The following is a 72,089-nucleotide window of genomic DNA, read 5'->3' as shown; positions in this document are numbered from 1 at the left end:
AGTTGTTCGTGCTTCCTTGTTTGGCATGAATGTACCTCGGTCCTATTGGGGCGAAGCAGTGAAATCAGCAGCATATCTTATCAACCGTACTCCTTCCCGGGTGATTGAGTTTCAGAATCCTCATCAGAAGCTTCATACACTTTTGACCATCCCTTCTATGCCTAATTTGGAGCGCCGGGTGTTTGGGTGCACAACTTATGTTCATATTTCCAAGCCTCAACGTAGCAAGCTTGATCCCCGTGCCCGTAAGTGTATATTTGTTGGTTATGCTGACTTCCAGAAGGGTTATCGATGTTATGATCCTCTTACTGGCACTATACATATATCTCTTGATGTCTCATTTCGTGAATCAGAGCCATATTACTCAGGAGGAACTTCTCAGTCTTCCCTTCAGGGGGAGAGAGGTTATGAAGGGAATCTTTGTTCTATTATTGATTTTGATGTCTTTGAAGACTTGGAAGATTTGGAGGAACGATTTGAAGGTAGAAATTCCGAAACAGAAAATGCGACTGCCGAACGGAGTAATGCGACTGCCGAACGGAGTGTTGTGAATTCCGAAACAAGGAATGTGACTGCCGAACAGAGTGTTGTAAATTCCGAAACAGAAAATGCGACTGCCGAACGGAGTGTTGTGAATTCCGAAACAAGGAATGCGACTGCCGAACAGAGTGTTGTGAATTCCGAAACAGAGAATGCAACCGCTGAAACTGCCGAACAGAGCGTTGTGAATTCCGAGACAAAAGAGACGACTTTTCTGGATAATTTGAAACAAAATCAAGACGTATCTGAAGCTCACACACAAGATATTCCCCCTTCTGCCTCACCAACTGAAGATCCCAGTCAGAATGATCCACCTCAGGTACCCCTAAACTTTAATGAGTCTTCTGGGTTAGAAAGTGTCGAACCTAGGAAATCACAAAGGGTTACCAAGGGAATTCCTAAGAAACAATATGAACCAGATATCAAAGCCAAAGCTAAATACCCTATAGCTAATTTTATGTCTAACCATAGGATTTCTGGGTCACATGCACTTGTTGTTGATCAATTATCTACTGTATCTATTCCTAGTAACGTGCAGGATGCATTGACGAATCCAAAATGGACCAAGGCGATGAATGAAGAATTGGAAGCTCTTCAGAAAAATGCAACATGGGAGCTAGTACCTATGCCTGTTGGAAAGAAGACTGTAGGATGTCGTTGGGTATTTACTGTGAAGCTTAATGCAGATGGAACTATTAATAGATACAAAGCGAGGTTGGTTGCCAAAGGATATACACAACGCTATAGGATTGATTATGAGGAGACTTTTGCACCTGTGGCAAAGATTAATACTGTCCGGATTCTAATCTCACTTGCAGCAAACAAAGATTGGCCCTTGCACCAGTTTGATGTGAAGAATGCGTTTCTTAATTGGGATTTGGAGGAAGAAGTGTACATGGATATGCCCCCAGGTGTTAAGAATTACCCAAGTGATGTTGACAAGGTGTGTAAATTGAAGAAGTCTTTGTATGGCCTAAAGCAGTCTCCAAGAGCTTGGTTTGGAAGATTTTCAAAGTCCATGAAAGCCTTTGGATATAGATAGAGCAATTCTAACCATACCTTGTTCATCAAGCGCAAGAATGGTAAGATTACAGCTCTTATTGTGTATGTTGATGACATGATTGTTACAGGAGATGATCCGAAGGAGATAAATGAATTGCAAAAGTATTTGTCAAAGGAGTTTGAAATGAAGGATTTGGGACGACTAAAGTATTTTTTGGGTATTGAAGTTGCAAGGTCTAAGAAGGGGATTTCACTTTCACAGAGGAAATATGTTCTTGATTTACTTGCTGAAACGGGGATGCTGGACTACCGACCCATCGAGACACCCATTGAGATAAATCACGGACTTGCTATCTATCCTGATCAAGTGCCAACTGATAAAGGGAGGTATCAACGTCTTGTAGGAAGGTTGATTTATCTTTCACATACTAGACCTGATATTGCTTATGCTGTGAGTGTTGTTAGTCAATTTATGCATTGTCCTAGTGAAGAGCATATGGATGTAGTCTTTCGTATTTTGAGGTACTTGAAGAGGGCGCCAGGTAAAGGATTACTATTTCAGAAAAAAGATGAATTGGAAGTTGTTGGGTACACAGATGCAGATTGGGCTGGTGATAAAACGGACAGACGTTCTACATCTGGGTACTTCACTTTTGTTGGAGGGAACCTTGTCACTTGGCGTAGCAAAAAGCAAAAAGTCGTTGCCAGATCAAGTGCAGAAGCTGAGTTCCAAGGTATGGCACATGGAGTATGTGAAATATTGTGGATTCGTAATGTCTTGAAGGACCTGGGTTACAAGCTTAAAAAGCCTTTGGATTTGCATTGTGATAATACAGCTGCCATTGAGATTGCACATAATCCAGTTCAGCATGATAGAACAAAGCATGTGGAGGTTGACCGTCATTTTATTAAAGAAAATCTTGATAGAAAGGTTATTCGCTTTCCATTTGTAAACTCAGAGGAGCAATTAGCTGATGTTCTTACTAAAGGAGTGTCCAGGAAGGTATTTGACAGCTCAGTTGACAAGTTGGGCATGATAGACATCTATGCACCAACTTGAGGGGGAGTGTAGAATCGCTGTAAATCTGTATGTAATTAGGATTTTATTTAATTAGAATATCCTGTAATTATGGAAAGATTGTTTCCTATTAGAGTTAGACTACTCCTTTGTATTTGTATATATATATATCCCCATTGTGGGATGAATAGATTTATCGAATTAACCCTGAATTGATCTCCATCTTTCTTATGTTTTAGTTAGTTTATAGTCTCCATCCTCCTAATAAAATAGCTTCCACTATCAAGTTTTCCAATAGGGATCAGATTCCTTGTTTCATCAGGCAGACACCCTAAGATCGGACCTTGTATCTGACCTTGTCTGGTCTGGTATGAGATCTTGTTTCCAACCTTTTTTGGGCATCAATAATGGCATGCATCTTGTAGAAGGGAGAGGTATGGCTACTTGGAGTGCTGGGCGAACTAGATATATCTTGGTTAGCTTTGATTGATGTTCAGCTGGCAGCAGGGGTAGTGGCGGCAAGATGGTTCAATGGTGACGATATTATTATCCTTGTGGCGAAGACGACAGGGGCAACCTACATAGCATTGATGCACATATGAATTCCTTGTAGAGAATGCAAGAGATCAAACTTGGGCTGTGTTGCCTTCCTCACTGAATTTTGGTCTGCATTATGGCTTTGGGCCTTAATTAGGCTTTTACTATTTTATTAACTTTCTTGTCCGATTGTTTTTTAATCCTAGTTTGTTTATTGCTTTCAATAATGCCATATAGGGTAAGACTATGTGGGTTTTATCCCAGGTTGCATGCTTAGTGTGTTTTATATATCATAATGAGGAACAATTTTTTAAAACACAAAGGCGTAGCCGGAACGTTTTTGAGAGAGCCTCATTAAGGCATAAGCCTTGTGGCATAAGGCGTGAGCCTTATGATATAAAACACATATACAATTCTACATGCAATTTCTATCCCAACTAGAACCAAAAGTAGAGTTGTGAACTTTCAGGCTATGTTTTCTGCAGAACTAAGCCTATAATTCGATCAGCATATGTCATATGTGCTAACGCTTGAAAACCTCTCTTGAATTCTATCACCCCGAGATCTCTAAATCAAAGGTTCTAAACAAAAACCAGCCAACAACATTTATATGAAAATCCATAAATACAGTTAGTTATGCATATTAGATTCAGAATTTGAATTGAACTCAAACTCAAATGGTACTCAATTAAAATTCAATTTTAAACTTATCAGATTAGCAGAAAAAGATATGCCAAAATCAACTCAAACGTGGAGTCTCAGGCATAGCCCCTATGTTATTTTTTGGCTTCTCTACGTTAAGCTTTTGGTCATCAATATTATGATCTTCTCTCTTTTTCTCATCTCTATCACCTTTACTAGATTGTTCTCCTTGGCTGCTCGAACCAAAGAAGTCTAGAAACAGACAACGAGAAAGCTTCTCACCCAAAAAAAAATTCCAAGCGTCCGCTTTCGAAGCCTTTGGACGTGTTTTTTATGCCTTCAGCTCCTTGATCACCGCCTTGAGCGCCTCAAGCGCGCTTTTTATTCATTGGTGAGGAAGCTGTTCATTTTTATCAAATATATAGACTCAACCTAGTGATGGGATGACATGTAGTGTCACCGGATTTATTCTTGGTGGGCAACATAAGGAGAAGGCTGGTTTAATTGTTCTATGGCATTGTATTAGCATTATCTTTCTGGTATGTCATTGTTAAAAAGCAATTGGAGTTGCCCAGATTACTGGTTTGTCAACCCTTGCTAGTTGGTGTATATTTGAATACATAAGATTGATCGAGGGTTCTGTTACTATTTGGGATACTCCCTTGTATATAATCTGGGGTTTTAGGCATTATGTCTCACGATTGTATTCAACAGTTTCATACTTTCATGAATCAAGGCTTGATGGCAGCTTTATCAGCCTTTAAAAAACAAAAAACAAAATTATAGAATTTTTGACCTTATTAGTTAGTGGCCCAAAAAAAAAATTAACGAAGTCCCAGGGAGTTGTTAATTAATACTTTAATCTATACTATTATTAAGAGAGGAAGTTTTGTTAGCCAAAATCAAAAATTTTGACTGATTTAACCTTGAAAGATTAAAAAAATTTGAGAATAAATTAAATCATAAGGGTAAATATGACAATTATAAAATGGATTTTTATCACAAAAATTAAAAAGAAATTATCCCACAACCCCCACTATTTTCTCTCTGCAATAAATGTTTTATCTCATTTTATTTTTTTAATTTTCTTAAAAAAAAAAGTATTACACATGTAGGAGCATGTATGAAGAAAGCTAGTATTATTTAATACACTCACATAAACATAGTAGAATACATGATAAGGTGTGTTAAATATAATTTCCCAACAAAATTTATGAATACACACACAGAGGACTGGAAAATAATCTCAGAATGTATTCTGGTTCAGTATATATATCTCATGCAAATGTTACCTAGGTCTTGTTAAAAGATATACGGCAATACAAGGTGAATTGTTCCACACATTAGAGTGCAACCGTAAGATCCCTCTAACCTTTTTCTTCAAATAGGCTGGACAATCTGCTTGCATTACCATGCAAAGCTTTGACACAGCTCCAACCAACAGCATCTCTAGAACAACTTCATGTGTCGCCGAGAACTTTGAGATCGATGAAAGTATCTGAACGGCCAGATCATCTGTGGCAGGCGAAACCCTAAGGATTCTCTTAGACACCATTGCTATGCTGCCGCCATGCTTTAGGAACTGAGCTCTCCCATCAGCACAGCAACATAAATTCGCCAATAAATTAAAGATCAGCTCGGTGACGTGCTTTTCGGGTTTGAGTAATTCGAGTTCAATGAGCTGGAAGATTGCGCCGGATTCGACTATTTTCATTCTGTTTCTTGCCCATGGGCATGCTTCTACCAGCACATGCAGTGCAGATTTGACAGCTTGCTGTGAGATCTTCTTCTCCAATAGTAGCCTTGAAATATTCATGAATAATTCCAGCTTTAACAGCTCGAGCTGTGCTGTATTGATGACTGGTATCGTCATTTTCAATACTAGTATCGCTTCTGTTTTCAGGAGTAGCATATGGTTATGACCAGTCTCATGATCAAACCCTAGAACCCATGTCAAAGATTCCAGAAAGTCGTTGTTTCCGATTACAGAAACCTTGGTTTCTTCATCTACACTCCAAACATGATGAAGAACTCTCAAAGCTTCTAAAAGACCGGTTGTTTTACCTTCCTTGAAACATGTCACAATTAACAATATCAAAGCCTTTCCCACACCTGCTTCAGCCATCGATCTCCTGTTCCTCTCATTCTCCGTTGCAAGTGCATCCATTTTCTTCAACGCGGCTTGCTGCAAATGAGGGACCCCAAGATCCCTGACCAGCTTAACGGCGTAGATCTTGTTCAGAGGAAATTTCGGCGTCGGAATTCGGTCCACGCCGTTAATGGCGTTGACAGTGCACCACTGCTGGATCAGCCGGCGTAGGGTGTGATTGGGCGTCATAGAGTCGTTGCTGTTGTCACTTGGCAAGAGCTGCTTGGTCACCGGACACGACATCTCGTTGGTCGTCAAAAACCACTGCTCGATGCTTTCTCGGTCGTAGGTGATGCCGGTAGCCACCGTTACCGGGTCTTTCATGATCATAAGCGATATGGGACATATGAAGTACGCTGGTATTTCAACATCCACCATTGAAATCGATCACTCGAAGAAAAGGTATTACCAGAGACCAGTAGTATATTAATGGAGAGAAAGTGGAGGTGGAAATGGAATTATGGTAAGAGAATGCGGCTTTGCGTAGTGGTGGTCGGGTTTCAAAGAAATACACTATGACAGTAAGCAACGTAGAAGTAGTGGTGGTCGGGTTTCATATAAACAAAGAAGTATTATATTTATTTATATGACCAAAAGCAAATGATTATTCAAATGTCTGTTTTACCAGTCGTATTTTCGTATTCGGGGATTTGGTGGTCAAGACTCGAGAGACGACTAAAAGATAATTACAACATATGCATGATTTTTCTTCCACATGGTGCTTACTTATTGGTCACTCTTTCATGGCACGGCGGCCTCTAATGGTTAAGTGGGGCATTTTACCAGTCGACGTTGTGGAATATTTCATATCTGAGACTGAGAGAAGACTTAATGAAGCCGGCAGGCAATATATATAAAAAATTCTTGTTGAATTCATTTGCAATACTATTTATACAGGGGGGCTGCTTCCGGTGCTTCTTGTACTTTTTCTTTTTCCATCAGCACCTTCTTTTTTTTGGGTCAAATTTTATGTCATGGATCGAGCTAAGTTCACTTGGACAATTTGTAGCGTAATTATCAGAGATTGCCGTTCTTGATCATCTGTCTATTACAATTTGTGCATTTTATTTTTTTGTATGTTTTCAACTACAATGTCCGTGTCATATGCGCCACTAGCTTATTTAGAATTTATGAGTTTAAAATTTAATCGATTTTAACCCTATAAGTTCATAAATGATGATGATCCTATGCCCATTAACATCTAGCTGCCAACTTTAGTCTGATTAAAGCCTTTCATCCGGCATCACCCTTAACATATTCGCTTTGTTCAAATTAGCAAAAGTACTATCACAAAGGTCATTACAAAACAACTTTTCTAAAGGAACAACGCATTCCTCAATATTAAGTTTCAATTATTATATATATTTTTGACTTACTTACTAGTTCAAATTTTTTTTTAATTTGGCTCAAATTACAAGGCTAAACATGTAAAGGGTGAAAGTAGCATTGGGTTGGAATTAAACAAACAAGTTAGAATTCCAAGTATCTAGAGTGACTAATTCCAACTATAAGATGGATTAATTAAACAAGGAGCTCCTTCCCCCTTATTCATCCATCTTTTACTCAAAAAGGGAAGAGAGATTCCTTATCTAGAGTGACTAATTCCAACTATATGTGCATTGATTTTTTTTGTGGTGATCGCTGAGTCCATGCAATTTTTAAGATGTATATCCCACATGATATAGCAAAAGTTTACTTGCTTTCATATGAATTTCCAAGCTATTTACCTGAATATATCTTCCTCCTGTATCACATGCATTCAATGTGTTATATTTTCTAGTACTTTTGGGTGGATTTGAATTTGAACCAGAAACTATGATTGAAAGGCTCCTATATAAACTTTGACTTTGACCGACTGCCCAAATCTATAACGTGCTAGAACATGTCAGGATCAAACCCATGATCGTGACATATTTATTCATAGTCTTCTTTGACTTAGATGCTTTGTCAAAGAATTTCCAAATCAAACTACAGGTCGACATTTTCAGAGAGATATTAGCAGCCAAATTTTGATCATGCATTGATTAATAATTTGTTCGCAACCCGCAAATGTATCATGTATCAGATTTTGCGGTGCACCTCTTTTGAGAATTAGTCGATCGATCTCGCTATTTGACCGAGAAACTTCGATCGGATTAGTTAATAAGACCATGCCACAGGGTAGGAATCAACAAATGTTTAGACCAATATTTGAGAATCATTCATACAAAATTGATGATGAATTGAAACATCATTTACTTCTCTAACAGTGAAACAAGAGTGCAATAGAGCTAAATGCTTTTTTTTAATAAAACTAACCAATTCTTAAGCTATTAAAAGAACTAACAAAAATATTAGTTTTTTAGACTACTTTTGCTTAGTCTATTGCAGCTTTAAAACCCTAACAGCCCCGTTGTGCGCTCTCTAAGAACTCGTTTGTTCGATCTATACCGTAGAGCTCAACATCATCGAGTGGAACTGCCGAGGGATTGATTGTAAATCATGAAACTCAACGGGCGCTAGTTGATCTAGTTCAAGCGAAAAGTCCAAATCTGCAATTTTTATTGAAAGCCCTTGCACAACCTAGTTTACTTGAATCGATCCGAGTAAGGTTAGGTTTCAAGGGTGTATTTGTTATCCTTGTGAGGAATCTCAAGGAGTTTCTTTGCTCTGGATGGAGGACGTTCCTATTCGTCTAAAGACTTATTCTCCAAATCACATAGATGTTGAAGTTGGAGTTGGAGTTATGGGATCTTTTAAGATTTTGCCCTGACTTGATACATATTTACACGACTTGATACATATTTACACAAGCGTACATAACAAGTCATAAATAAATTTGATACAATACTCTCCCTCATCTTTTTCTCTTGATCTCGTCCGGCTGCACAGCTGAGTTGGCGCAGGCCTGTGGCCTTGCCGGTGTGCGTCGAGTGTGGCCGGTGATCGACAACTGGGGCACAGTGGATCCAAGCATTCTGGCGTTAGGCTGATGGCGGTGATTGCAGGGGGGTGGAAGCGGTTGATGGTTGTGATTGGTTGTGTGTTGGCGGTCAAAGATTTGGATCTTGCAGCACGGGTGATCTCTGATGGTGGGTTTCAGGTGGACGACGGTGGGTGCCCCGGTCTTGGTGTTTACCTTGAATTTGGGGGACTCAAAGTTTTGGGTTTGTGGTGGAGGGGGTCGGTCTCCGTTGGTTCTCTGTCGGCGTGGGTTATTCGATGGAGTTTGGGATCCAGAAGCGGGGTCGGTACAACGGTTTTGCAGGTGGGATGGTGGAGACATTGCTACTGCAATATTGGGCTGGAGTCACAGTTTGGGCCCTCTTTGCCGTAGCTCAGATGTGGGCCTATTCTAGTCCTGATAGGTCTTGGGCTTGGGATCTATCTCTAAGCCCAAGATGGTTTCTTTTCTCTTTTAAAATTATTAGTTATTTTGATGTTTGTTTGGGCATTAGTTGGGTTACTAAGTTGCTACCATTACTTGGTAGTATGAGGTGGGCACGGTCTCGGTGGATGCACCATGAGTGCTTTGTCTGCTCTAGGAGGCTGCAAGGAAGGCGAGTTCCTTTCATTGACAAATGGTCGCAACCTCCTAGTGACAGTAACATGTCTGCTCTAGGTAGGCGACGAGTTCCTTGTTTGGTCAAATGGTTGCCACTTCCTAATGGGAGGGTAAAATTAAGTGTCACCGGATTTATATTTTGGTAGCAACATAGTGGGAAAGCTGAGATATTTGTAATGATATATGTTTCTTTGTAATAGAGTTATCTTTTCGGTATGTCACCACAATTGTAAAGCGAATGGAGTAGCCAGTAGATCACTTTTCGTTAGTTGCTGCTTGCTAGAATATAGGTTTTTAGTTGAGATTCATGTTATTATCTTAGGAAGTTCTCTTGATGCTTATTGTAATTCGGGGTTTAGGCACCATATCCGCACCCTCCCCTAAAATACATTATGTGGCTTCATTAATCAAGACTTGAGAGCAACCGCACAAGTCCTTATACCAAAAAAAAAAAAACACAAGCGTACATATCTTTATCAAGATAGGAAAATATTATGCCCAAAGTTATCGTACCATGGGAATTAGTGGCTAATCCACAATCCTTGAGTAGTCGGAACTAGAGTCACTAAGCAAAAAAAAAATAAATAAAATATATAAAATAAAAATGTTAATCTAAGGCGCCAAGCCTTAGCATTGCTTGGGGTTTGGTTCTCACAAAACCCTAATCAAAGTTACGAGCTTAGTGATGGATATTTGTAATGAGTCGAATTTGTCACCGACAATTGTAAATTGAATCTCTAATAACTAAATTGCAAGAACTTAAATGAAAACTTTAACTAACAACTAAACTAAACTATAAAGAATGCAAAGTAAGAAATGATATAATGGGAATGTTAGGGTGTTATTATAGTTCCTTCACCCAAATTTTATATGTCGGAAGCTAATCTGATCTAAATGCAAATTTCCAACTTTGGAGGTAGTCATATCCAAGACAGTTCAAGGCTCAACGACCGTATATTCTCATTTCGATATTAATGCGCCGGTTCAAGGGTCACACTAACTTAATTAGAGAGGGATAAAGTCGGTTCAAGGGTCACCAACTCACTCTAATTGACTTAAAGTTCGGAAATTAGTCTACTAAGCAATGCGCCCACGCAATCACACAATAGGTGTAAATCACTATGCTTATAACCCCTCGAATACCAAATTGATAGTTTCTAGCTTAGAAATTAGAGAGGGTCAAGCCTCTAACTCCGTCGTAGAGATGCTCAAAATATGCACCCCAGAGATTATTGCGCTCATAGACATGCATTTCAGCCCAACAATAATTGATATAAGCATCCATAATATAAAATTGCATCATTGCATTAAATTAAATATCTTTTACACAAGATTTGGGCTAAGGTAGACAACCCTTTTTTTTTTTTTTTTGTCTAAAAGAGCATACAACCCTAACCCTCAACAAGAGAATTACTGACAATCCATAATTATAGACATCAAAATTACAAAATTCAAACAGAAAAAAGTAAAGAAGTTTCATACACAAGGATAGCCACAATTAGCTAGAAAGCTAGCATGACTATCCTTGAATTACAACTCTTATAATTACCTATGCCAAGTCTTGAATCCTTAAAGTTTTAGGTAAGTTCTCCTTCAAATTTCAAAATAAAATTAAAACGTACAAAGTGTAAACACGGAAATCTGAAAGCAAATAAGACGCAGACACGTGTACAAAAATAATATATTTTATTAATTTAAGTGCGGGTTACAATCTTTGGCAATCCTCTGATTCGATCTCCGACGATGAATTTCACTCAAGGGCTTGATGCTTGATCTTGAGTTGGACGATGGTCACGAGAGTCGACACGTGACGAATGCTTTAACTTGAGGTTGGTGAGGAACCGGCTATTTGGCAGCTTGATGGTTCTTCACACGAGCTTGGGAGTCTTCAGAAATTTTGAGAGTGTCTTCTTCTCTATTTTTGGCTGAAGTCCTTCTCTTGATTTGAGAGGTGGTATTTATAGTATCGGTGTCTCGATGACATATCATTAATCACATTCCATAATTGTGTAATTAAATCAATCAGTTTTAATTGATTGATTTAATTATCTTTTATTTAAGGAATATGTCAATCAATTTCGATTTGATTTAATGCCCGATTTCAATCAGAATTTAAACAATCTAATCTGATTGATATTTGAATTTAATACTTGATTTCAATTAGAATTAAACAATTTAATCTGATTGATATTTGTATTTAATACTTGATTTTCGTCGAGATCAATCAGTTTAATACGATTGATCCGCTTTAAATGCTTAACTCGAGCAACAATCAATCAGTTTAATACGATTGATCCGCTTTAAATGCTTAACTCGAGCAACAATCAATCAGCGATAATTTGAAGCTTCCACAATTGATGTTTCCACGTCATTCAATCAATGGATCACTCGTATTTTGACATGTGTCATCCTTGAAACTCACATAATTTTGGTGACATATGAGCCGCGTGTGCCTTTTGTAGGACCCATGTGCCAACTAAGCTTGTTTAGTTAAAATTTCAAAGATTGACCGAATTATTTAATGAATTTTATTTTCATTAAATTTTTGGTGTCTACAAATGCCCTCACTTTAAGGTGCGCCGTAAACATGTTGTCACGTGTAGGAGGTGCGACTTGAAGTTTTGAATTTTGACTTTTTTTTTTTTTTAGTCGCTTTGACTTTGACGGCTTTTTCATTTTGGCTTGTCGCAATGTATTGCTTTAACGGAGGTAGCTTGTAGAACTCTAAAGTTGTAGAGATTCCCTTGGAATCTTGATTTAATTTCTTAGAGATTCTCCCAAAATGTTTTTGTAGAGATTCTCTCGCAATCAGGATTTAATTTTGTAAATATGGCAAGGACTTCAAATGGGCATGTGACAAAGCCCATAATATAAGAATATTTACAGAATAAATCCTTGATTTTCTTTGAATAAAACATTTATTCACAAAATTTCTGCACTCAAAATATTATTGCCATATATAGCAGAAAATTTAGGATTTCTGCCATATTTTCCTAGTCTTAACTAGGAAATTAATGAAGTGAGAAACCCTAGCCTGTTAATTTAAAGGGACGGCCTCCTCACACTTACTTTTCCAACCTGTCTTCTTCAGCAACAGCAACTCTAGGCTCGGCTGCAACTCCCAATTTTCTTGCTTCATTTTCGTTTGCCCTTGATATTGCAGAAGAACATCAGGCTATAAAGGTGATTTGTCTGCACTCATTTCTTTATTTATTAATCAAGGAATCAATGATAGCTTGTGCTTACCCTTTCTTTCCCCCATCTTCTGACAGGAGCTTGATTTCATTGATTTGAAAATTTCACGCCTCGCTAGTGCATTAGGAGAGACTGAGGTATGTCTCTTTATCTCTCTCCCTCTATCTCCTTTTGGTTTCTTTCACAATCTGCCTTGATCGTTGTTTAATTATCCAGGTCCACATTCTAACAATATATATGCTCTGACATTATTCCATGATTCATCCTATTATACTATATACTAAAGGCCGATTACTGTTACTATTGTTCATAAGAGATGGAAAGGACGGTTTTACCCTCATTTTAATTTGTGTTACGGGTCTGCCACTGACCTTGCTATTTCGTCTACTTCCGCCGGTTTCGTCTTCCTTCTCCAGCCGTATAGCCTATAGTGGGAGGGAGGTAGACAGAGGAAGCGAATGAAAGGGATTCTTTACTGAACGAACGGGATATCAAACCGATTCTGGAAGAGTATTGGCTCGCGTCTGAGGATCTTATTCAGAAATCGAAGGTTTGGAAATCTTTCTTCGTTCGTCCGAGGATCTTATTTAGGTTTCTTACCCGAGTTTTTCTCTATGGCTTGATTAAGGCATGTGGAAATTTTTCTTTGGTAACCTCTGTGTTTTATGCAATAGGAGGGACTGTGGTGCTCTGATTTGTGGTGTTGGCGAGAGTGAGGATCGCAGGTTTGGAGATTTTCTTAGTTGTGCTTTTGTTTTTGTTAGTTGGGTTTTTTGTTGTTGTTGTTCGTTTTGAATTGTTATGGGATTTTGTTTGTCTTCGGGTTTGAGATTTGGGTGATTGATTGGAAAGGTTTCAAGGTTTTTTTTCCTCTCATGTTTAGTGATTTGAAAATTTTCGTTAGATGGTGGCTTGCTTGATTTTGATGCTGTTGTGTCGAGATCGAGTTTCGGTGTTTCGTACGATCAGCACTTGCCGTCGTCATGGTTGAAGAGTAGTTGGGGGGTTTCTGCCATCGTCTTCCAGAAGCTTTAAAATATCGTAAAGGCTTTACTGAGCGATCGAAGATTACCTGTAAGAGGCTTCATCGTCTATGTCTCTCTTGAACCAGCTATCAATAGAGGCGTTTTCGGCACAAAATTGTCAGTCTTGCCTTTGGCCTCTGTATGTCTTCCGTTTCTTCCATTTTGATCCATTTAATCATCTGGGTTTCCTTTTTCTTGGTGGTCTTTGATGTAATTTCTATGAATTTGAGTCGGTTAACTTATACTTGGACACCACTATTCAATTATGTACTTACGTGTGTGAGGCGTGTGTTTTGACTGATTTCCTTCGATAAAGAAAATCCAATTCCAACCAAAGGTTCTTCGCTTCCGGTAGCGATCTAGTTCGGAACCTGTTGGCTTGGAGAGATCTCTGTTTGCCTAACACATAGAGAAAGATTTTCCTATTGTTTTCAATTATGAGAATGATTTAACAAAAGATTTGCTAATTTTGTTAACTGAAAAAGACTTTACATATCTTTTATATTTGATTCGCAGATGACTAACTGATAAATTTACTGTGTGCATTTGCAGCTATACTCAAAACACTGAATCAATTTTTGTCATCTGAACCAACCAACTCGGTAATTTTCTCACTTTTTTGATACATGTACAAACTGGTTATTTAGATAGAGATATGATATCAAAATGATTGAATTGAATACATTATTCTTGCATTATGTATACCTGTAATTGTAATTATGTATACCTATAATTTGGCTTTATGTATTTATTTTTTTGAAACAAAATTTGGCTTTGTTTTTGTAGTTTATGTTTTGGATATCATTTAATATAAATCGGTAGGTTGTGCATATTGAAGTAGCTCCGAGAACCAAACTTTTTTGACACTCAAAGAGGGAGAGGTTGGACCGGAAACAAATAGAAGAGGTTTGGCTTTTAGTCTCATTCATCTTTGCAGAAAACAGAAGAAGGCTTGCTATTGTTCAGTTTATTCTTCTGAGGTATAGTTGGTAAATTTGGAATTTTTGTTTCAAATAGGTGTTCTTTTTTATTTACATATGTGCGATTTAGTATGATTTAAGTATTGTGATTAAGTGTTTGACTTTGCACAGATATACCTTATTAATTGTTATTTACATGTGTGAACTGATTTCATGTTCTAAACAGTGTGCTAGATACGTATTCCTATTTGAGATTTCGATTTGTATATATTTGGTGTTGTATAATGAAAGTGATGTTTGGGAATTAGTTTGGATTTGATAATGGAATTGTTTAGATGCTGTTTATTGAATGTTTGAGTTCAATAATGGAGTGAGAATGAAACAAGAATCATAGCAAAGAAAGTTTGACCAAATTAGCATTGAGCCTTTAAATGCTTTCATTCTTTGTGTAAATAATTGTTTCTTTTCTTTTCTGAAGCTTATATTCAATAATGGTTTTAGGTTTTGTGTATTTGTTTTATTTTGTTTAGATGTTGTTTTTAGGGTTCTATATATATACCGAGCAGAAGATTGTCTCAGGGCTTTAGTTTGTGCTTTTTCATTCATATTGATATAAAGATTTGTAATTTTGTGCAGAAAGTTATAAACTTATGTTTAGTTTTAAATTTTGAAATCAGTTTGTATGATATTTTTCCAGTTTGAAAATCATTATGTCATTGAATATTAAGTGATACTAAGTTGTAATCATAATCTAATTGCTTTTGTGGTAAGAACCCTATCTATGACAGCTGATTTATAGAGCAATTAAAATAGAAAAAAACCTGCAGCACATGAATCAGATAATCATTCAATATTTACAAGTCGAGAAATTCATATTTATAAACACATCGACAATAAAAATACCTGCAGCAAAGCGCGGGCTATCTGTCTAGTATATATACATATATGTACACATAGAGACATATATATGCACGCACCTTCAGGCCCCAAAGTCAAAGCATCTTTTCAATTAATCACACTTTTTCACATGCCCCCACTCCCTGACAACATGGACATGTTGATGATTCTTTCTTTTTTTCTGGTCAGACTCAAGCTTTTAAATATCGATATTTTCATATCTATTGGTACTTTGAAAAAGGGAGATATCGGATATATCGGAGATACAATGTACGAAAATATCGTTTTTTGAAAAAAGTAAATTTATTAGAAATTTAGAACTACAAATAAATACATATGAATGTAAACTTCATCTACATTCAAAAAGAGACTCTAGGCGGTTGAAAAGCCACTCGCTGGTCTACGAAAATGCAATAATCAGACCAAGACATATGACACATATAGTGCGAATTGTAGTGATGAACATGATAGTTATAGATCTCTTTAGAGCTGCCGATTGTTTCCCTTATAAGGGGATAATAAGGATGGACCCAACTAGATGACTGATCATATACTTCTCCATATTGATTATATACATAAGCATCATAACCAAATTGATTGTTGCCTTCATGAGATTCATTTGAGATCCCACTGTGCTCTGTGCCTAAACTTATAGAGTCAAAACTTAAGGCAATTGAAGAAACATCAGATGGGGTACTTTGATCATCAGTTGCACCTCTAGTCCTCCTCCCATATCGGGTCTTCTCTTGAGCACCATGACCAGCTGTTCTCACTCCGTGGTCTTTATCTTGGGTGGCATTATCAAAATTACCTTCAAAACTACATATCATATGTAGTTTGCTTCATATCATATATCACTTTCTATTTTTAATTATGTTGATCCACTAAAACAAGAGACAACTTCCAAAAAAAAATTTCAGGTTTAAGACACAGACTACACAGTAGTTTCGTTATTCCTCACTTTTTCAAGATGCATAGCCAAAATTTATTACTCCGTACTCTGCACTCTCTTCTTATCATGTCATCCATATATGGTTCCTTGATTTCCTTCTGCAATGTCATTTGGCCTCATTTGAATAATTGAACCTCTATGGCTTTATCTTATTTCTATTATTCAACTACAGAGTTACAAATTACATACAGAGTTACAGAAATAGTCACAGACTACACAGTACCAAATCTCTCCTCACACAGATTTGCATTTAGACTTTTAGAGAATTACTTCTCACCCAAAATCGCCTTGAGGGTATTTATCCAATTCTCCTCACCTAGATTCGCCTTGAGGGGATTTTCTACTCACCTAGATTCACCTTGAGGGGATTTCTCCTCACTCAAATTTGCCTTTAGGAAATCTCTCTTCACACAGATTTTCATTTAGAGAATTACTGATTTTTTTTTTATTTTTACCTCAAATTTTACAGATATTTCTTCACTTTATTGGGATATATCACAAATATCTAATATATCAGGGATATTTGACGATGTCGGAGAAATTTCGCAGAAACGGTGACAGATAAGATATTTACCTAGGCCTCATCATATGGCCCTTGGGCACTAAGCCCGCCCGGCCCGGCCCTTCCATTAGGGCGGGCCGGCCCGACCCTTTTTTATTTAGGGTAGGGTATGAGTCACACAAATAAAGCCCGTCCCTACCCTACGGCCCGGCCCGATTGAGCCCATAAGGGCTAGGCCTGGCCCGGCCCTAAAATTTATATTTTATTTTTGTTATTTTCTATTACATGTGTTATATGTATAAAACTATGAAAGTGTAGAAAATTATTTCAATCTGCCATATTAGGAAATGAATCTTTTAAATTGAGCCATATTTTGAGAAGAAAAAAATAATTTTTTTTAAAGAATTAACCGTTAATTCGGCAAAAACGCCGCTGTTTTAATATAATCTTATGGGTATTTTAATATTTACCAATAATTACTGTTAACTAATTAACTGTAATAATTACAAAGCTATTATTTCAAATTGGACAATATATTCATGTAATACCAATTTTGAAATAAATCAAGTAATCAACATAACTAAAAATAATCAATTGGTCGAGTTGAAACCTTTTTACCAATGTAATGTTAACTTCTTAATGAGAAAAATGGGGGACGAAATGGAATTTTTTAAAATGAACAGCTGGATGTTGTTTGCATATGAATATATGTTAGTGGTAGAAATTTCAACAATTTCCGCATTCGGTTGGACCTCGATCTACCCGGTCAACTCAATACCCTAAATAGAACATAAAACAAATATGCTCTTAACCTGTCCTTGGCAATTCACTTTTTTCGATATTTCAGCTCCCACACTCTCATGGGTAGGGGGTCTACTTATGGATGTCAAAATTCCGCAATGTTTGTCCGCGCATGGTGCCGTTCCCCTTAGGGAAGTTTGCTTGTGCAAAGCATTGACCGCTCCGTTAGGTGCCTTATTCACGGCGGATCGGCCTAATTTCTTTACACAATACCTATCACTATTGTATAAACATATAAGAATTTTCCGATTGATCGATTTTCATTTCAAAATTTTTGGATCGCAGATAATCCTTATATGTCTTGTAATGTAGTATAACTAGTTTATTAGGCTTATTACCCTCCATGAGCAAAATGGGGGACAAAATGGCATTTTTTAAAATGAACCGCTGGATGTTGTTTGCATATAAATATATGTTAGTGGTAGAAATTTCAACAATTTCCGCATTCGGTTGGACCTCGATCTACCGGGTCAACTCAATATCCTAAATAGAACATAAAACAAATATGCTCTTAACCGGTCCTTGGCAATTCACTTTTTTCGATCTTTCAGCTCCCACACTCTCATGGGTAGGGGGTCTACTTATGGATGTCAAAATTCCGCAACATTTGTCCGCGCATGGTGCCGCTCCCCTTAGGGAAGTTTGCTTGTGCAAAGCGTTGACCGTTACGTTGGGCGCCTTATTCATGGCAGATCGGCCTAATTTTTTTACACAATACCTAATTACCTATCAATGTTGTATAAACATATGAGAATTTCAGATTGGTCGATTTCCATTTTAGAATTTTTGGATCTCATATAATCCTTATATGCCTATTAATGTAGTATAACTCGTTTATTAGGCTTGTTATCCTCCATGAGCAAAATGGGTGACGAAATGGAATTTTTTTAAATGCACCGTTGGATGTCGTCCGTATATGAATATATGGTGGTGGTAAAAATTTCAGTGACTTCCACCTTCGGCTGGGTCTCTATCGACCCGGTCAACTCCATACCCTAAATAAAACCTAACACAAATATGCTCATAACCAAGAATTTGCAATTTTTTTTTTTATCTATCAGCTCCCACACTCTCATAATACGAGGTTGTTTGTCCGCAAAAGGTGCCGCTCCCCTTACGGAAGTTTGCTTAAACAAAGTGTTGACCGCTCCGTTTGGTGCCTTATTTAATGCAGATCGGCATAATTTTTTTACACAATACCTACTACTGTTGTATATGCATATGAGCATTGTCATGTTATAAGTTACAAGTGTGTGTGTGTGTGTGTGTGTATTAAATATGTTCAGTAAAAAACAATGAGTCTTTTATTACCAATATATACCATTAAGCCATATTTTGAGAAGAAAAAAATAATGTTTTTTGTTTGTTAAACAAAATAAGGCCCTTTTTTGGCCCATTTCGGCCCTATTTGACTCTATTTAAGGGCCGGCCCGACCCGGCCCTTTCGGCCCTAACGGATCGGGCTTTTCGAGCGGGTAAGAGTTAGCATATTTAAGCCCTGGCCGGATCCTACCCGGCCCTAAATTTTGTTGACTTTGACTAGGCCCGGCCCGGCCCGACCCTAAGCCCTAAAATTTAGGGTAGGGCCGGCCCTAGCCCGGCCCATGATGACCCCTATATTTACCCCCCTACATATATCGGTCCGTCGAAAAAAGGAGATATCGGAAATATCGCAGAGATTTATAACCTTACTCAGACTAAGTGCAAAGCATGAATTGATTTATCATGTTGCCCCCATATTCTTCCTCTTCCATGATGCCGCAGCCTTCTTTTTTTTTTTTTTTTTTTTTTTCCGGCACCGTACATGCATATATATTGCCAAAATCATAATATCATGATTCCACGTTTCCTTCTAATCATCACATGCCAGGACATATTTGTCTTCTATGTGTGTGTGTGTATTTTATACTGCATAGTATATGTGTACGGTGTACCCTTGATAAATGCTTTAAACATTTTTTTTTCTTTGCTCAGAATTGAGGTGACAATTGGAGAACCCCAGTTCTAATTTCTTTATTTGCTTGCAACTATTACTCATTTCTTGCCTTGGGCTCTGCAAATTACTCATTTCTTGCCTTGGGCTCTGCAAATCATCAAGCTGAGGTATGGCTTTCTGTCCTTTTTTTCTTCAATAATCCCCAAATTGTCCGGCTTCTACTAACTCTACATATATATACATGAACGTGACATTAAAGCATGATTGATGGATTTTTTTTTTTTGTCTGGTTCCAAAACATGATTCTCTTTTTTTTTCTTGATCATGCTTTGTGCCGCAACCACCCCTTTTTTTTTACCTGCATTCTGAAAGTGATTTGAAATATATATATATATATATATTTTCCTCTTTCTTTTTCAGGACTTAGGTGATAATTGAAGAACACGGACGTCCTAAACGCTTGGATTCCTCCATATTTGTGCGTGGTAGGGTCCACTGAAAGCAGTTAGGCTTCGTGTATTTGGCGGCTCACAGAGAGAAGAACGCGGACGTCCTAAACGCTTGGATTCCTCCACATCTGTGCGTGGTAGGGTCCATTGAAAGCGGTTAGGCTTCGCGTATTTGGCGGCTCACAGAGAGAAGAACGCGGACGTCCTAAACGCTTGGATTCATCCACATTTGTGCGTGGTAGGGTCCACTGAAAGCGGTTAGGCTTCGCATACATCGTCAGGCACTTGCGATCGCATTTTCCATCCTTTTATGGCCATGGCCTTCTTCAAGTGCTTCAAGAAATGGACAGTCACCATCCTCGAGGATCCGGAGGACGCTCAAAGTGATGGAACTATTCTGCAAGTGCACCCATCGTTGACTGGGCCTCAAGCAATCGATGTCCTTCCTTATGACCCTTCAGCTCACATCCTCCAGTGGACTCATGTGGTACCTCGCCAGCTGGCTATGTTCCGACAACCGAGATCTGGAAGAGACCAACAAAACTCGCATGTACTGTTGCTGAAGTCTTCGCATCATGATCAGAACACTCCTCAGACCACATTCAAGCTTCTCAGCGATCGTGTACGCAGCGGTTCAGTGAAGTAGAGCAATGCATTTCATGCAAACGGGGGCTTCTCTTATACAGAATTCTACTGGGAATGGGTAGAAGATATCTTAAGCAGGAATGGCAAGCTTACTAGGGAGGTCGGTCTCTATCGAGCGATATTCGCCTCACTATTCAGCTATGACCGTGTTGCATCTGTCATACGGGCTTTCTACGAGTACTGGTGCCCCGTGACAGATACTCTCCACACATCTAGCGGAGAAATGTCCATCTCCCTCTAGGATTTGGACCAACTCAGAGGTTTGCCCATTGCTGGACGGTTTTATGATGAGGTGGTTCCAGCTGCTGAAGAGCTTACTGTAGCAAGCAAAGGGAGTCAACAGAGTTCTCGTTATTTGTTTCTCGCTTACCATAAGCTTTGCAAAGAAGGCCAGGGGCAGAAAGTGAAGATAACTTCATGGATACGATATTGGTATAGAGGAGCTTTGCGCTATAAGAGGCCTCCAAATAAAAGTACCAGGAACAAAAGAGATCCGCCCTAGAATGTGTTTAATCCATCTGGCAGAATCCATGAGATCCGACAACGTACTTCTGCAGACCTCACAGTATTTGATGACTTAGGCATTGAGGGTGAAGATGTAGAGCCCACCTATTTGGCTGCCTTTCTTGCTTTTTGGTTGTGTCTGTTTGTTTTACCCAGAGACGACACTGGTTTGATTCGTCCAGGAGTATTCAAAGTTGCCAGCAAAATGTCACAGGGTGTATAGTTTTGCCTTGCAGTATCAGTGTTGGCCAACATCTATCAGGGTTTAGGCGAGATTTCTGTTTCCAGTGATCCATGTAACTGCTCGGCTGCCCTTCCTTTTCATTATATTTATGCATGGCTAGCAGAGTACTTTGGCACCCACTTTCAGTCTCCGCTTCCCAACAACCTAAGGCCCCGTATGGTTCGCTTCTCTGGAGAATTTTCAGCTAAATATTGTGGGGACTCACAGGCACTTTCTTTGTTCAATGCATGTGATCATGTGAGGATGGATGCATTTGCCAAGATATTTTCAGAGAGCAGAGTGATTATCAACCGCGAGAACATCTCTCATTTAGACCTCATATATCTCATCAGCCTTTGATTTGGGTATCTTTCTCTCAGACAGGATAACCGACGAGTCATTCAGCCATACAGTCCACACTGGTTCATTCGACAGTTTGGTTATGTCCAAGACATTCCTGGCAGCCTTAAGAATGACATTCGTACCGGCGTGTGGGCTTTGATTTACAAGCATTGGGATTCCTGCACCAGAATGAACACCAAGTGCGTGGTAACGTTGCCGATCCAGAGTGCTATCACAGAGTACATGGTTACTCGAGACTATGTCGATTGGTGGTCTAAAGTGTACCATTCTACACCAGTGAAAGCAACGAAAGAAGCGCCTACTAGTAGACCACTGCACAAGACTCTGAAAGCAAAAGAAGATAAGAACGTCACCCGTGCAACACCGCCTCATCACAAAAATGTGATTCCTTGTGAAGTTGAATGTAGCACCAACGTCCCTGTGCCTCCTAATAGGGCTTTGCTCCCAGATAGCGACCGTCAGGCTCATCCGGTCGACTTTCTGGAAGATGATGGAGACTCTTTAGATTCTCACATCGCTTTGGTCCGTCCACTTAAGCTGAAGAGACCAGCAATCCAAGAGAGAAGGCATAGTGGGAGCAGTAGTAGCAATAATGGTGAGGTGCACTTTAAGCGTCGGAAAAATGACACCAGTCTTGGCCCTATTTATTGTGATCCCAATGCTGAGTTCACTCTGAATACTGACTTTCTTGGTGACATTTCAACTTCTTCACAACCGATGCTGCAACGAAATGAGGTAACTTTTTTTTTAGACCTGCGTCAGAGATTTTTTTTTCTTCTTGTGGCTTTTTTTTTTTTTTTGGAACTTGAATTGTTCTTTTCCCATCTTTTCAAGGTGTAGAGATTGATGATCATTCACTTTGGGGGAACGACGACGCCTCTTTAGACCCTATACGTGTTCCTTCTGCAGCGGAACTTGAGGCTTACGCATTACCCACGAAAGGAAAATCCAATGCAAAGAATGACTCATATCAAATTGACCCTACAGGTACAATTCTCAACTCTGGTGTATTTTCATTGCACTTTAAGCCCTTTTTTTTTTTTTTTTTTAAACTAATGATATATGTACAGGTCCACTTGCCAAGGTACATCCTCCTAAGCCTCTGAACACCATAGCTTTTTCTGAGGCCTCTCTTGGTGGAGCTGCTATTATAGATGTCAGCTAAAGACTTCGTGATATTCGTCAACAAGCTGCTACTGCAGTTTATGAACAAATTGAAGATATGATAATGAAGCACTCCTCCAAGACCATTCTTTCCAGCAAGGGGGAACTTGACAAGCTGATAGCTGAGCTTAGCCATTATGGGATTGATCCTTCATCCGTAAGGGGAAAAGTTGAAGGATTGTTGACTAGTGCTGACCAATACAACCTGGCACGACTTTCTTGTTCACGCAAGGCTACTCCAGGCACACGTATTCAACGTCTGGCTGACACAGAGTCAGAAATTGCGAAGGTCACTTCAATTCGTCAAGCTGACTCTGATCATCGTCAATCTGCACTCAAGTCTTTGGAGAAATTAAAGGAGGAGCAATGAAAATTGGAGTAAACAGTGACTTTACTAGACGAGAGACTTCTACTACAAGAGAAGAAGCTTGTCGACCTAGAAAAAGAAAAAACTGAGATCCAAGTGACCCCCGAGGTGACCACTGCAGAGCTTGAGACAACAAAATCATTGCGACATACTTTTGAGAACCACCGCAATAGCTTCAAGGGTTTGACTTGGGTGTGAAGAGCTGTTCTCCATTTGTAACTTATGATGAATTTTTTTTTTGTTCATTTTCCTTTTATCATTTGTAATAAGTTAAACTTTGACATTCATAACTTATTATGAAAATAAGTACTTTTCTACTTATTTACTCCATGAATAGTAAACAAACCCCTTTATTTTTTATTTGATTTGACTGAACTTGAGATTGTTATTCCCAAGCTGCCTACGTATCCTTTCAATGAAGGAATCAAGTCATCACGTAGTTCAAGGGTTTATGGATGAAGTGAAATTTTTTTTTTTTTTTTTTTTGTATGTGCCATGTGCAGTTTAGGCTCGTGCTAGCTAGGAGCGTCTTCTTACTTTCTTCAAGCGTAGTACCTCTTCAGGAACTTTCCATTTACAATCCTCAGGCCATCTTCAGCCACTATTTTGTAGGCTCCATTGGTGTAGACTTCGCGGACTACATAAGGTCCATCCCACTTTGACTGAAACTTAGGACCAGTCTTGTGTGTCATGATGATAGGTCTGCGCACGGCAAGCACTAGATCACTAACTTGAAAGGACCTGGGTCGAACCCCTTTATTGAAAGCTCGTGACATTCGAGCTTGATAGCATTCCAAGTGCTGTTGCGCGTCAAGTCTCTTTTCATCTAAGGCTTCCAACTCCTGAAGGCGTAACTTGACGTTCTCTTCATTAGACAGTCCTTCTTGCAAAGCAATCCTCAAAGATGGAATCTGTTTCTCTAAGGGTAAGACAGCTTCAACACCATATACAAGGGAGTAAGGTGTAGCTTTCGTGGGAGTTTGATATGTCGTTCTATAGGCCTAGAGAGCCTCACCCATTCTTTCATGCCAATCCCTTTTTGTTTTGCTGACAACTTTCTTCAAAATGTTACACAATGTCTTGTTGAATGCTTCAGCCAACCCATTTGCGGGGGCGTTGTACATAGAAGAAAAGTGTAACTTGAAGTGATATTTCTCACAGAGTTTCTCCATGGCACTATTGGAAAAGTACTTGGCATTGTCTGTGATGATGCAGCGAGGAACACCATATCGTTGAATGATATTCCCTTTGATGAAGTCTACAACATTTTCTTTCTTTATTTCTTTAAGCGGTACTGCCTCTGCCTACTTTGAAAAGGAATCCGTAGCCGCTAGAATGTATGAGTGACTAGTGGAGGATTTCGGAGTTATGGGCCCAATAGCATCAAGTCCCCACACATCGAAGGGGTAGGAAGCAATCGTTGGATGCAATGGCTCTGGTGGTTGATGGATGAAGTTTGCATGAAACTGGCAAGCTTGACACCTTTGTGCATACGCCATGCAATCTTTAACCATAGTGGGCCAATAGTAACCCATCCTCTTCACTTGAAAATGGAGCTTAGGACTTGACTGGTGAGCTCCGCATACTCCTGAATGAGCTTCCTCCATAGCCTTGGCAGCTTCCTCTTTCCCCAGACATCTAAGAAGCAATCCATCGAATGATCGTCGATAAAGAGTCTCCTTATAGTAGAAGAAGCGTGATACTCTTCGTCTTATGTCCGAGCGTTGCTTTGGGTCATCTGACAACTTATTTCGCTCAAGGTAATCAATCAACGGGTACCTCCAGTCATCCACATCAATCACGTAAACAGAGACAACATTGGAGTATTCATGCCAAAGCTCAGAGATTGTTGGTACGACCCACCGTTGGCAGATTGGAAGGTGTATGATTTCATCCTCTGATAATGCCAAAGTTGCTGCTAAGTTGGCCAAAGCGTCTGCTGTTTGATTTTCTTTTCTTGGCACATGCGTTAGTGTGACAACATCAAAACTCTTTAAGAGTTGTGTGGCGAGCTGAAAATAAGGAACTAAATCCTCTTTCTTCACTTCATAGAGAGTTAGTAATTGGTCAACTACCAACTTCGAGTCTCCATACACCTCTAGATTTGAGATTTTCATTTCAGTTGCGGTTTGTAGTCCCATAATTAGCGCTTGATACTCATCAACATTATTGGAACATAACTCACCAAGAGTAAAGGCATAAGGCAATATCTGCCTTTGCGGAGAAATGAAGACCACACCAGCTCCTACCCCATCTGCTCATGAAGACCCATCGAAGAACATTTGCCAAGCAGGGAGGACCTCTGTATTAAAGACTTCTTCATCTGGCAACTCATCTGAAATCTCCCAATCTGCAGGAATAGGATGATCCGCTAGGAAGTCAGCCAATGCTTGTCCTTTAACTTCTTTGGCCGGTATGTAGATGATCTCATACTGATTGAGGAGTAGTGCCTATTTTGCCATTCGCCCTGTCAAGACGGGTTGTGACATAACGAACTTGACTGGGTCAGCTCGAGCCACTAGATGCACTGTGTAAGCTTGCATGTAATGTCTTAACTTTTGGATGGCGAAGACAAGCGCGAGACAGATTTTCTCTATCGGCGGATAGTTTAGTTCCGATCTTGTGAGAGTTCGACTCAAGTAATACAACGCCCTCTCCTTCTTTGCTTCATTTTCTTGAGCTAGAAGTGCCCCGAGTGATTGCTCTTGAGCAGCAATGTAGAGGATAAGTGGCTTCCCAAGGATGGGTGCACCTAACACTGGAGGGTTTGCCAAGTACTTCTTTATGCTTTCAAAGGCGTTATGGCAAGCTTCATCCCATACAAAAGGCACATCCTTCTTCAGAAGTCGACTAAATGGCTGACACCGGCCTGCGAGGTTTGATATAAACCGTCTAATAAAGGCAAGCCGACCTTGGAGACTTTTTAACTCGCGCAGATTTCTTGGCTCAGGCATGTCTTGAATGGCCTTAATCTTTGACTGGTCCACTTCAATGCCACGATGTTTCACAATGAATCCAAGAAACTTGCCTGAACTAACTCCAAAAGCACATTTGAGGGGGTTCATCTTGAGCTGGTACTTGCGTAGTCTATCAAACACCCTTCTTAAGTCTTGGAAGTGATCCGTCCTCCTTTTTGACTTGACCACTAAATCATCGACATAACATTCCAAGTACTTGTGAAGCATGTCTCCGAAGATTTTCTGCATAGCACGTTGATATGTTGCACCAGCATTTTTCAATCTGAATGGCATGACTTTGTAGCAATAAATGCCTTTGGGAGTACGGAATGCAGTAAGCTCTTCATCTTCTAAGGCCATCCTAATTTGATTGTACCCAGATGACCCATCCATGAAGGAAAAAGCTTCATGCCTTGTTGTTGCATCCACCATGAGTTCAATGATGGGCAAAGGGAAGTCATCTTTCGGACACACGTCATTTAAGTCGCGGAAGTCCACACATACACGGAGTTGTCCGTTCTTCTTCTTGACAGGAACAATGTTTGCAATCCATTTAGGATATTGAACCTCTCTAATGAAACCCGCAGCAATCAACTTATCAACTTCAGCTTCAATTTGAGGAAGGAGTTCTGTCTGAAAGCGTCGTTGTATTTGCTTGATCGGTCGAGCCTCAGGTTTAAATGCAAGACAATGAACCGCTACCTTTGGGTCAAGACCAGGCATTTCTTTGTACGTCCATGCAAAGACGTCTTTATATTCAAGCAGCAGATCATAGTATTTCTTTTCTTCTTCGGGACTCAGCGCACTCACGAAGACAGGTCTTGGATCTTCCTCAGTTCCCAAATTGAGCTCTTTAAGCTCGTCAACAGTAGCTTGCCCCCCGTCTTCAAGTTATGGAGCTTCATTTACTTCATCCTCAGAATGATCATGGTCGTCTTCTTCAAAAGCCTTTGCTTTTTCTACCGTGATATGATAGGCAGACTGTACAATCACATCTTCGCCAGTGCCATCAACATTACTAGTTCCGACTTGGCCAGTGAGTACGATGGTGTGCTCCTTCACTTTGAGTTGTTTGCTTGAGCTCACCTCTAACATAGAGCGTCGCTTCATGCGTGATGGAATGAGACTTTGGATCTCTTTGTTGTTTCCTTGGTCGTCAATCTCCTTTCTCTTTCGCCTTTGCTGCTCTTTGGGTGCTTGTATCCTCCCAAGTGTTGACTTTCGAGGGACTGACTCAGATTTCTTATTTCCTTCATCAGAAGATGACAACCTATTGAACACGGAAGCTCGAGTGGTCGTTTGGGTGATGCGGTTGAAAACTGAGACTCGGCTTGTTGAAGTATCGACACGATCAAATACAGAGACTCGAGGTTCCAGCTCACCAACTTGTTCAGGCATCGCAGCTTGAGAATTAGCATGAATGCGATCAAATGCCGAAACACGAGAGGCAGATTCAGATTCTTGAACCTCTTCTTCTACTACCTCAACACTAATGTGTTGCGTGCTTGCCTTTGCAACTTTTCTTCTCCCTGAAATTTTAATTGGTTTGCCTGGTACAAAACCAAGACATGCTTTAGCAGGGTCAGATGTGCATCCTTGCTCTCTCAACCTCCTTTGAGATTCATTAAGCTCATGCACCTTTTTACCAGGGATGACTTGGCCACCTTCCTTGCTTGACGAACCGAAGTTATATCCAGCCTTTGCTAGCAGCTTGTAAGCGTTAGGGTCAAATCCTTCCTTTGTCCTTTTGTCAGGAAGGGTACCATGTTCTGTCTTGCCTTGAATCGGTTTAACAAATCCCTTTGGCGGCTGCTTGGTAGGTGTATTGTTGCTCAACTTTGTCAATGGTATGGTTGATGTTTCTTTTAGCCATTCTACGTCTTTCTCATCTAGCTTTCGCGGACGTTCTTGCTCATTTGCCTCTACAAAAGGAGATTCCCCTTCTTTTTGCCTAGACTTTGGCACATAACGAAGGACTGGAGCAAAGGAGTTGACTTTGTTCTTTGAAGCTGCCACTTTAGTTTCCGACGAAACTCTATGTGGTTCCTCAGTGGAATTTCTTGCCATGCTGGATTCCACTTCCTTATCACGCACTTCTGCAGTCTTCCCTGTAGAGGGTACTCCAACTGGGAGAACTTCCTTTATTGTTTCATCATCCATGTAGAACTTGGAATCCGCAAAGTAAGATTCAGCTTCAGTGAATGGTTTAGTATCACCTGCTATTGTTTTCACTCCGCCATCGTAGAACTTGAAGCATTGATGAAGAGTGGAGGGGACGACACCATTTTCGTAAATCCACGGTCGTCCTAACAATAAATTGTAGGAGGTCTTCGCATCGATCACATGGAACAAAGTGTTCAACTTCATTTCTCCAATTGTCATGTCTACTCGGATCATGCCTATGGCTCTTTGCCCCCGTTGGTTGAAGCCTTCAATCATGAGACGGTGTAAAGTCCCGAACCTAAATTTACCAGTTTACAATTTTTTCGATGGGTAAACGACATTTACATTTAATTTTTGGCTCCGTTTTGACATTTTAGGGGGCCCTAAAAGTTGACTTTTGTTTGGGTCAAAATTTGAGAAAATTTCCTTCATGAAAGTTGTAGTGGACGTTAAACCGAGCGTGTGCATATGTAGTACGTAAAAATCGGAGTTCGTATGCCAAAGTTATACGTGGAAATGTGAAAATTACTGTTCACAGTAAGTAGTATATATTTGAATTTCTACTATTGGCCGATAACTTTTCTTTCTCTTTCTCTCTCTCCTTCCCCGCGTTTTCTCTCTCTTCTCTCACATCACTCTCTCTCTCTTCGGCCTCACCCCTGCAACTTCCTCCTCCGGCCACCTGGGAACTTGTGGCTGGCACCGTTGGACTCCTCTGCCCGTACCCAACCTCCCCACGGTGGTAGATCACGACATCTTGGCCGGAAAATAGCGCACCAAGGCCGAGAAGTTTACTGTAGCAAGTGACTGTTGACCTCAATTCCGGCCACCTCCGGCGACAAAGCCAGGCTTTTTAGAAGCGTCTTGAGGCGTACTTGAAGCTCCCCAAATATCTTGAAGCGATTTGCAGCGTGGAGGAAGAAAGCATAATTAGAAAATTTTACTCTACTTCGGTTTGCTTAATTGTTCGGCCACTTAGAGGTATTTTCTGACTTGGCCACAGTTATGAAAGATTCTTAGAATATTGAGTTGTTGATGCTGGTAAAATTTGGTAGCCAGATATGGTGGTTGACCGGCGGCGCGTGGGCCAGGCGCAGCTGCCTGTGGCGGCACGTGAGGGCGCGTCCGGCTGATCCTGGTGAGTTGTTTTGGTCTATTGAATAGTATATATTGTTTTGAATTTATGGATATGTGTTTGGTGGAAATTGGAGGAGGTTTGGATATTAATCAGAATTTCCGAAGTTCAATAGTTTGGTTATTGGTTTATGAGAAATTCCACTATCGGATTTCTCTCAGTTTTGCCCTAGAAACCTTCAATTAATGAATTGGTACTAATGGTGAAGTTTGGGTTAAATTGGAGAAGAAATGAAAATGTTGATTTATGAGGATTTGATGTGGGAATTGTATTTAATTTCCAGATTCTTATTCGCGAATTATAATTGTGTACAGGGCGACGTGCCGAGCTACTGCTCGACGTAGGAAACCGGTAGCGTGGTCGCTTAAATAGTACTGTGAGTGGACATTTATTTTAAATTAATTGTGCATGCAGTATATTAGCATTTTCCAATTGAGATTTAATTTATAATTTGAATTATTGAGTTTTATGGTTTTATGAGATTTAGTTTATCGAGATTTATTTATGAATTACGAGATTAGTATTGAAATTCCTTTCCGAGGGCTTTTAGGAGATTTTTGAGATAGTCATTCATGAGTTATTGAGTTGAGGAATGATTTTCGGGAAGTGACTGATTCAGAAAATATTATGAGAATTATGGATTTCGAATATCGGTTTTTATGAGGATTCACGAGTACGAATGTTTCATCGAATTTTTGAGCATGATTGAATTATCGAGATTTATTGAGCTTTGAGCTCCGTACTTATCAGCCTTGAAGTTAGATTGAGTTTCTTTCCGAAAGCATTTATTGATTTACAAAGTATTTGATTTTATGCTTTCGAGGATGCTTTCGAGATTTTCAGGTTATTTTCAGTTTCTTGAGGAGGTTATTCAGTTATTAAGGAGGCCAGTTTTGGCGCATGCGTATCTTACCTAGTTGGCAGTCCCTTCTAGGTAATAGTCTGGTTGGCAGTCCCTTCTAGGTAATAGTCTGGTTGGCAGTCCCTTCCAGACTACAGCCCGGTTGGCAGTCCCATCCGATGTGTCACCTGGTTGGCAGTCCCTTCCAGATGACATGAGTTAGTTAGTCGGCAGTCCCGTCTACTACCTATGGTTAGTCGGCAGTCCCGTCTACTACCTATGGTTAGTCGGCAGTCCCGTCTACTACCTGTGGCTAGTTGGCAGTCCCTTCTATCCACCGCCTCCTATTCCGGTTGGCAGTCCCTTCCGATGAGTCATCTGGGTGGCAGTCCCTCCTAGATGGCATGAGATGACTAGACAGCAGTCCTTTCTAGTCATCAAACGAGCCTCATGAAAAGGATGTTTTTATAAGGATTGAGGATGAGATTTTAAGAGGTTTCAAGATGTTCTTGTTACGTGATTGAGATTGCAGTAAAGATGATGTTTAAAAGTATTTTCAAGATTGTTACTGCATGCGAGGTTTTAGAGAATAACTTGGGAAAGCATTAAGTTTTACTTATACATTCGAAATTACTTATTTTTCGTCCACTCACTCTAACTGTTTTTAAATGTTTTCCCCTAGGCCCTTCGGTTTTACATGCCCAGTTTGTAGGCCAGTTTAGTGTGAGGTCGAGCGTATATGGGGTTGAGGCATAGCTGTCAAAGCTTCCGCATTATAAGAGTATCGGTCATTTATCTTGTTTTCTATTCTCTTGTACGCCTGTACATTAGATTGCTCTGATAACCTATGAGATTAATATTCTTAAGTTTCAGAATTGTTTTGTGATATGGGAGATGTTGTGATATAGGGAGCAGGGTGGCTCCAGGAGAATAAGGATGGATGATTTAGATGTGTAAATGTTTTTCTACAGGTTTTGGGTTGTCCATTTTTAGGGGAAGTTCTGTCAAATTTTTGGTAGAATTTCTTCTAAGGTGGGCCCTGCAGGGCCTCTTCGGATTTCAGGGTGAAATCTGGGGCGGGTCCTGTCAGACGGCTTCGAGACAACTCTTCCACATTGATGCCAAGCTGCTTCATGGTTGACCTAGGCATAATGTTTACAGCGGACCCTCCGTCTACAAGCATGCGGTTTAGCTTTTGATCTCGTATATACCCTATCATGAAGAGAGGTCTATTGTGCGGTTTAGAGCCTAACTGAAGGTCTTCATCTGTAAAGTGGATGGCATCACAATCTGCAACACACGTGACGCATTCCTTCGGTTTCACCTTGTTAATGTCTGTGGAGTTCTTGCCCATGTCAATCAACACCTGTACCAAAGCACCTCTTGTCGATTTTGGTAATTGTAGTAGATCAGAGATGCTAAAGTGAAATGGTAGGTCTTCTAGTTGCTTCATCACCTCGTTCTCCTTTGACGTTTGGTTCGTATTGACCGTGCTTGACTCAGCCTTGGCAGAATCTTTCGAACCAAATTCGTAGCTTGTTTTCATGTGGGCAGCTCTCACCTTTTCTTGTTTGTTGCCTTTCTTGGGAAAGGCTCTTGTTGACGAAGCCATACCATGGGGTCTTTGAACAAAAGGATTGCCCCTTTCCTTGACAAATCTTGTCTTACCTTTCTCGAGACATTGACGATTTTCTTGTGACTGCTTGTATTTTGCTCTAGTGATAGGTACACATGGCGATGGGCTCTTGCGTGCCTTCTTTCGAGTGACAAGTATCCATCCCTCGTCATCAACAACTAAGTCAACCTTTGGGGTAGCAACAGGTGCGAGGCTTGCTTGCTGGATTGGCTTCACTTTCTCTAACTTTGAATTCATTCATGGCTTCCTCGAGAGCTAAATGGTGCTTTCATTGGAAGAGAAGGCAACGAGGCAGGCTTGAATGAACCAAACACGATGGTAGTGCAGTTTACCTCAGCAACATCGTCGACATCCAGCTCAATCCTTCCTTTCTTGGCGAGATTCATTATTAAATCTTTCTGAACAAAGCATTTCTCCATTGGGTGACTGACGAGCCAGTGATACTTGCAGTATTTCGGATCCGTAACACGATGCATTTCCTCGGGCCGCTTGCATTCTGGGAGTTCTATCACCTTCTTCTCAAGTAAATCTTCCAACATGCCTGCCACGTCAGAATCTGGGAAGGGATATGTCTTTTGTTGCCATTCCTTTAACGAACGCTTTGTTCTGTCGTAGGTGCGAGTTGGCTCTGCTTTCTTAACCTCCTTATCTCGTGTAGAGATTTTGATTGGGGCAATGTTGACGGCCATCGATTCTTTTGTAGATTTCTTCGGTGTCTTGTCAAACTTGCTTCCGAAGACCTTGTCTTTTCTTTGGTCAACAATTGACTCCTTCTTCCCTTTATGGCTAGCTATACTCAACTCCATGTCGTGTGCTCGTGTAGCCAGCTCTTCAAACGTACGGGGCTTGATTCCCTGTAAAATATATAGCAAATCAAAGTGCATACCTTGGATGCACATTTCCACCGCAGATACTTCTGACAGTCGATCTTTGCAATCGAGACTCAACAAACGCCACCTGTTGATGTAATCAATTGCGCGTTCATCCTTCCATTGCTTGGCACTAGTAAGTTCCATCATGCTCACTGTACGTCTCGTGCTATAGAAACGATTCAGGAACTCACGCTCCATCTGATCCCAACTGTCGATTGACTCAGGTTCCAGATCAGAGTACCATTCGAAGGCGTTGCCTTTTAATGAACATACAAACTGCTTAACAAGATGATCTCCCTCCGTTCCTGCATTGTTGCAAGTCTCGACGAAATGAGCAATATGTTGTTTTGGATTGCCCTTCCCCTCGAATTGCTGAAACTGGGCGGCTGGTACCCATAGGGCATCCTCAGGCTATCCACCCTTTTTGTGTATGGCTTGGAATATGTGAGGGAATCACGAGAGGTACCTCCATATTGAGCTCTAATGGAGTTGTTGATCATGTCTTGTAGTTGCTGGATGGACAAAGAACTAAGTTGGCCATCACTGTCCTTGTCATTTACCTTTGACGTTTCTTCTTGTTTGTCTTTGTCATCCTTGTACGGAATCCTAGCAGAATCTTCATCATTTTGTTTCTCAAGCCTACTCCAAAGTTAAGCAATCTGCATATCCTTTTCTTCGACGGTATTAGTGAGCTTTTGTACCGCCTCCATCAGATTAGCTACCTGCTCCTCAAGCGTGGATGCCCCTGTCATCATGACCTGCATTGCTGAAGGGTGAGACGTACCGTCTGATTGCACTCCGAAAGTGTTATCTTCTTCAGCATCAGAACTCCCCTTGTATGATCCCGTGCTTGAGTGACCATCTAAGGCAGGTGAGAAAGACCATTCCCTTGGTTTTGTGTTTGGAGCTTGTCTCTCTTCACTTCAAGGGACATGCTTCCCTGCCCCTAAACTTTCCAGGGTGATGATTGGTTGGCGAGGCTTAGAAGGCAAAGCCACAAATGTTGTTGGCTGAACTTTTGCCATGCTTCGAGTGACTAGCCCAGATGAGTTGCTGCTCGACTTGGTGGTCGTTGTCTTAGACTTGTTCTTCGGGATGACTTGAGTGTTCTTGGAAGCCATTGCTTGAACAGATTTGTTTGGAATCGTCTTACGGAGAATGAGATGAGAGGCAAAGAGGTCCCACCGGGTGTGCCAATTTGTAAACACGGAAATCTGAAAGCAAATAAGATGCAGACACGTGTACAAAATAATATATTTTATTAATTTAAGTGCGGGTTACAATCTTTGGTAATCCTCTGATTCGATCTCCGACGATGGTCACGAGAGTCGACACGTGACAAACACTTTAACTTGAGGTTGGTGAGGAACTGGCTATTTGGCAGCTTAATGGTTCTTCACACGAGCTTGGGAGTCTTCAGAAATTTTTAGAGTGTCTTCTTCTCTATTTTTGGCTGAAGTCCTTCTCTTGATTTGAGAGGGGGTATTTATAGTATCGGTGTCTCGATGATATAGCATTAATCACATTCCGTAATTGTGTAATCAAATCAATCAGTTTTAATTGATTGATTTAATTATCTTTTATTTAAGGAATATGTCAATCAATTTCGATTTGATTTAATGCCCAATTTCAATAAGAATTTAAACAATCTAATGTGATTGATATTTGAATTTAATACATGATTTCAATCAGAATTAAACAATTTAATCTGATCGATATTTGTATTTAATACTTGATTTTCGTCGAGATCAATCAGTTTAATACGATTGATCCGCTTTAAATGCTTAACTCGAGCAACAATCAATCAGCGATAATTTGAAGCTTCCACAATTGATGTTTCCACGTCATTCAATCAATGGATCACTCGTGTTTTGACATGTGTCATCCTTGAAGCTCACATAATTTTGGTGACATATGAGCCGCGTGTGCCTTTTGTAGGACCCATATGCCAACTAAGCTTGTTTAGTTAAAATTTCAAAGATTGACCGAATTATTTAATGAATTTTATTTTCATTAAAATTTTGGTGTCTACACAAAGATGAAAAAATAGAAGGGAATGAGGGAAAGTGAGAGCAGCCCAAAGGCTGCCCCCAATGTGTGCAGTGTGCAGCTATGTTCTCTTTCACGAGAGAAAGGGGAGAATGAATGAATGAATAAATAGTCAGATGAGTGATTGGAGGAGAAAATCACATGTCCCCGTTTTCCCTTTCCCTATTATGTCACATACACAGTATTTTGACACCTGTCTCTTTAACCAACAGAGCTTAGCTCTGTTAGTTTCATTACTTTCTATTTCTAAAAAAAAAGAAGATAATATCAAAAATTTCTGGGCCCATAGCCATGTTCATCTTCTCTCTCATCAACTCACTGGGCTACCATAGTCATGAGGAATGGCACGGAGGTGAGCCGCGTGTTGATAGGAACATAATGTTCGACATTTATATTAATATTTCCTTGTATTTTGTCATGCTATTTCTCTTAATAGAAAGTATTAATGTTTGTTTTATTGTTTTAGGATTCATGTGGAGTATAGGAGAAAAGATGCATGAAAGGCGAAATCAGGGAATCCGCCTATACAGATCAGTCAACTTCAACAGAGCACTGAGAGCAGCTCAGAACGAACCAGATAATGATCTTTATATTTTTGGAAAGCCCTCAGATGTCTAGTTTCCACAACTTTTTACGGTTCGTCGATATCATTTTTCTAGAAGTTATGGCCAATTTAGTACAGGAAGGTCAAGTTGCGCGTGAATCTGGTTTTTGACAGGAATTTATATTTACATGAAGATTCTAGAGTTTATGACGTCCAAAGGCTTCCCCAATCATACTTGGATACAAATTGGAGATGATGACTCAAACTTGATGACATGAAATTATTTTATTGGCTTGAAAGTAATTAAATTGTGCACCAATCAAAGGAAACCTCAACCAAATTACAAGCAGAGTTGAAGAAGGAAACTGGGATTGACAGGACCAGCCCCGGATTTCACCCTGAAATCCAAAGTGGCCCTATAGAGCCCACCTTAGAAGAAATTCTACCAAAAATTTGGCGAAACATCTCCTAAAAGTGGACTACCCAAAACCTGTAGAAAGACATTTACATTTCTAAACCATCTATCCTTATACTCCTGCAGCCATCCTGCTCCTCAAATCACAACATATTCTAATTCACATTACACAAAATCTCAACTTAACAACATTAATTCCACGGTTATCAGAGCAATTCTAAAACAAAAGGTGTAATAGAATAAAAAAAAGTAAAGAGGGTAAATGATCGATAAATCCTACAATGCAGAAGCAGTGACAGCTATGCCTCAACTCTATGTACGCCTGACCTCAACTAATCTAGCCTGCAAACTGGGCATTTGAAACCAAAGGGCCCAGGGGAAAAGTATTGAAAAACACGTTAGTGTGAGTGGACAAAAATAAATAATTGAGATAATTTAAATAAAGCAAACTTGAATACTTTCCCACATATTTAAACTTATAAAACCTCGATGCATGCAACGTTTATAAAATATATTTCTTTAAACTCAAAATCTCGTGAAATCATATCAACCGCGCTGGTTAAGAGAAAATTAGACTAGCCCCGCTAGTCAAGTAATAATAGGATATGGGGAAGAAATATCATCATACGGGTGGGTAAAGGAGCCCCTTAGGCTCTACCTACCCTCGACTGCCACTCACACATAGATTGTGTGAGGAGGAGAACTAATAACCTCGACTACCACTCATGTGAGGAGGAGAATCCTCGACTGCCACTCACAAATACAAAGTAAATGAGGAGGAAACACTAACCAAATGACCCGAGTATGGTGACGAAAAACAATCGAAAACCAGTAAATCCATAAATCCATAAGGCTTCCCCACATTTTTTCACGAGAAAATAAATATATTCTAATGATGTGACTCCACACGCCAAAAATATTCTCAAATCCATAACATAGGCGAGAAATAATCGATAACTATAATTTCATTGAAAAATCTCATCTCCGATAATCACTTCATAAATCCAAAATCATCATTAAGGCATTCCCAATGCCAAAACCAAAGGTCGATAAATAAAATATATATATATATATATATATAACTCTATCAAAATCCCATTTCGAAAAATCTTTTAAAATTCTCAAATCGACGAGTAGAAATATAATTAATTCTGAAAACCACCTCAGAAAATAATTCATTGAAAATCATTATAAACCGTAAATTCAAATTCGAGCGTAGAAAACTCTCGTTCTAAAATCATGATGGAAAATCCGATCAATATTCCAAAACCAAATAATATCCGAAACTAAAAATAATATACTCGACAAAATATTATGATAATTAAATAAAGCAATTATTCAAGAAACAACGCATGCATCAACATTTAAAACCAAAAGTCCACTCACAGTATACGGCTAAGATTGCCGTTTATTCTAAGTTTCCCCCCTCGTGTGGTTCCTCCTCACGTCCTGTATAATATAACACTCATAAATAAATAAATATAGGACGGAAATTTAAATTTACGATAATTAAATCAAATTTCTAAACGTCTCCTTTAATCTTAACTCCCTCAATTCTCCTTGATATTCATCCAAACTTCACCAATAATTTATATTCATCGATTTACAATTTTTCAAGCAAATTCGAAAAAAAATCCGACGGTCGGATTCTCGTAAATCGATAATCTAAATTCTAAATTTCAGAAATTCATAATTGATTCAAAACTTTTCCAATCTTTATCAAAATCACATATACAAACTCTACATCAATTATGTGATTTAATTAGCTAAAAAATAGAATTTAAGTTACTGTTCAAGAACCACCACTGTTCACGCAACGGCACTGTACATGCTGCGGTCAACTCCTCCTCCGACCACCAAATTTTATCCACAGCATCATCTCAACATTCTAAGCATCTTTCATAACTACAATATTGATCAATTTTGAGTGTACAGGGTCGATTTTACCTGGAAACTGAAAAACCCTCAATTTTGCTCAAATCTACGATTCTCCTTCCACGGCTCAAATTTGATGATGAAACTTTCGTAGGTTGGTAGAACATGGAAAGAGGAACAAAGCCTAGCTAGCCTCAACATCCGATTTGGCCGGATTTGACCGGAATTTGAAGAAATAGCCGAAAAACCCAATTTGCTACAATAAACTTCTTGGCTTCTATTCGTCGTCTATAGTGCATGATAGGATTCAAGAAATATATTGATGGAAAGCTTGTTTCAAGACGAAGAGATAGGTACTAATTCTATGGCCATAGGTGGTCAGACGAAGCGGTGGTGACGTCGGGAAGTTAGGTCGGCGGAAGAAGCAAATCTGAAAATTTTCTGGATATTTCCCGAAATGGCAAGTCAGACTTGCTATTTATAGAATACATTTTCAGCGAAATTACAAAACTATCACTGACTTGAAACCCTTATAACTTCTTCGTTGTAACTCCGATTTTAGCGTGCCACATGTTTACGAACTCGGTTTAACGTCCTCTACAACTTTCATGAAGAAAATTTTCTCAAATTTTGACCCAAACAAAAAGTCAACTTTTTGGGCCACCAAAAGTATTGAAACAAAGTAAAAAGTTAAAGTAATTGCCGTTTACCGTCTAAATGACTAATAAACTGATAAATTGAGATACGGGACGTAACAAGGATTGTGTATCCCCTATATAAAGAGCCTCTACAACACAATGAAGAGGACGGCACCCTCCACCTTCTACCTCTCTTTCTTGTTCCTCTGCCACCATCTTTTTTATTTTTCCCTATTTTATTATACTATGTTATTTTGCTACAATGTATAACTAAATTACTTTTGTTAGGAGTTATACTTTTGTTAGGGGCGAGGTTTGAAGCCCTAAGACATGTTTTTGACATTGTTTTGATTCTTAGTTTTGAAATTACTTTGTTGTGAATTTGTTTATTTAGTTTTGGTTTACAGATAACTCTTGCATGTTTATGTTTTTATGAATGCGCACATAAAATATTATGATCATGTGAGTGGGGCAAGAAATAGGTATTTTAATCTCCTAAATACTTATTTCAATGGTAGTAAAACCTATAGGACAATAGGTGAAACCAAATAAAAAGGATTGCATGCTAGGTAAGCGTTCCACACTAGTTTTGCATACTTGTTTCGATCAAACTTCCACATGTGATTAATGCTTAAAATAAATTGTTGATAGGATAGCGTTCTATACCTTGATTGTTTATTCTAAAGGCATAGTAATGGTGCGTTCATCTTGCTTAAGTAATCTAGGGAAGTAATAAAAACTTATGTAGTGCGTTCACGGTTTGTTCTTGATTGAAATCTTTTCATGACTTGGTAATTGAAACTAGGATAACAAATTTGTCTTGAGCATGTTTTGGTGGTGGATTTCCGAATCTCTAATATCTTCATTCATATCATTGTAAATCCCGCTTTGTTTTTATGTTTTGCTTTAATTTTATGTGTTACAAAACCTAAAACCCCTTATGATTTCATGTTCACTCATTCTTTCATTATTTTCGTATATATTTATATTCATACTTTGATTCTTTATTTGTTTTTATTCTTTATTTATTATGTAATTACTTGTGTACCCTCAATTCCCTGCTTGAATGATCCCTACTTATTCTATACTAACAACTACAATTTTGCAGGGTTAAGTTGAGCGTCTATTTTAGGCGTATCAATTTTTGCACGTGTGGATGAGACGAATTCTCCTAAGATCAAACCCTCTGTCTCTACACAAGAATCCCATGGCCTCTCCTCTCTCCTCTCAATTTCTAAAACAATCACCGTGAGCATCTGGTAGGCATGGAAGAGAACAAGCGGTGGCTGATTGAAATAGAATACAGATTGAAATAGCCAAAAATGATTTGAAAAGAAATCCAATTTTGGTTAAACCTATTTAAGTGTTCCTCTTGTGAATGAAGTAACAATCCAAGGACTTATTTGAAGCCGCATTCGAAGAGCAAGACAACTTGTCGACTGATTCTCTGGCCACCGTCAACGCCAACGCCATACGCGCCACCTTTTAGGACTACAACGAAGGTCTCCCCACAGAAGACCTACCATTCTCATCCACACCATCAGTCATCGTAGCAACCACCGGAACCACCATAGCCACCGTAACTCTCACAACCAACACCTTAACCAAGAAAACCTCTACAAAGCCAACTCCAATCTCCTCAGCTCGGCCCATGAGGTAGAGCCAGCAAAGCAAAGAAGAGGATGATGATGAAGAATAAAACAATGTCAATGAAGAAGACTCTTTCCAGGAAAGCTTGATGGCTAGAGCTGGGCTCGAATCAATAGAAAGATAGAGAATTTTTATTTTTTTCAGATTTTATTATTTATTTTTTAGTGAGAGAGTTAACAGAGTTAGTATGGTGTTAGATTAGTGGTTGCGTGTCAAATTTTCATTCGTGGGACAGAGTTGGACAGATTTGGGATAGGGTTATTGGGGACATGTGATTTCCTCATAGTGATTGGCGTCTAAGGAAAGAATAGAGTGGATAAGGAACAGTGAGGTGGCAACGTCTGGTTGGCTTGAGATAGAAAGAAAATAAGTCTGATGCCATGCACGTGGGTGGTGCTTCTCTGGGGATAGAGAAAAGACAAAAAAAAAAATGACATGTTTAAGGAAAACTAAATTGGGAGATAATTGAGTTGTGCTTTTATTGATAATAGGAGTCTGTTTATATAGAGGATTACAAGACATAGAATCAGAGTTGTACAAGGAAAGATAATTGTACAATTAATCAGATATTTATGAATATCTCCGAGAATATCTCTAATTCAAAGTCCTATTACAACTAGGTCAAGTAACCTAGAGTTTGGGCTAGACACATATTCTGGATTTACTTGAACACTCCTCCTTGTGTCGTCCAAACGTGGTGCTCTTCTCGTTGCCTCATTAAAAACCTTGCCAAGTAACAAAAACCCAGTGGGACAAAAATAATCTCTATTGAAGAGGAAAAAGAGCACAACACACCCTTCAAGTTTCGAGACCATACATGTAGACATCTCCCCCTGATGTCTGCATCTCCCCCTGATGACTATGGTACTGGGAATTCGGATAACTTCCGCAAACGATGCTACCAACATGTTTCTCGAAAGTGGAATCTAGGCAATGACTTAGTGAGTAAGTCTACCATGCTGTCCTCAAATCGAACTTAATTCATTTTGATCTTGAGGAGAGTCTGTTGTTGCTAATTATGCTTGGTATTGTCGCTTTTGATGTAGCCTTGCTTCATTTGTTCAAAACAAGCAGCATTATCCTAAATGCTTGTAGGCTCATCTGTGGTAGACTTCAAACCACAATTGTTCGAACATGCGTAATTATGGATCCAATCCATATATATTCACGAACCACATCGTGAAGAGTAATAATCTCTACATTGTTCGAAAATATAGCAACTAGGGTTTGTTCTGTAGACATCCAAGTTATCACGGTTTTTACCCATGGTGAACACTTAACCAGTTTGGGAAGACTTTTGTGTGGGTTAGAGAGATACCCAATATCAGCAAAACCTTCCAAAACACATCATTTTAGGTTGGGGATAGAGGACGCAGGCCAGTGCTGGCGGCGTTCCTAGTGTGTGATGGGTTCGAATCCATCATCTCTCTGTAGGGCTATACAAGCCCATATCAATCGTACATCTTAAATACTGAAAGATATCTTTTACACCAATCCTAATGGCGTCGCGTTGGCGCAGAGCTATATCTTAGCTAACAAGCTTACTGCAAATAAGATGTTCGGTCTTGTGCATTGAGCTAAGTACAATAATGCGCTTATTGTACTCAAGTAAGGCACTCCTGCCTCTAGCACATCTTCGTCATCATCCTTTAGACGAAAAGAATCCTTTTTAGGATCAAGACTACGAAGGATCATAGGGGTGCTTGAAGGTTTGACCTTTTCAAAATGCCTAAGCATCTATCAACACGATGCTCAAGTTCCAAACCGAGACATAATCGTGTTCTCCCAAAATCCTTCATCTTAAACTCGGATTTCAAGTGTTCAGCGGTTTCCCTTAACTTTTTAAGGGCTTCCAATGAAGATCATGTCCAACATGAACCGTGATAGAATCCGAAACTTGTTATGGAAACGCGCAGGTATATCCCTTCCCAATCAAGTAGTCACTTTAGTGAGCATTTCAACCTTATTGCAATCGCGCTCCGTGGTCTAGAGCCACTTGACTTGGGTAAATGAAGTCCACCATGAACCTTCACATATATTCCATATCTAGATCCCCATAGAGATACATAGTGACCACATTCGTAAGCTGCATGATCAGTTATTCAGAACCTACCAAACTAACAGGGTAGTGGAGTGCAGTGACATCCATTACGAGAGAATATATCTCATCATAGTCGATTCCAGGGCATTTTGTGAGAAGCCTTGTGCCATAAGGCAAGATTACCATATCTTTTTCTCAACACGCTTTCTAACGAAGACCCATTAGTCAATAGGTTTTATGTTAGGAGGTGTTGGCATTACTGGCTTGAAAACCTTCCTCTTCGTTAGAGAATCCATCTTAACCTAGATCCCGTCTTTCCATTTAGGCCAAATTTCTCTACGTTGGCATTTATTCATCAATAGAGTGTGGTTCGATATTATTGGACTCAACATACTCATGCCCAATGAAATGCGCGATTACATCAATTATGATGAAGTTTTTATCCCACGTCTCTTGTACACTAGTGTAATTTTCATAGAGCTCTATATTCTCAAGAATAGGTTCTGACGTTGAGGCGTCCCCCAACGATAACCATAATCCGGAAGATTTTCATGAGACAGATTTTGAGGCTTGATGATCAAATGATTGGAATGAGCCAAAGTATCCTTCGAACCCACGCGCCTCCCACCCATCCTAACTGGGGCCATGGCCTATAACACCAGAGTGCCACTCTATTTGGTGTTGGTGCCATGCCTAACTCCGTATAGGTTGGTGTTACGTCCTCTCGTAGGTACGTCCTTCCTTGTAGGCATATTTGCAGCAGATATGTGTGATCTCGTCACTTTAACAGGGATTGAGATGAGACATAGTGAGGATAGACCACGACAATTCTTGTCGTTCCTGCTAAACATTCGTGTTCTTATCTCCTCCTAACGATGGGAAGACTGTCTCATCAAAGTGACAATCCACAAGACATGTGGTAAAGAGATCGCCTAGCAAGGGAATTAAGTGGCAAACGATTGTTGGAATCTCAAATCCAATGTAGTTGCCTATTCGTCTGTAAGTACCCATCATAGAGAGTTGTGGCGGCGTAATTGGCACACTCAAATATGCATAAGTACGATACTTGTACCCAGTCACTAGCTGTAACACAAAGGTAGATTGAGTGGTGGTGGGTCGTAGACAAATTAGTGTAGCTGCATGCAATAGTGCAACACCCCAAGCGAATATAAGGAGATGGGTGTGCATTACCAATGTCCAAACTACCATCGTAGTCATTTCGGCGAGACCATTTGGGTGTGTTCATGGGAACATGATGTCCAACATCTGTCCCAATGCAATAACCATCGAAAGTCTTCGATGTAAACTCTCTAGCATTGTCAACTCCATTTGACGAAATAGGATGATCCAGGGAGTGAGCCCGTTGTCATATGATATGTGCTAGGAGTGTAGCATAAGCAACATCATAAGTGGACAATGGCACAACACATGATCAGCGTGTTTGCGTGTCAACCAACATCATGAGATATTTAAACGTCCGCAAGTTAGTTGAATCAGTCCACAAAATCCCCAAGGATTCTATGTAAGAACAAAATGAGTATTTTCATATCATTTGCATAAGACGGTCTCAATCTTAACTTCCTTAAGGAACTGGCTTTGTAAAACGAGTGAGAGGTTTAGAAGCAACTAATAAGGATTTTGGTTGGGCCTGGGTGTCTGAAACGCTATTTGAAGCAAAGTTGGTGATTGCAGTATCGCCTAGGGTGCCATCCATGGCATCATAGATGGGGATTGTGTCAACCCTAGGCTGGTGGTGGACGGCAGCGGCACTAGAGGCAGCGACTGCGGTCACACTTTGTCTAGGAATCAACTTTTGATTCATGCTTCGTTTTGCTCAAGAGAAAGGATGTCCATGTGAAGTCTTTAGTAGACAGATCATCATATCATGACTAGGATGACCTATCCTGTAATGACAAAGCCAATATGTGTCTAAATCCAAGAGATCTTCTCTCATAACTTTATTGGATTTAATAGCTCAAATAGTGACATAGAGTCCACTAGAGAGACACACAAACTTCTCTAAGATGTGCCTTTGTTCGCAATCGTTAGAGGTATTCCAAAGGAACTCATTTCGGTTCTCTACATGCGTTTTCGCATGGAATCCGTTGGCTATTCATAGGTGCGATTTGCCATAGGAGCATAGAGAGTTTCTGTGACTGTAATCAAGGTGCCATTTGGAAAGGGGAACTTGGGCTATTCCATGTCCTTGAATTAATACTGATAGCCTAGCCATCATAGTCACAAAGTAATATGGTCAGAATCAAAATGGAGTCATAATGAAAAGAACTCGAAATTTTATTCATAAGCCAACAGAGTACATCATTGTATTTTAACCATTAGGAGAATCTAATCCAAATGCTAGCTAATGCAAAACAAAGGTAGTCGTTTGACTTCTTTTAGTAACTCCAAAATAAATATGACTAGGTGAGTAGAGAGATGTCGGTGGAGCAAAGCTCGCTTAAGTATTACTTATCTCAAAACCTTCCTAAACATCATACTCATTTTGGATGAGGCTATGTGAAGAAAAACTAAACCAATGACATTTACTACAAAGTAATTAAAGTATTTGGCAATTGCATATTACATCTCTCGAAAAAATAAAGACTTAAACAGAATTGGCGATCTATTGATCCCAACCAGATTTGTAGTCTTCAATCCTTCACTCTAAATCATCTTCTTGATCTTCTTGTTCCACATAGTGAGCTTCTCTTGCTTCACAATATGTTTTATAGGCGGCGACAATTTCTTCACGAGACCTACAAATGTGTGCCCAATGACCGGATACTCCATATAGAGAACATACATCTCTTTGCTTAGACTTCATTGATTGAGGCGCTTTGAAAGCATCATTTAGATGACTCTTAGTGTTGGTGGTGCCACCAACATGGCCAGAGGCGTTGCTTCCCTCTCTCTTTCTACGTTGACCTCTTCGGTTCTGTGTTCGCCTATTTTGGTGGTTACCTTCCCAAGTAGAGCGATTATATGGACCAGAACGTCCAGAAGTATCCCTAAGATTAGGGTTTCGCTCTTGGCGCCCTCTCTTAGGGGCGCAATTATAATTAGATTCCGTAATATGCTCTGTCTTCAAGGATCTCGAAATTATTGTTCTTCACAAGAATGTTGTCATGCTTTTCAGCGACATTTATAGCTCCAATGAGCTCATGAAACCTTGTGATACGTCTTGCAGTAAAATCGATTCGATTGTTCTTAGCAACCATCAATGCAGAGACGGGGAAGGTAGAGAGAGTCTTCTCAATCAACATCACATCTGTGATCTCTTTACCACAGAAATCCATTAAGGATTTAATGCGAAGTGCTTCCGAGTTGTAGTCAAGAACTGACTTGAAATCATAGAAGCGGAGGCTATGCCATCTCACTTCTAGGTCAGGAAGCAGGGTGTCACGGACGTTGCTAAATCTTTTTTCGAGTGAGACCCACAGCCTTTTGGGGTCTTCTTCATTCATACATTCATACTGGAGTGAATCATCCATACGACGAGTCATTGGGATGATGGTTTTCGCCTTATTTTCCTTTAAGGCTGCTCTATTTGCTTCCAAATTTTGAGCTTGCTCAACAATTAGCACGTCCTGGTTGGGCTTTACAATTGTATCCAAGATTCCATCATCCTTGAGATGCTGGTGGACATTACGAACCCACCTGTGATATCCAGAGCCAGGTGTTCCCAATGGAGCAAGGTCCAATTTGTTCAGGTTACTCGTCTTGAAAGAGAACAAGAAAAAGGGTTAGTTTCTGAGCGGAAAAAGCTACTACGAAAACATATAAAATTTCTGAACGTAATCACTCCCAAGAAATTAGGAATTTCTTAGCGTAATCGCTTCCAAGAAATTCAATTCCAAGAGGTATTGGATTATATCGAAACAATGACGTAAGTGGGCGATCATAAATTCTCTACAAACTCTAAGTTTGGAGATCTCAACAAGCTCTAAGCTTGGAGTGAGGACGAACCCCCACAGTTCGGCTTAATTAGGTCTCCCCTATGATGAAGAAAGGGGGGTAGAAGAAGGAAGTTTGCAAGTTCTCGGGAAAAAGAATAAAAACTTTAAAAAGGGTAACTTTTAGTAAAAATTACCTTGAAATAGGATGCCGGAAATTTTGGTCTAAAAAAGTTGCCGGAAATCTGACAGGAAAAGTCGCCGGCGGTGGTTGACCGGAAAGTTGACTGTGGGCTGGGCTGGTCCTTCTCCCTTTTTTTTTTTCCCTCGGCCCAGGCCTATTTCTCACCTTTTTTTTTTTTTTGCCCAGACCCTTACATGATAGTCTTCCTTTGACTTCTTCTTCTAGGTCTTGATCGGAGCATGGGCTTTGTGGGCATAGTGGGTTCTGTCAGGACTTGGGCCATGTGGGCTTTGTGGGGCCGCGAGTCTTTCCCTTTTTTTTCTTTTCTTCTTCTGCTTCTGCCGGTTTTTTTGTAGGAAATTCAGTTGGCCAGTTCAATAACTTTTAGGCCGGTTTTCTGGGTTTTGCTTCCGGTTCCTGAATCCTGGCATTAAAGCGCTGATGCTAACAAATTTTGGTAGCAATCGGAGGTCCGAAAGGTGGTGAACCGGTAAAGTATTTGCTGCCGGTGGTTTGGAAATTCCAGTGGCCGATTCGGTAGGTTTCCGGCCGGTTCTGGTGGTTCTGCCACCGGTTCTGGATTCCTGGGGTCGAGGGCTTCAAGTTGTGTGGCGGACGCAGAAAAGGTTTCAAGGTTTTGTATTCGGATTTAGGGTTTTAGCTTCTTGAATCAAGGTTTGGCTATTTGTTTCAGGGTTAGGGCTTCGTGCTGATAACGTGTTAAAGGAAAACTGAATTAGGAGAGAATTGAGTTGTGCTTTCATTGATAATAGGGGCATGTTCATAAAGAGGATTACAAGACATAGAATCAGAGTTGTACAAGGAAAGATAATCGTACAATTAATCGGATATCTATGAATATCTCCGAGAATATCTCTAATTCAAAACTCTATTGCAACTAGGTCAAGTAACCTAGAGTTTGGGCCAAACACATATTCTGGATTTACTTGAACATGAGATTAATTTAGTTTAACTAAAGCTATAGCCATGCATCTCCGTTATATAAATTAAATTTTTTTTTTAATTATAAGGAAAGACCTCTACAACAACTTAAATTGAGAACATCGAAATGGAAGCATTGAGCACATTATGAGGTAGTTTATTATTGTAGCTATAAGCTCCAATCTGAGGGCCAAGATTAGCCAAAACATTTGCCGTGAAATTGGCTTCCCTTCAAATATGATTGAATTCAATACTCTGAAATTGACTGGCTAAGGATTTTATAGGGGAGGCCACACTCCCTAATTTGTAATTCACACTCTCTCTTTCATTTTTTGTTGGGACCTCCATATTTGCTCACCTGACCTCTGATGCTCTTTACACCTCCTATCTACTTTTGAAGAGTAAAATTTGCTAACTAAACCTCTTATAGATAACCAATTTAGCCTTATACATATGTTCCTGAGTATTAAATATGATCATTAAAGATGAACTTTAATGCAACCAAAATTATTTATTTACAAAAAAGATTGAGATAGTTATTGAAAAATGATAAAAACTTGTAAGAGCAACTCCAACAGCTTCCCTATAATTTTTGTATTATAGGGAAGCAAAAGTCAAAGATTTAGCTATTTTTTCTTCTCCAACTCCAACAGATTCCCTATTTTGCAGCAATCTCTAAAATCTCCATAATTCTTCCTTAAATTTTAGAGATTGCTGTAAATTTAGGGAATTTGGTTTTCTCTCTCTTCATTATCTCTAAAATAGGGATGGTTATAGGGAATCTGTTGGAGCAAAAGAGGCTCATTCTTCCCTAAAATAGAGTAAAATAAAAATATGGGGAAGCTGTTGGAGTTGCTCTAACTAATTAAAAAAATCATAAAGGCTATTTCAACCCTAATGTATCATGCTTAACTAAGAGTTTTCTTCACTAAATTTTCATGCCTTTTGGTTGCTAACATTTCAACTAAGGTTGTAGAACTAAATTGACTCATTCTTTTGTTTTTTATTTAGATTTTTCTTATATATCAGTTCACAATGTATTTTATTTAGTTTACATGAGGGTTTTCTATCCTTTTTTTTTTTTTTGAGCTTGTTACAGATGAAAAAGACCTTTGTTTAATCTTTTTATCTCTTGCATCATAATTTTGTTATATAATTCACCAAATAGTTTTGAAAACATTTTCTCTCTCTTTTTTTCTTTCTTCAAAAAATTTTCATGAAAAAAAAAAGAGAAGTGTTAAATGAGATTTGAAAATGGAAATGAAAATAATTATATTGCGTTTCAATTATTGTTAAATTTTGGAGTTGTGACCTGTTGGTAATTTATGAGTTCGATTCTCACAGACATATGTAAGGATAGGGTGGGCTAAGTTTTTTTTTTTTTAATTAAAACAAATGTTTTGGAGAGAGAAAAAAAAATCTCAATAATTAGTTGTCTATGACTATGACAGTAATTTAATATGAGGACACACAAGTGATACAATAATGAAAAAAATGAGAGAAGCTAGTGAGCAAATTAGGAGGTCCCAATAGAGACAAAATTTAAGTTACCAAAAAATGAAACATGGAGTGTAGATTGTAAAAAAAAGGAGTGAAATGCGGATTTCACTCCCCATTTTATATTATGCATCAAAGTACTGATCCGCCAAGGTGTATGAATTTTGTGGTTGATACAAGCAATAAGAATTTTTGAGTCTCCGTCAACTTTAATTCTTGAAAGACCATGCAAAGCAGCGGCTTGCAAACCGGCCAGCTGGTAGAGCAAAAGCTTAAGCTCATAGCATATTAGACAAGCCTAAATTTTTAGCAGAAGCATTAACTGGAATCCCACGATCTTTTCTAATAATAAAATCTGCAGCAGCTTGATGCAATATTGAGAACAGAACCACCAAAATTTAATCTAACAAACTCAGAGGGAGGGGGATTCCATTTAATTATCCGAGAGTTTATGGAAGCATTTTGTAAAAAAGACACAGGTAGATAAGAATGTAGCATAGTAGCTGCAGCAAAAGCTATTTGTATAGCATCTTTCTGGTTGTTACTAAAAATCAAGTCATTTCTAGCACGCCAAACATGATAACAAGTAAAATAGATTTTTGAAAAGGTGACATTTGTATTTTGGAACTAATTTGTAGAGAAAGATTCCAACCAAGAGAAGAATGAGTCATTCAAGTCTGAAGTTCTGAACAACTAAAAGAGGAGAATGAGTCATTCAAGGCTATGGCATGTTAATGTTTCTCATACATCAACTATTTTTATCACTTTGAGAACTCATTTTACCACTTTAATGACTCATTTTACCACTTGAGGACTAATGTCGTAACTAAGAAATTTTACCACTTTAAAGAATCATGTTACCACTTTGAGGACTAATATTACTATTTTGAGGACTCATTTTACCACTTTAAGGCAATTGTATGCATGTCATACGTTAACATATTGTAGAATTTTCCCTAAAAGAGATGCTAGAATAATGCCAAACATTAGCAGTAAAAGGACAAAGAAAGAAGAGATGATTAACAGTTTCCAATCATTATGACAGAACTGACAATTAATCTTGATCAATATTCATATGAGTATGAATATTATCCTTTGTTTTAAGTCTACCTCTGATAAGCTGCCAAGCAAAAACCTTAATTTTAGGGGGAATTCTTGCCATAAGTTTAGATCTTGAATGTTCCGGACTTTTGCTAGTAAGAAGATCTGAGGCTGATTTAACAGTAAAGTTACCATGACTAGTAGGTCCCCAAACAAAATGATCTTGATGATTAAAGTAAGATATAGGTATGGCAGAAATAAGATTCAAAGTATCAGCATTCAAAAAACCCTGAATTTAGAGAGATTCCACTTGCCATTATCAATATAAGAAGCAAAGGTTCAGAGAAGTCTTCTGGAATCAGGAACCAAGTTATAGAGAGGAAAAGAGTAACATCAATTGTAATATTTTCACCATTTCCGACTATCCATCTTTTTTTTATTTTTTTTTCCTTTCCTTAATGTAATAAATTTATGTTATCTAAGATACCTGTCCAAGCAAAAGAACTATTCTTGGAATTCTTAACTGTGAAGAAAGAGTGTTTTCTTAAGAAATATTACTGCTAAATTCTCACCCACAAATTGTTGGGATGTGTAAGAATTTTCCAACCTAATTTGGTTCAGGCAGCTTTATTAAAAGACAAAATTGGTCTAACCCCAAGACCACCCCTGTTCTTAGGAGTACACACAACAGAACAAGCAATCGGAGGAGGATGTTCATGACCTTAGAAGAACTTTCAACCATAAGTATCTATTTGAGAAGCAAGTTTAGGAGGGCATTTGAAGCAAGATAGAAAGTGATTAGCCATACTGATACATGTAAGATTGGCTTTGAGCAGAGTTAATTTCCCTCCTTTAGACAATGAATTAGATTTTTGCATTTTTAGAAATATCCTTTGTGTTAAGAGGGTTAATTCCAAGGTATCTACTGCCAATAGAACTTTTATGTTGAATTTGAATAATATTGGAAACTGAAGATCTAATATTAGAAGTAACATTAGAAGAGAAAAAGTTTTTATTTCATTATAGTTAATTTGTTGTCCCAAAGTTGCAGAATAGCTATTAAGAACATGTAGAAAATTCCTAGCAGCAGTAGGAGAAGCCTTACCAAAAAGAAGACAGTAATCTGGCAAAGAGAGATTAGATATTGGTTCCTTGGGAGAAAGTCAGAATACCCAAGTGATGTTTAGAAAGTCATGATAGAGAATTGAGCTTTCTAAGGCTATGTTTGGGGGGGCTTTTTTGCTCCCCTGCTTATAAGCACAAGAGCATCAAGTGTTTGGTGAGTGAGCTTATCCTCAACTTTTGAAAAAAGCTGTCCCAGCTTCTATCTAAAAGCAGAAGCTGACTCCCCCCAGCTTTTAGAAGCCAGAAGCTCGCTCGTACTGTAGCGGTAGTTACTGTTCATTAATGAATTTTTTTAAATCCCGGTTTCTACCCTCCGTTGGCTGAAGCAATTATGCCATCAAACCCTCGATATCGATATCAGTCTCTCGCTCTCCCATCTCCCTCTGCTCGATCACAGAACGCATCCCATTCTCCCTCTGCTCGATCTCGGCTCGATCTCCTCTGCTCAATCTCCCTCTCACAGAACCCATCCAGTCGCCGCCGCATCTCGATCTCCCTCTAATCACAGAACACATCTCGGCCTCACTTGCATCTGAAATTGAAGCCTCAATCAAGCAAGTCAGTCTCTCTCCCTCTGCTTCGTTCTTATCTTTAATCTAATTGTTGTTATAATTGTTTTGATTTTCGTAGTTCTTGTTAAAGCTTTTGCATTGTGACTTTCGTAGTTCTTGTCAAGAACCAAACACCGATATTCTGGTTGCATTGTTATAATTGTTGTGATTTTCGTAGTTCTTGTCAAGAACCAAACACCGATATTTACTCAAGTAAGAACAGGGATTTCTTGTATCGAATCAGGATATTTACTCAGTTGGAGAACCAGATGAATTCTTAGTACTAACATAAAGGTAAATTTCTGTTACACTTGGCCAAAAATGGCACCATTATCTTTTGTCAATGCAGAGACTTAATTTGTGTCATGTGAAAACTAAAGGGAAGAAAATTTTTAATGCACATACGTACTTTGTGTTTTTGAATTCCCATTTCTAAGTTTCTGTTTCACTATTTCTGAGTATGGTCCTACGAGTTTTGCTTTAAAACTTGATAAAATTCAGAGTTTCGATATTGAGGCATTGAATTATTTGAATATCACATTGATTCCTTAAGGCATTAAATCTGTTCGTGTACTGTTTTTAATCTGCATTGGTTTTTTGTTTTTTTGTTTTGAGATTGTGTAGGGAATCATACTTCAGTCTTGCTAATTGATTGCTGCATGGTTGCCTGACTAAGCAGCAAATGGACTGGAATGCAAACATTGTGCTGCAATATGCTGTTGTTGGCTTGTTGAACCTGAAGAGAAGGAGTAAAGCCATTGGTCTGTTGCAATAAATTCAGTTGGCTGTGTTTGTGAATTTGTGATATAGAGCTTCAGTTCTTTACCTTTTTTGCTTTTTTCTATTTGGATTTCAGCCATTCAGACATTGTCATGTTATTTAATTTTGTGAGTTTGTCTTGCTGGCTTGACACTCTTTGGCTTTGCCATGAAAAGTTGAAAACTCATCAAGTCCGAAACTTTCATAATTTCCAGCTTCTTGAACTGATGATCTGTTAAACTGCTGTTTCTCTTGAATTTGAATTTTCAATTCCTATTTGATCTTTCATGCCTTTTCCATAGTTGGAATGTGATTTTTAATAGATTATAACTTTGAGGAGGGAATTCAGGAAATGGTTCACTTTATGTTTGGTAAAAATTGAATTTTGGAGACAAAAGGATGTTTTGGGCTCATGATACAAGAGTGTTTCTATTGGTACTTCGAGATCCCGAAATGAATTATATACGGATACATGCACATGGTGATAGACATTTTGTCCGCAGTAAAGAAAGAGAAGGTTATGGGTCAAGTGGTGAGATAGAAATGGATGATGATGTAGAAAAAGAATATCATGGTCACAGTGCACAAGAAATGGAAGCAATAAGAAATAGCATTACTCAAAGTTTGATGAATGCACGTAATAACGTTAACATTTGATGTGAACCAGAAACCATGATTTATAATCATATAGTCACCATGATAAAGATAATAAAGATTAAAAATAATAAGAACATAATAATGAACATAAAAATGATATAGTCACCATATAATCATATAGTCACCAAAATAAAAATGAATAAGAACATAATAAAAATTAAAAATAATAACAAGAGCATTTGAACAACATTGTTTTGTATACAATTAAGGCAAAATAATCTCTCATGTCCAATTTAGTCATTCCACAAACAAAAAGCACAAGCCAGCTTGATTTACCAAACACTTTGCCACTGCTTCTGCCACTGACAGCTCTTATAAAAAGCCAGTTTACCAAACACTCAGCAGCTTTGCTTTTCAGCCACTTATTCTCATAAATAAGCAGAAGCCAGTTTTTCTGAAAAGCCCACCCTATCAAACATAGCCTAATTAAAGGTTCAAATATAGCTCAAAACTTGAAAATAAGGTGGTGTATTCAGTTCCAAGTAATCAACGATCCCTTCATTACCAAGTAAAACCTAAAACCCAGTGGCTGCACTTGGGCAATATTAAACTGCTCTTTATCAAGATTAGAACTCAGGTGGCTGACATGTTCTCCCATCCCAACTACTATGTTAATCCTCCCTTCTAACCGATCATGAAAGCATGTCCTACCAGTCTTACCATACAAGGGGGTTAAGAAAAGTAAAATTCCAAACAGCACCGCCCAAATATCGCAATAAAGCATCATCCATATGGTTCAGCGAGTATAGGGGCATATTGAGTTCTTAAAAGAGAAAAAGTGATTATGAACGTCCTCCAGAATATTAAAGGCAAAATTAAGTTTTATAAAACAAAACATAAGGAATCCAATAGACAAACAAAAACCATTCCAATGGCTAACTAATTGTATCTAGCCAGTATAGATGATGGCAAGCACAAATGCTGGGTAAGTACTACATGCCACTGATCAATAAAAGAATTGCAGATTCAGATACAGAGTCCTTGAACAGGCATATCATATGTCTCCCGTTGCAACTGTTAATAGTTGTAATCACGTCTCAATCCCAGCAAATGTTAAAGTATCAAACTTAACCTGCAGTCACCAAATATCATTATTAATATCCAATTCATAGTAAGACCAAAGCTTCTGAAAAGTAAACGTTATGTTAAATTCCAACATGAAATAGGCAATATGTATATATAAACAAAGTTGCATATCCCAAACACAAAAATATAAGCAAGCTGTAATGAGCTGAGGCAAAGAATTTAGCCAACTGCCTCAAACTGATAAAGCAGCTGAGGCAAGTATCCCAAGTTTGTTGGATCTAGACTGCTCCACACACACACAGAATAGCCACTCATATAAACAAGGCACAATAAAGAGCCTGCCCGAAGATCGGACTTATAATACCATAACCAAGCAAACCATCCTACTGTTCATCTATTCTCTATACTATCACTCAACTAACTACTAGCCACAATCTCAGCCGAAAGATGGTGATAATTAACTGAACAATCACAAGATTATCAGAAAGGGTTAAAGTTTGCATCATAAATTGCAGGACTACTCATTACTCTCACAAACTGATTTTGACAACAAGAGAGAACCATAAGACCTTTACAAAAAATAAAAAGCTAACAGCATCGCGGTAAGAAGTGATCAGTGAACTTGACTCTATGTGGTCAGGTCAGTCGATAAAGCAAAGTAGACCCTATTTATCTGGCATTAACAAAGTTATAATCATATATAAATAGCAAAGCTAAACAATCAGTAAGCAAAATGAATTAGATACTAAACACATAATATTACTTAAAATAGCTAAGGTAAGAAACTACATGACACAATTGAGTAATGCAGGTAGAGAAATTACCATTTAAGCTTGAGCTTCAACCTCTTTATCCTCCACATCAGTTGCAGCAATATTTGGCTCTGCACCTTGGCCATCCTCAGTAGGGGGCTGAACTTGCTCGTCCTCTGGTAGTGGTTCCTCCACATAGTCATTTTCAAAAGCATCTGGTGGAACCTCATATATTCTAACTTGTGGCTTAGATGGATCCTTCACCAGTACATACTTACCCTCCTTCAGTTTCATACACAAGTCCACAATAGACTTTACAATTCCCCACATACTGGCCTGGTTCAGATTAATCTGCGAGGAAAACTCCTTGGGCTTATATCCATTCACAGCCAAAATCACATGGTTGAAGTGATCACGAGGATGAACCCTTGAAACATAACCCAACTTCATCATATCAGCACCAGCCAATAGAGCTTGTGCAGTCCATTTAGCCAACTTGTTAGCATTGTTCTTAAGCTCATTGGCCAAAACAGCACCCCTCTGAGTCTCCAATTTCTGCCTCCAATCCACACCAGAATATTTAGGATCAAATTCATTGAGCGCATTCAGAGTCAAAAACGACCTCTGGTTGTTAACCTCCATAACACTCTGAACCTCACACCTTGCAACCAGAGACACCTCACTGTCCAGCTTCCACCTTCTGTACCGATAAGCAACAGAGGCAACTTCCTCCCCTTCATTTGCAAATGGGTTGGGCTCCTCGAAAGTGACCTTATTCCCATCTCTAACCAAAACCTGCTGAGAGAAATTCTGGTTAATGTAAGCAGCCTCAACACTCAATGAATAAGCTGAATTGATATCGTCCTTGGCTTCGGGCAGGGGCTCCTGAGAGGTCTCGTGGACCGAAAGCAAGTCGAGCTGAGAGCCATCACGCTTGTCAAAGAACAACTTGTTTCCAACTCGCTGAACCACAATGTCCCAAGAGTAAACTGACCTCGGCGCACACATGAGGGTCGAGAGGATCGTATCAGTGGCGAAAACGGTAGCCTTGTCTTCATTTGCAAGTCGGCGAATGACTGGATCATCAGTGGTTGTGACCTTGAAGAAGTTGCGGTTCTTGAACCGCTCCAGCCTGCGCTCATTCTTCGGTGTGATTCGATCAACGGTTCGGTCATAGGTCTCGAGTGCGCCGCAGAAGAGGAGATCCTCCGGCTCAGGGACAGTGAAAGAGAGCTTGGAGAAGGTCGAGAACGGGATCTGATCCAGCATGTTCCATTCCGGCTGGATATCCACCGACGATTTGAACACGGCAGCTTCACGGCGGGGCATGTTGACATTGGATCTGTTCATGTTGTAAAGCCGGTCACGGCGAGCCCTCTCCTTCTCAGCCTCGCGCTTCTTGGCCTCGACCTCCTCGTCGCGGCGGTGAGGGAGCTGCCTCTGCTGCTGGAACCTCCACTTGGGGCCGAATTTGGGACGCGGCGGCGGTTTTCCGTCGACGAGGCGGAAGGTGGAGTCGTCATCGGCGTTACCGGGGAACGACTCGTCGTTGGAGAAGTCGAAGACGGCGTCGGAGGGGTTTTTGGACCGGGCCGGGTTGTTGAAGGTGCGGGTCCAGTCGGCGATCCGGCCCAGCTTCTCGGAGCGGGAGAAGGGGGCGAAGGGAACGTTGAGGGGGAGGTTGGAGGTGTTGGTTGTGGTGGTGGCGGAATCCGGTGGGCCCCAGCCGTCGGGGTTGAAGGGGACGCCGCCGACTTCGAAGCCTTCGACCATGGCGGGATTCGATTCAAGGGTTTCAGAGATTTGGTGGCGGTGTTTTGACAGTGGAAAACGATACTGAAGCGTCTGGGTTTCGGATTAAAACCCTAGAAGAAGCGGAGAGTATATATTCTAGAATTTGTATTGGGCCTGCCGACTCTTGTATGAGGTGGGCCTTATCCCTTAAGATGGACAATAAGACTACATATCAGACCAAAAGAAAAACAAAAAATGTGGAGGATTTTTTTTTGTCTGAAAAAAAAAATGTGGAGGATTTGAACTTGGAATCTTGATTGATTGGAACATGCTAAAACTCTTCTCTTCTTCTTTCCAAAAAAAAAACAAGAAGAAGATTGGTGCGGCTACCCTCACGCCTTGTCCATTAATGAAATCATAGAATACATGGGGGACATGGTGCCTTAACCTCATATTACAAGAAGCATCAAAATAACCACCTGAGATAATATCAAGCGTCTCACCTAAGAATATGCATTCTAACATGCATCTTTTTGGCAAAGAGTGCCCTACAGGATATTCCATATGCTTTATAATTGTGGTGACAAACCAGAAAATCAATGCTCACGCTGAGCCATGAGTTACTAATACTATCAGCTTTCCTAGTATACTGCCACCAGAAAAATAACCCAATGACACCAAGTTTCATTTCACCATTAGGAGGTTGCGATTATTTGACAAAGTAAGGAACTCACCTCCTACCTAGAGCAGAGATGGCACACAAAGTGTGTAGGACGGGACAAAGGCCATATCTCCAGACTAAAAAGTGGTCGGGACTTATTGAAAGCATAAAGTAAATTACAACTACAAACACAAAATAGTTGAAAACTAAAAGCAACACAATCCAGGTTGGGCCCAACACCAGGACCCAGGCCCAAGATTCGTCCAAGAATATGGGAAAGGCCCACCAGGCCCAGAAAAGCTCCTGTCGCATCCCCACCGTCGTGCCACCACCCCCATCAGCCCATCTAGCCTTCACCGTTGTCGCAGCCCCATTGTTGAATCCTTGCCGCTTGCTGGACCTAAGATACCAGATCTGGTAGGGGTTTGCCACCAAGGATCGACACAGATCAGATCGATCTCCCCATGGCAGAACAATCTCTGATCCCATCTTCTCTTCACCACGCAGCTTGCTATTCCATTGAGCCTTAGCGCTACGTGGCTGTGAACACCACCTGCACCCTCCACTTAATTGCGATAGCCACCATCGATCCCGACCTCACTTCTAGCCATCATAACCTCATTTCCCCATTTTTAACCCGGATTCCAGACCCAACATCTCACCACCAACCCACCAAGCAGCCAAGAGAGGCGCTTAAACAACATGTATCATCCGACGACCAAGTCGCTAGGACGTGCTGCCGGACGGAGAAAAAAACTAGCAAACAGGCTCCAAGCGGGTGGATGCGCGTTCTGGGTTTTTAGGTGTTAAAACTCTATTACAACAATGTTGTTGCTCTGTATTTTTTCTTCATGCCTAATTCTATATACACTAAAACAAGGTTTTTGGTATCTTAGGAAGAGTACCTTCCTTAGTAACAATTTGCTTACTATTTTGCCCCTCCATTTTCTCTATTTTTACATTGTTACCCTACAGGTGATTGCAGCCTGCACTGCTGCATGCTTGGGTTTGCTTCTGCGTGTTCGGTCTTTAGAAAGACAACTAGTTCTTTGATCTGCAGGAATAGAAAGAGTGAGATAGGGTGGGAAAGGTTAAGCACGACGCTCTCTATTCTTCTTTGCTTCGCATGAGAAGAGAGAGAGAGAGGGAAAGCGAAAGGAAACGGCCTCGGTATCCGCTTCTAGGAGAACTGGTCTTCGTCGGAGCGAGGCAGATTGCAGCCTCCTTGGATGTGATGAGCCCATCTTTTTCACTGTTCTTAGAGGTATTTGTTGAATTTTTCCAACAAATTCTTTAAAAGTCACTGTGAAAATTGATATGTCACTAAGTTCGGGTTTAGGTGATGGAGGCTTTGCTGAGCATGTTATTGAAGGAGGGGAATGCACCTGGTTAAGTTGGAATTACGTCTTCTGGATTTTGGTGTATGTTAATGAATTAGGCAAGTGTCTTCCGAGTTCATCTTATCATGAGGTGAATCTTACTTGTAATTAATGTCTTATTATTAATTTTCTCTTTGGTTAACTGATATACTTTGATGGTAAATGAATTTCTTTCTGTGATCCAAAGGATATGGATTCTTTTACAGATTCCTACCAACTCAACAAAACCTTTAGGAGTAATGGTCTTGAAGTCTCGAGGAGTGTTCCCTGAAGCACGTTGGTAATGGATTAGAGTAGCAGCTTTATTTGGATTTATTCTTTCATTCAACTTCCTTTTTATTTTGGTACTTAATGTTGTTAGCCAGATAGCCACCCTCAAGTATAAGGGATACAAGTAATAGTATAGGAATTTAAGAAAGGTGGTCGAACCCAGGAGAATTGGGTTCCTTTCACTAGCAAGAGTCTTAACCTATGGATAGCTAGAATGTGCAAATGTACAATCATAAACCTAAATCCACAAGGAAATCTAGACTCATGGTGAGTTTGTGCATTGCAGTGGTGATGAAATTGTTTGTTGGATAGAGTGGTGAACCAAATTAAAACAAATGCTCAAATGTAAACTAAACTACTATAAATTAAACTAGTAATATAATGGATGAAGTTAAGGTTTGGATTGTCTAGCACTAACCTATCTTGCAAGTAGACCTGTAAATTGACCGGATTTTAACTTGGACCTACTCCAGATCCGTGGCTATTAGACAGGTTTTGATTGAAAATTTTGATCCGTTGATCCTTTAATGATCCAAATTTGTTAACCTATTTATTTAATAGATCGAATACGGATTTAGGTCGATCCGATTTGTTAATGATCCGGTCCATTTTTGTAGTAATAAGATATTATTTTTTATTAATACATTATTATTTTAAAATATATATATATAATATTAAGAATTTTTAATACAATTTTTTTGCAAAAACCTAAGGGACGGTCGTTGTAAACATAGTCCATCACCCAAGAAGCATTATTGATAAAGGCTTTGTTTAGATTACCAAAAAGCTAAGAAGGTTGTAGAAGTACAATTCATTCATACGCATCATTTGACGTCTCTCTCTTCAGTTATCGAGTGTAGGGAATATTTTGATAATGTAATTCTACTTTCGGTGATACTCTTCATGTTGTTTTAATATTTTATTAAAATTTTATGAGATATCATGATATAGATTTAATATTAGTATTTAAAATTTATAAATATTTAAAATTATAAACAGATCGTATTAGCGGATCTAGTATCCGTTATTCCGGCAGATACAGATTTGGATCTAGCTATCAACGATCCGCTGGGTTAACGGAGCAGATTCGGGTTGAATTTTTTTATTAGTAAATGGATTTTGATTTAGGTCAATCCGGTCTATTTACAGGTCTATATGCAAGTATTGAAGCTCAAATATAAGTGATGTTATTATAAGTTCCCAATTACCCTCTTTGTATCCGAATAAGACTACAAAGGCCTTAAACTTCTTTAATGTTATCAATTTCAACTGGATAAGTCTAGAATTGACTACCAAATAACAAATCCTATTACCAGTTAAGTCTCAATTCATTATTCCGAGATGCAAAATCCTTTGAGTTTAGAAAATTATGCAAGCAAACCAATCCTAGATCTAGGTGATTTTAACTCACAACCTTCACATGCACATAGAGGATGCTATCATGCTATCAATGCTCATGGTTAACTACTCCTTAAACATTTTTTCATGAGATGACAAACCCAACACATTCAAAGTAGTTAAGCTTGAATTAATGCATTCACCTTTTGAATTAGCATATAAAGATGAAAATCACAAATAACATCAAATGAAAACTAAAACATCAATTCATACAAGTTCGGCTAGAGCTTTCAACCCAAGCCCCGACAAAATAACTATTCACTCATAATCATACAAATTAGCATCAAATCTATAAAGTACAACAAGGTAGATTAAAGAGTTAGGGAAAAAATGAACTAGTTGAAGCTTGACAAATCAATGGGTACCTTCTCCTTCAATGTGAATCCTCCTTAACAGTGGAATATATGTATGGATGATGAATGTCTTGTTGATGGTGAATGGAATGGTGATGAAGATATGATGCTCCTTTGGCTAACTGTGAGTGGTAGTGATGGAGTAGTTGTTATGTGAAAATACAAGGACAGAATGTGTTTTTATGGAAAATGGGGATTGCAGTGCACGGATCAAATCCTTACTGGGCAGCAGAAACCAAAATAGCAAACTGAACACAAATTTTGGTCACGCAGTGAAAACCTCAAATATAAGATTAAAAACACTGCGAGGCTCTTACTCTTGAGAGCCCAAAATAAGAATCATCTTATTAAAAATGATATGTTCTTTTACAAACTTAAATAGTACTCGCTCGGCTACAATGTTTAGACAAAAGCTAACACAAAGTTTGTCTATCTTCTTGAACTCCTTCACCTGAACGATCACACGATCTTGCTCTTCTTTCTTCACAGTCTCTCTACTAATCTCAAGAGAGTTTTTATGCATATGAAAACATGATCAATAACACTCGTACATGGACTAAGTGTATTGACTCTTTGTGAAGACTCTAACTCAAACAAACATGCAAGACTCTATCAATATTCTTGCGTCTCTGGAAGCCTCACCTTTTGCCGTATGTTTTTCCAAGCTATATGAATAGCTGCCGTACCAACCAAAACAATCAGATATCTACCCTAATTCCACTTCTACAAGGAAACAAACTTTTGTGTTAAAGATGGCCAATTAAAGACACCAAACCTAGAATATTTAGGAAATCAATTACACCCTTTTACACACAGAAAAATATCTTCAAATAAATAAAAGATATTAAACACATTAAACTGCAAAGATACTTTCCCGTTTTGTATGGGAATGTCAACACATCAAGTTGATGAAAACTTGTACCTACAATCTCCCCATTTGGCATTCCTATACAAAACATAAATTAGGACAACCTGTCCTCCTCAACAAGTACAAGAGGAACATCACAACTCTTCATCCATTCATTCCTGAAACATTTCTCACACATTGGTTATCTATGCATAACGTTATCACAGTTATGAATATGCTTTCTCCCCCTTTTTGAATAGGAATGACAAAGGTAACTTACGTAGCTGAAGCAATGTAGAAGGAGGATCATAAATAGATGAGGCACAGTAGACACTAGCCCAAGTCGAATCAATAAGAGGAAGATAGTTCAAGTATTAATACTTCCCCTAAGTGTGATCATGTTATGAAAGATGCAAGAATGAAATGCAAACACGCAATGAGTAGGTTTGTATCCAAATGCTAAGAACAGATTTAATTCTCATAGCTTTTCTAACAAGAGCAATACCACTTAACCATAAACAAGAGTGCAATAAAATAAGTTCACACGAGTAAATTGATTCCGACAATCACAAGGTAGGATAGAGGGTGATCAAGTATTCTATACCTCTTGTTGTGAAGAGTGAACATATCTCAAGATGGAGTGTGTAATATTTGTGGAAACCTGAAAAGCAAGGCTCACATACAAAACACATTTAAGCACATAAACTTTATTCCCCCTTATAACACAGTGTGGATGTGATTTTGAATTTTTCTTTTGGCCTTTCACACAAAGTAACATTTTTACTCAAGAAGACTACGACCCATGTAACTAGTATTATGCTAGTAGCTCCCAAGTCAAATGACTTTAGGGTACTAGATGTAACAAGGACATCCCAAATAGCACATCTACTCGAGTCAATAGCTTCACAATCCACCGGGGTGACCAAACCATTCTTGTTTCTTCCCAATCCTAATATTGTTTGTCATGATTGAGGCCTGTTTACTATGGGAATAGCCTAGTCATGCTCCATAAATCATTCTCCCTTTTTTTTTTTTTAAGGAGCAGCAAAAATAAGGAAATATTCCGTACAAGAGTATTGAGAACAGGCCAACCAACAAATATGACTTACCACCACTTAGAATATGTGTGCGTGTGAGGATTCAAGGTGATAGAGAATATATTGTTCAAGCTCACACTTACAGAGTGATGCAAGAGCAAAATCAAAACGTGCTAGGCACCTCATTGCACACAGATTTAAGGAAAAGAGTATGGCCCTTGTCAATCTAAGTTCAAAATAATCTGTCAGACACTCGGGGATACAGACCACCATTTCAATCCTGAATTTTCAGAAACTGAACTAAACACTACAGAGACAAAACTAATAATGCACCTATCTTATGATAAAGTTAATAATGCACCTATATTACGATGAAAACATACAACATGAATGCATGCAAAATGGATCAAGCGAAGTGAGAGTATCGATACTTAGAGCATCCACCAACGGTGCTTCTAAGTGATTCAAATTGAGTTCTGTCTAAGGGCCTAGTAAATGAATTAGCCAATTTGTGTTTAGTAGGAATGAAAGCAAGCTTAAGCATATTATCAAGATTATACGTAGGAATGAAGTTTTTGGGGTTGTGAATATACCTAGGCTGACAAAGTTTGTCAGGACTTACCGAGGAGCTTTACTGAAGTGTTTGGTGAGCCACACGTGGTTCTGATTTTGCAAGCAACTTGGAACCAGACCCATTTTCACAAGAAATTTGTGGTTGACTTGATGAGCTTTCACATTCCACACTTTTTACAAACCTCAAAGGCTTGCAGATCTCACCATTGTATCAAAATCCCTCTTTGTTGCAATGAGCTTTGCCTAATCCAATCATTTTTTAGACTTTTTCAGACCCTATAGAGAACTTGTTCAAGCTTTCCTTAACCTTCAATAATTCATCCTGCAACTTCTCATTTTCAAGGGTTAGAGAAACATTTAGATTAGATTGAGCTTTTATTTCAACCTTCAAAACTTTGATTTTGTTAGTGAGCTCATCATGTTCCTTGTCTTAATCTTAAGACCCGGCCTTACCTTGCAAAACTTTGATCTTATCAACAAGGTTAGCACACTCTTCTTCCCAATCTCTCAAAGAAATTTCAAAATTTTGCTCAATTTTTTCTTTTTCCACTCTCAATGATTCAATTTCTTTTTCAAGTTTGTAATTTTTTCGAAGAACAATTTTTGAAGCATTATACAATTGCTTGCATTTTTCATTTGTTTCTTCATCAAGAGTATCATCTTCTAAATCAGAAACATCAGATAATTCAGAATCAAAAGAGGAAGTAAGAGCCAGATTTACCTCTTCACCATCTGATTGAGACCCTTCATCACTATCACTCCATGTGGTCTTTAAAGCCTTGTTACCACGTGAATTATACTTCTTGTTGCCGCAATCGGCAGCAATATGTCCAATTCCACCACACTCAAAGCATTTAGATTTGTTAGGAAAAATTTTCAAAGAGTTTCCAGAAGATTTTTTGTTTTTCATAAAATTTTTGAACTCTTTTGTCAACAACGATAAATCCACATAATCATCATCAACATCATCTTTCTTTTTAACAGAAGAGAAAACAATATTTTTTACCTTTATCTCGGGCTTGATCCTCATCTCAAAGGTTTTGAGATTACCTATAAGTTCGTCAAGAGAATAGGTGTCCAGGTCTTGAGTCTCCTCTATAGCTGTCTGTTTGGATTGAAACTTTAATGAAAGAGACCTAAGTATTTTCTTGACAATCCGATGTTCTTCAAAAGGATCACCAAGACTGTGACACTGACTTGTCACATTCATAAGATGAGCATGAAAGTTATCTATTGATTCATCCTCCCCCATTTGCAGGTTCTCAAACTCCAAAACAAGACTCTGAAGCTTATGACCTCTAACCTCTTTATTTCCTTCATAAGTGACCTGAAGAAGATCTCATGCTTGTTTAGCCGTGTCACAATGGCTTATTCTCACCCTCTTCTTCTTGGATAAAGCTGTGTATAAGGAATTTCGTGCCTTGAAATCACAACTTCTATTCCGAACCTCCTCTTCTGTTAATTCCTTCCTAGGCTTAAGAATTCTTGCAGATGTCCCTTCTACTTTCTTTGAGTCTTCATCCTTGGTGGGGTGTTCCCATCCATTCTCAACAATGTTCCACATGTTTTCGTCCTGAGAGTAGAGAAAAGCCCTCATCATAATCTTCCATTGTGAATAGTCTTCACCATCAAACAAATGCGGGCAATTTATATAACTAGAGGCTCTATTATATTCACGTTCTATCATTGACCACAGATCAACTAAAAAGCTTTAGAACTTGCTCTAATACCTAGTGAAAATACAAGAACAGAATGTTATTTTTTGGAAAATGGGGATTACAGTGCACGGATCAATCCTTACTGGGCAGCAGAAACCCAAATAGCAAACTGAACACAGATTTTGGTCACGCAGTGAAAACCTCAAATATGATATTAAAAACACTGTGGGACTCTTACTCTTGAGAGACCAAAATAAGAACCATCTTATTAAAAATGATATGTTCTTTTACAAACTTGAATAGTACTCGCTCGGCTACAATGTTTAGACAAAAGCTAACACAAAGTTTGTCTATCTTCTTGAACTCCTTCACTTGAACGATCACACGATCTTGCTCTTCTTTCTTCACAGTCTCTCTACTGATCTCAAGAGAGTTTTTATGCATATGAAAACATGATCAATAACACATGTACATGGACCAGGTGTATTGACTCTTTGTGAAGACTCTAACTCAAACAAACATGCAAGACTCTATCAATATTCTTGCGTTTCTGGAAGCCTCACCTTTTGCCGTATGTTTTTCCAAGCTATATAAATAGTTGCCGCACCAACCAAAACAATCAGATTTCTACCCTAATTCCACTTCTACGTACGTACAAGGAAACAAACTTTTGTGTTAAAAATGGCCAATTAAAGACACCAAACCTAGAATATTTAGGAAATCAATTACACCCTTTTACACACAGAAAAATATCTTCAAATAAATAAAAGATATTAAACCCATTAAACTGCAAAGATACTTTCCCGTTTTGTATGAGAATTTCAACACGCCAAGTTGATGAAAACTTGTACCTACATTGTGCCCTGTACCTAAACTTACTCGTTTACTTATCATTTGGACGGTAAATGAAAAAAAGTTTCACTTTTTACCTTAATTTTGACATTTTACTGGGTTATATAAGATAACAAGAAGGATTGAAAGTCCACAGGACCAAACAACCTAATACTCTGATACTATCTATGGTGGTCGTGCAGCTCGGATGTGGCCAAAAACGACGAATCGGTCCTTGCATAATCAAGATTCCAGTGACGGCGCGTATGGCATCTTCTGGTTTCAGGTTGGCAGCCAGGCTTCTCGGTTATGGTCTCCAGCGAAGTCTGAGTCGAGTGGTGATAGTGGTGTGCTAAAGAAGTCACTGAAAATAGGAAAGGAAAAAGGAACAGTGGAGTCGCTGCCTTAGGTGCAGCGTGCAAAGGTTGGAGGTGGTGTTTGGCGAAGTTAAGCTTGGGGTTTTAAACAGATTTCTGTTCTGGTTTGTTTGGTGGAGGCTGTGTCGTGACATGGAGGCCGGAGATCGTGTTTCTGGCAGTGACAGTGCTGGGGGGGGGGGGAGAGAGAGAGAGAGAGAGAGAGAGAGAGAGAGAAATGGGGTAAAAGCTAGAGTTTGTTTCTTTAAATACCAAGCATTGTGAAATGTCGATTTTGCTGGCCTTTCTATAATCTCTTAAAATCCTGACTTACCCTAGACTGTAACTTATTCAAAAAAGTTTTGATTATTGTGTACCGCATGTCCACAAACTAGGTTTGACGTCTTCTACAAATTTCATGGAGGAAGTTTCCTCAAATACTGAGTTGAAACAAAAGTCAACATTTTGACACAGTAAAAAGTCAAAATTAAGGTAAAAAGTGAAACTTTTATTCGTTTACCATCCAAATGACCAGTAAATGGATAAGTTTATGTATGAGGCATAACAACAGTGGTGGTGGTGATGTAGTTGTGGTGGTGGTGAGGGAGGATGAGGAGTCAGAATATTATAGGTTTGGGTTTTGGGGGGTTTTATGGAGGAGATGGATGGAGAGAAAAAGAGAGAGAGAGAGAGAGAGATAATGGGGTGGAATGGGTGGTTCTTCTAGAATGAGAGAAGAGATGCTTAAATAGGGATGAGAGAGGTGTAAAATGATGATGGAAAGAAAAGGGAGCATCTAGCTTCATGAATGGAGCAAAAAGGAAGAGTGTTGGAGTGATATTAGTTCCAAAAACCAAAGGGGAAAAAGTATGGAAGAGATGGAGTGAAAGAGATAATTGAGTAATGATGAGCTATTAGAGAGAGAGTAGAGTATGAAAAGATTGCTAAGGGAGAGGGAGAGAGCAGCTAGCTTTCTCAAGAGCATGGAAAACAAGGAAAGGAGTGCAGAGATGGTTTTGGGTCACCAAAGTCAAGGGGGCAAGCATGAGAAAAATGTATGCATAGTAATGCCTATTATCCAAAAGATAATGGGCTACTCCGCCTTTTTGGTCCTCCTTAATTGTGACCGAAAAAGCTATGGCACCACCATAAATGGTGGTGGGCCACTATTTGTGGTGATTCGCAGGAATTTAGAATTTCACTTTTTGTTCCATATTTAACCGTCATTTTTCCTAGCTCCGATTCTCTACTACAAAACCCAAAATTGATGTTTCCTTGACTCTTGCAATATTCTTAAATAAATAAGAAAATGATTTAGTGAAATCTAAAATTCACTCAAAAACAAGTTAAATTCAATATTTAGAGGAATGCATATATATATATATATATATATGTATAGTAAATTATGGTCTAACAAACGTAAGTACTTAAGTATCTTGAACTTGAATACCAACCTAGACTATTTTCTAAGTTTTCATGGAAAAAACGTTCTAACAACCCAAATAACTTTTTGTAGCTCTTGATAAGCCTGATGCAGTACATTCCAAAGAGGCCTTGGCAAAGAAATGAGCCACCGAAACTGGAGAGGCCATTGAATTATTGTCAATAGGAAAGAGCTACATTGGTGAGTCTTAATGCTTCAAAATTTATTCTTCCATTCTACATTATGGAGTTGAAAGTATATGTACGTAATTGCTATGGTGTATCAATGCAAGTGTAGCTATTGACAGACTAGACAATGTGTGTCAATCTTACCGGTGAACGAGGAATGGTTCTTCCTTTTAAACGCCTCTCAATTAAATCTGATAAAATCAAATTTGCAATTGACATGCCGCTGGTAACTTCAATTCAATTTTTGGCCATTTCTTTTGAAATACACTTGAACTTTGTATCTGAAGATCACATTGACTTATAGATTGATTAGTTTTCTTCTATTGTAGGTATACCATAAGTAAGACATACATACCTAAATAAGAGATATATGTTTACCGATTAATGTTCTTCGATTACGATAATTGAGATATGTACCTAAGTAAGAGATAAATTTAAGGATTAGTTTTTGTTAGTATAAGAATTTTGTGTATTGGTATTCCCTATACAAAACAATGAGTCTTAGGCCTAGGTTAGAACAGTGTGAGTATTTGAAGTAAAGACTAAAGCGATTGAATCACAAGATGAAGATCAAGACCCCAACTGATCCTAGATGATTCTCTGAAAAGGTAATTCATTCATTGCATCTCATATAGCATGGTTGTTTCTTGTATGATTGCATAAAGGGATTGAAGACTGTGTTTCAATCCTGAAGTAGTCTGAAAAGTATTTGTGCGTGATTAATGTTAGTTTGCCATTATGGACGAGTTTCAATTAAAATCAGTCATATGTCTGATTTATAGGCTTTCATTTTATTTGATTGTTTTGGTTATGCATAGCATTTTATTTAGGGATGAAAATCAGTTTTTATTACCTAGATATTATTTAGGAATATTTCTTTCCTAATAAAAATCAATTAGGTCTAGAGTTTTAAATCCCTTGATGTCTTGGGTGTTGGCTATACATACAAATAGGAGAAAAGTATTTTCTTTCTTCTACGCTTCTAAAGATTATATTGTGCGTCCATTGTTAGTTAAGGGAGTTTTTTCATTCATAGAAAAACTCATGAGATTCAATGCGTCCATTGTTCCATGTTGAAGTGAATTGATAAGTCAATCAAACACCTTCATATCTTTTATATCATATGCATGTCCGAGAACCCCACGAGATCAGTTGGGAGGAAGTGTCGTGCATAGTTCATGTGTCAAAGTTAGAGAGACGAGTGGAAGTAGTTCTGAAGGTGGAAAAAAACAAGGTGGTGTTCGTGCAGCCATCTAGAGGAGTCTAGTCAGAATTAACTGAGCTCAGAGCTATTCGCATTGGTTGTTAGTTCATATTTATTTGTTCATATTCACTTAGTCAGTGGCTTTACACTTGGCCTTCAGGAGTTAAGGCCAGCCCACAGTTGTTCACCTCAATTTCAGGGTTTTACTGCGTCAGCAAATCTCTTATGTATGAGTTATTTATTTCTACTTTAATTGTGTGTTGCTCTCTTCACGATTTATTTTGAAAACACAAAATCTGGGCCGCAAGGATTGATAGGCATCTGCAATCGCCTTACTGCAGTTTGGTAATTTTATTCAAGTTAAAATTGAGCATGATTTTCATCTAAGCTTATTCACCCTCCTCTAAGCTTAAATGATATCCATCCCAGTACTTTCAATTTTCTTCTATTGTAGGTATATTTACTCAAGATACATATGGTGAGAAAAACTACCTATATATATGGTATACTGAAATGCTGAATTTAAAAAGCCTGAGAGAAAAGAACAAGTTATACGTGCTTGAGAGAAAGAAACTAGGTCTTCCCCTTGTCCTGCGGCGTGCTCCTACGCGGTCGTTGGACGTGCCATTACCAACTCCGCGTGAGTTGGGTGTAAGGTCGGATCTCTCGATCAACGTTCACATTCCAATCGATGAGATTACGGTGGATGTCAGTGAGGGAGGCGAAAATTGCAGCTGCTGGCTTCTGGTTCTCTCTTCGATGGCCAACTCAACGGATTCGATTTCAGATTTGGAGGCAGTGAGGCGTTCGGCGCGGCGTGGTCGGGGGCTACTCAGAGCAGCCCGATCTGGTTAGGATCATCTGATCTTGATCTGGATGGGCGTGTTTCCACACTTCTTCTCCATGGTGCGACGAAGCTTATTTCTCTGTAGGTTATGGTTCCGATCTGGGATGACAAATCGCTGATGGCAGTTTGATGAAGGCTGCTGGGCGGCCCTCTGCATGGTCTGGCAGTGGTGGCTGTAGGGGATTTGGGCTTGGCCCGGCTAGCAGGTTGTGGGTTTCTCCTTTCCAGGATTGTTGCTAGGGCTTGGGCCCTCTCTTTGGGTCCGGTCTTAGCTAGTTATGTTACTACTGTTTTCTTTTTACTACAGTTATGTATTTAGGTCGCATCTTTGGCGTGAAATAAGAGTCTACACTTGTTATGTAGAACTAGTAGGGCCTTGTGCCAGTGTATGCACTCAATGTGTCTTATCTGCTCTAGGTTGGCAAAGAGCTTTTTGCTTGGTCAAATGATCGTTACCGCCTAGTGGTAGGATGAAGCTAAGTGTCATCAGATTTATCATCTGGCAACAACATAGTAGGAAAGCTGTGCTAAAGTTGGTAATTATGCTACGTTGTAATCAGGTTACATATCGAGTTATCTTTCCGTTATGTCAAAGCAAATGGAGTAGCCAATAGAGCACTCTTTGCTAGTTGGTGTTTGTTAAAATACAAGTATTTTGTAGAGATTCCTGATATTATTTCGGGACATACTCTAGTTGCTTATTGTTATCAGGGGTTCAGGCTCAATGTCCCCCCTTTGTATTCAACAGTTTCATTAATCAAGGCTTGAGGGCAGCTGCACCAGCCCTTCATTCAAAAACAAAAAAAATACTGAATTTTTGAGCTCTTAATATAGGGAAGAATCCTCATATGGTACCTGGACTATTGTCGAATGCACATTTTGGTACCTAAACTTTCAAAACTACCCTGATGGTACCTGAACTATTGCTCCATTTCTCCATATGGTACTTCCATCAAATCTGCATTTAACTTTGCCTACGTGGCTCATTCTTATAGAATGACATTCATCTCCCAAAAAAAAAAATAATAGGCAAAGTTAACGGCAGATTAGATAGAAGTACCATATGGAGAAATGGAGCAATAGTTCAAGTACTACAAGGGTAGTTTTGAAAGTTTAGGTACCAAAATGTGCATTGGACCATAGTTCAGGTACCATTTGAGAATTTTTCCCCTTAATATATCTACCACAAAAATTGCAATAAGGTTACAATAGTGGTTGGACAGATTCTGTTCGTTCATTGATTTAATCTAGTTCGATACCTTAACGATCATCGATTTGGCTGAAAATTTGCAGAAGTGATCTATACATTAGGACCTAAAAACTGAACTGTCAAGATGTGGAGATGCGATTGAAAAGTGTGCCTATTCAAGGAAATCCTTCGATGTTAAAATCTAAGGAAGTCCTTAGAATGGAAAGACTATATATATATATATAGGACAAATTTCAGTTTCCTACCCTGTGGTTTGCACTCAACATCATGTTAGTCCTTCATCTTTCAATTTCATTAGCAACACCCCCGTACTCTCAATTTCAATCAACCATGTCCAAAATTTACTGAGACATCCAAATGATCCGTTAAGTGATGACGTGGCAGTGACAAACTGATCATGTGGGCCCACTTGAAGGGCTAAAATGGACATTTTACTCTATTTAATATATATATATATATATATATATAGAGAGAGAGAGAGAGAGAGATATGATGATCAAAATTGTATGATTTTGACACCCAAATGCTTCTGTGCAAACTCTACAAGGTTGTCGAGTTCTTCTTCACCTATGTATCCATCTTGATTGACATCTGCAGATTGTAACGCACGCCTGCTCTTGAATGTGGCAAAGCGTTCGCCGGTGGCGCGGATAACCTGGTGGAGTTCCTCTTTGCTTATACGGCCATCTTTGTCAGTATCAAATTTCTTCAGCCACTTCTTCAACTCCTCAGTGGTCATAACACGTTCGCCATCACTAGCAATAGACCTGCTCTTAATCGCCATAGAGAGATGTATATAATCTAGCTTGTAGTAGTCGGAAACTTGTATTAGCAAGTTGGTGCTGTAAAACCCTTGGATCATGGGTTGGTGAAGGAGCGCTCTCTCTCCCTCCCTTTTTTCATAATATATATTCTTGTTAGGCTTAGATTCCATTCAACTTTTCCTAACAGTGATTAACTACTCTAAATTCGTGCTCTATAAGTCTAGTGAAATGATCTACATGTGAAAGAATTGGATTATTGGGGATTCTCTGTTAACCATCAATTACCGTCAAATTGTTTTTGGTAAAAAGAAAAAGTCAGGACAGAGGAACCTTTTGGAAAGGAACCTTACCCTTTTTGGAAAGGAACCTTTTCTTTTTTTATTACAGGAAATATGATTGAAGGACCTATGTGTATAGTTAATTAATATTCCTAAGTTCTTCATTTCTTTAACTCATTCTCCACTAAACTCTGTCTCGACTTTTTCTTTTTACCAAAAACAATTTGACGGTAATTGATGGTTAACAGAGAATCCCCAATAATCCAATTCTTTCACGGGTAAGGCTATGGTATGTTAATATTTCTCATACATCAACTATTTTTACCACTTTGACAACTCATTTTACCACTTTAAGGACACATTTTATCACTTGAGGACTCATGTGGTAACTAAGATAATTTACCACTTTAAGGACTCATGTTACCACTTTGAGGACTAATATTACTATTTTAAAGATTCA

At 39.0% G+C, this 72,089-nt stretch overlaps 2 protein-coding genes, 1 long non-coding RNA gene and 1 other non-coding gene across 6 annotated transcripts; 1 reads left to right on the top strand and 3 right to left on the bottom strand.

Annotated features, from left to right (window-relative positions):
- Window positions 1–5,027: 5,027 nt before the first annotated feature.
- LOC112203929 (E3 ubiquitin-protein ligase PUB23) lies at window positions 5,028–6,266 on the bottom strand. Its single transcript, XM_024344825.1, has one exon. It carries the CDS (start codon window positions 6,264–6,266, stop codon window positions 5,028–5,030), a length of 1,239 nt encoding a protein of 412 aa, XP_024200593.1.
- A 6,735-nt stretch (window positions 6,267–13,001) lies between these two features.
- LOC112165663 lies at window positions 13,002–15,350 on the top strand. 3 transcript variants are annotated; one of them, XR_005800824.1, is made up of 5 exons: window positions 13,002–13,177; window positions 13,302–13,352; window positions 13,532–13,791; window positions 14,205–14,254; window positions 14,475–15,350. It is a non-coding gene; the product is annotated as an uncharacterized LOC112165663 (long non-coding RNA). The 3 variants fall into 3 exon arrangements; XR_005800825.1 differs by having other exon boundaries at window positions 14,439–15,350; XR_005800823.1 differs by having other exon boundaries at window positions 13,004–13,177; window positions 14,205–15,350.
- A 38,269-nt stretch (window positions 15,351–53,619) lies between these two features.
- LOC112164791 (eukaryotic translation initiation factor 3 subunit D) lies at window positions 53,620–56,492 on the bottom strand. Its single transcript, XM_024301102.2, has 2 exons — window positions 54,691–56,492; window positions 53,620–53,912 (listed from the first exon to the last, which is right to left on the bottom strand). Exon 1 carries the CDS (start codon window positions 56,389–56,391, stop codon window positions 54,694–54,696), a length of 1,698 nt encoding a protein of 565 aa, XP_024156870.1. The 5' UTR covers window positions 56,392–56,492; the 3' UTR covers window positions 53,620–53,912; window positions 54,691–54,693.
- On the bottom strand, window positions 54,296–54,380 carry LOC112168540. Its single transcript, XR_002924301.1, has one exon. It is a non-coding gene; the product is annotated as a small nucleolar RNA Z196/R39/R59 family (small nucleolar RNA).
- Window positions 56,493–72,089: the final 15,597 nt, after the last annotated feature.

Source organism: Rosa chinensis, chromosome 5 (genome assembly GCF_002994745.2).
Source record: "Rosa chinensis cultivar Old Blush chromosome 5, RchiOBHm-V2, whole genome shotgun sequence".
Lineage (NCBI taxonomy): Eukaryota > Viridiplantae > Streptophyta > Magnoliopsida > Rosales > Rosaceae > Rosa > Rosa chinensis.
Note: the sequence above shows the minus strand (reverse complement) of the source record. Positions and strands in the feature narration are given on the sequence as shown.

What these genes read in the sequence shown, in the direction of transcription:
- LOC112203929 (XM_024344825.1), bottom strand. Translation starts at nt 6,266, where the DNA reads ATGGTGGATGTTGAAATACCAGCGTACTTCATATGTCCCATATCGCTT.
- LOC112164791 (XM_024301102.2), bottom strand. Translation starts at nt 56,391, where the DNA reads ATGGTCGAAGGCTTCGAAGTCGGCGGCGTCCCCTTCAACCCCGACGGC.